The following is a 72,089-nucleotide window of genomic DNA, read 5'->3' on the forward strand; positions in this document are numbered from 1 at the left end:
CCGGGTCTGACTGCAAACTGTCTGAGCATGCGCAAACACCACCAGACATTGTACACTGCTCTACAATAAAATAGTATTGTAGAGCAGTGTATTGAACTTAAACCAGTGATCAGAGCATCAGAGCATCAGAGCATCGCTGGTTCAAGTTCAAGTATGTTTAAGTAAAAATATGCAAAAACACTTAACACTACACATTATAATAAATAAAAAATAAATACATAAAATATAAGCCCCTAAAATGTCACTTTCCTATAAAAAACTTAATAAAGTATAAAAAACATAAAAACACAAAAAAAACCTGCATATTTGGTATTGCCGCGTCCATAACAATCTGCATAATAAAACAGAATCATTACTGGACCCGCACGGTACACGCCGTAGAAAAAAACGCAAAAACATTCCGAAAAAAGATAATTTTTAATTAATACCCTATAAAAAATGCTCTAAAATGTGATTTTAAAAATTTTATGCACTCTAAAATAAGCCCACTAAAAAGAACAACTCTTCTCGCAAAAAATAAGCCCCTAACCAGATTTGTCAGCCGAAAAATAAAAAAGTTCTGCATATGAAAAGATGGTGATGCTAAAATGAATAAGATTTTCTCCAAATTAGTTTTTATTCAGTACAATTGAATAAAATACACAAAACCCCCACATATTTGGTATCCCTGCGTCCGTAACAATCTGCATAATAAAACAGAATCGTTATTAGATCCGCAAAGTGAACCCCGTAAAAAACAACCTAAAAAAACTCTCTCTGAAAAAGATGATTTTTTATTAATGCCCTTTAAAAATGCTCTAAAAAAAGTGATTTCTAAAAAGTTACGCAATCTAAAATAAGACCACTAAAAAGAGCTATCATTCTCGCAAAAAATAAGCCCTTAAACAGATTTGTGAGGTGAAAAATAAAAAAGTTATACATATGAAAGACGGTGATGCTAAAATTAACAACAATTTTGCCAAATTACTTTTTATTCAGTAAAAATGGTAAAAAATAAAAAATATATATAAATGAAGTATTTTCATAATCGTGGCGACCCATAGAATAAAAATAATATACTATTTTCATGGTATGGTTAACGGCCAAATAAAAAACACATAAAAATTTTCCTAAAAATTGATGATTTTCATTTCCTCCACCAACAAAGAGTTAATTAAATCTCACCAATTAGCTGTAGATTCCCCAAAATTACCTACCAGAAAAGTGCATCTCATGTGGCAAAAGAAATAAGCCCCTATAGGTCCACAATAAAAAAAGAAAAAAATTATAGCCTGTACAATGTGACATAGCAAATCTGATCTGGATGGCGCCTCCTTCCCTTCTACACCCGGCCGTGCGCCCATACAGCAGGTTACCACCACATGTAGGGTATCCGTGTACTCGGGAGAAATTGGGGATCACACTTTGTGGAGCCTTTTTTAATTTAATCCATTTTAAATGTTTAATTTTCCACCCAAAATGAGTGTATTGTGAAAAAATATTACAATTTGCAGACTGCACCTCCATTTTGTTTTAACCCCTATAAAACACGTAAAGGGTTAACAAACTTCTCAAAAGTAGTTTTTCATACGTTGAGGGGTGTAGTTTCCACAATGGGGTAAGTTACGAGTCTCACTATTATTTAGGCCTCTCAGTGTCAATTAGAAGTTGAGCAGGTCCATCTAAATACGGGTTTTGGCGATTTTACAAAAAATGTGAAAAATGGCCCCAAATTCTGAGCCTCATAACATTCTAGTAAAATATGTGGAATCTGAAAAAACCATGCCAACATAAAGCAGACATTTAGGAAATGTAAGTTATGAATTTATTTTGTGCTATGACTATCTGCATCAAAAGTAGAGAATTTAGAACGTTGAAAATAAAGAATTTTTCAAAATTTTTGCCAAATTTTGTTTTTTTTCATAACTAAACGCAAAAGATTTCATCCAAATTTTTAAACTAATTTGAAGTACAATGTGTCACGAGAAAACAATCTCAAAATCCCCTGGATATCTCATAGCGTTCCAAAGCTATAACCACTTATAGTGACACAGGTCAGATTTGAAAAATGGGACCGCGTCCTTAAGGCCAAAATAGGCTGTGTCCCCTAGGGGTTAATAAAAAGGTTTGGACTTGCTTAGGAAAGGCCACACCTGTCTATATAAGAGCTCACAGTGCAGGTCAGAACACATGAGAATCATGAGGTTTAAGGAACTGCCCAAGGAGGTCAGAGATATAATTGTTGCAAGGTACAGATCTGGACAAGGTTACAAATGAATGTCTGCAGCACTCAAGTTTCCTATGAGCACAGTGGCCTCCATAATGCTGAAATAGAAGTAGTTTGAGATGATCACAACTGGGACAGGGACAGGACCACTGGGTGCAATGGAAGATAAGATGAATGAGGCCAAGTATCATGAATAAAAACCTCTTCCTGCTGTTCTGGAGCTCAGACTGGGCCGAACCTTAGAACAAGACAATGACCCTAAGCACCAGCTAATACCACAGCAGGGGCTTCAGAACATCTCTGTGACCATTCCGGACCGGCCCAGCCAGAGCCCGGACCTAAACCCAATGGAGAATCTCTGGACAAACAGGAAAATGTCCTCCACCAACGTTCACCATCCAACCTGAGGGAACTGGAGAGGATCTGCAAGGAAGAGGCAGAGGATCCCCAAATCCAGGGGGAAGAACTTGCAGCATCTTCCCAAGAAGACTCCGGCTGCACCAGCTCCAAAGCTTCTACTAAACACTGAGCAAAGGAGCCGAATACTCATCACCGGGGGCCGAATACTCATCACCGGGGGCCGAATACTCCTCACCGGGGGGGCGAATACTCCTCACCGGGGGCCGAATACTCATCACCGGGGGCCGAATACTCCTCACCGGGGGGGCGAATACTCCTCACCGGGGGCCGAATACTCCTCACCGGGGGGGCAAATACTCCTCACCGGGGTCCGAATACTCCTCACCGGGGGAGGGGGCCGAATACTCATCACCGGGTGAGGGGGCCGAATACTCATCACCGAGGGCCGAATACTCCTCACCGGGGGCCGAATACTCATCACCGGGGGGCAGATACTCATCACCGGGGGAGGGGGCCGGATACTCATCACCGGGGGCCGAATACTCATCACCGGGGGGCGGATACTCATCACCGGGGGAGGGGGCCGGATACCCATCATCGGGGGCCGAATACTCATCACCGGGGGCCGGATACTCATCACTGGGGGAGGGGGCCGGATACCCATCATCGGGGGCCGGATACTCATCACCGGGGGCCAGATACTCATCACTGGGGGATGGGGCCGGATACTCATCACCGGGGGCCGAATACTCATCACCGGGGGCCGAATACTCATCACCGGGGGGCGGATACTCATCACCGGGGGAGGGGGCCGGATACCCATCATCGGGGGCCGGATACTCATCACCGGGGGGCGGATACTCATCACTGGGGGATGGGGCCGGATACTCATCACCGGGGGATGGGGCCGGATACTCATCACCGGGGGGGGATAAATGTGTGAATACTTTCTGCACACACTTTATGTTGGAGTCTGTGTGATACTTTCGCTTTCCTTCAGCCTAATACTCTACTTTCTCCTTGTAGACTCAGGACACAGATGACACAGAAGAAGTTGACATCTCCATTGACAATGCGGCCTTCATGGACGACTTCTTTGCGCAGGTGAGACGTGTAGATGTGTCGTGGGAGCCATAAATCTACCCCCCCACCACCCAGAGCCCCCCATGTTCTTCACCGCCTTTCTGTTGATTTACAGATTGAGGAGATCCGGCAGAACATCGAGAAGATCTCAGAGAGTGTCAACGAGACAAAGAGACTACACAGCGTGATCCTGTCGGCGCCACTACCGGAACAGAGTGTGTAATGTGACGGTACAGAGTGTGTAATGTGATGGTACAGAGTGTGTAATGTGATGGTACAGAGTGTGTAATGTGATGGTACAGAGTGTGTAATGTGATGGTACAGAGTGTGTAATGTGATGGTACAGAGGGTGTAGTGTGATGGTACAGAGTGTGTAATGTGAGGGTACAGAGGGTGTAGTGTGATGGTACAGAGTGTGTAATGTGATGGTACAGAGTGTGTAATGTGATGGTACAGAGTGTGTAATGTGATGGTACAGAGTGTGTAATGTGATGGTACAGAGTGTGTAATGTGATGGTACAGAGTGTGTAATGTGAGGGTACAGAGTGTGTAATGTGAGGGTACAGAGGGTGTAGTGTGATGGTACAGAGTGTGTAATGTGATGGTACAGAGTGTGTAATGTGACGGTACAGAGTGTGTAATGTGATGGTACAGAGTGTGTAATGTGATGGTACAGAGGGTGTAGTGTGATGGTACAGAGTGTGTAATGTGAGGGTACAGAGGGTGTAGTGTGATGGTACAGAGTGTGTAATGTGATGGTACAGAGTGTGTAATGTGACGGTACAGAGTGTGTAATGTGATGGTACAGAGTGTGTAATGTGATGGTACAGAGTGTGTAATGTGACGGTACAGAGTGTGTAATGTGATGGTACAGAGTGTGTAATGTGATGGCACAGAGTGTGTAATGTGATGGCACAGAGTGTGTAATGTGATGGTACAGAGTGTGTAATGTGATGGTACAGAGTGTGTAATGTGATGGTACAGAGTGTGTAATGTGATGGTACAGAGTGTGTAATGTGATGGTACAGAGTGTGTAATGTGATGGTACAGAGTGTGTAATGTGATGGTACAGAGTGTGTAATGTGATGGTACAGAGTGTGTAATGTGATGGCACAGAGTGTGTAATGTGATGGTACAGAGTGTGTAATGTGATGGTACAGAGTGTGTAATGTGACGGTACAGAGTGTGTAATGTGATGGTACAGAGTGTGTAATGTGATGGCACAGAGTGTGTAATGTGATGGTACAGAGTGTGTGACGGTACAGAGTGTGTAATGTGATGGTACAGAGTGTGTAATGTGATGGTACAGAGTGTGTAATGTGATGGTACAGAGTGTGTAATGTGATGGTACAGAGTGTGTAATGTGATGGTACAGAGTGTGTAATGTGATGGCACAGAGTGTGTAATGTGATGGTACAGAGTGTGTAATGTGATGGTACAGAGTGTGTAATGTGATGGTACAGAGTGTGTAATGTGATGGTACAGAGTGTGTAATGTGATGGTACAGAGTGTGTAATGTGATGGCACAGAGTGTGTAATGTGATGGTACAGAGTGTGTAATGTGATGGTACAGAGTGTGTAATGTGACGGTACAGAGTGTGTAATGTGATGGTACAGAGTGTGTAATGTGATGGTACAGAGTGTGTAATGTGATGGTACAGAGTGTGTAATGTGATGGTACAGAGGGTGTAGTGTGATGGTACAGAGTGTGTAATGTGACGGTACAGAGTGTGTAATGTGATGGTACAGAGTGTGTAATGTGATGGCACAGAGTGTGTAATGTGATGGTACAGAGTGTGTAATGTGATGGTACAGAGTGTGTAATGTGATGGTACAGAGTGTGTAATGTGATGGTACAGAGTGTGTAATGTGATGGCACAGAGTGTGTAATGTGATGGTACAGAGTGTGTAATGTGATGGTACAGAGTGTGTAATGTGACGGTACAGAGTGTGTAATGTGATGGTACAGAGTGTGTAATGTGATGGCACAGAGTGTGTAATGTGATGGTACAGAGTGTGTGACGGTACAGAGTGTGTAATGTGATGGTACAGAGTGTGTAATGTGATGGTACAGAGTGTGTAATGTGATGGTACAGAGTGTGTAATGTGATGGTACAGAGTGTGTAATGTGATGGTACAGAGTGTGTAATGTGATGGCACAGAGTGTGTAATGTGATGGTACAGAGTGTGTAATGTGATGGTACAGAGTGTGTAATGTGATGGTACAGAGTGTGTAATGTGATGGTACAGAGTGTGTAATGTGATGGTACAGAGTGTGTAATGTGATGGCACAGAGTGTGTAATGTGATGGTACAGAGTGTGTAATGTGATGGTACAGAGTGTGTAATGTGACGGTACAGAGTGTGTAATGTGATGGTACAGAGTGTGTAATGTGATGGTACAGAGTGTGTAATGTGATGGTACAGAGTGTGTAATGTGATGGTACAGAGGGTGTAGTGTGATGGTACAGAGTGTGTAATGTGACGGTACAGAGTGTGTAATGTGATGGTACAGAGTGTGTAATGTGATGGCACAGAGTGTGTAATGTGATGGTACAGAGTGTGTGACGGTACAGAGTGTGTAATGTGATGGTACAGAGTGTGTAATGTGATGGTACAGAGTGTGTAATGTGAGGGTACAGAGTGTGTAATGTGATGATACCAATTTGGGGTATAAGTGGTTAAGCAGTAAGACATCGCATTTTCCTTATGTCCTTAATACAGGACATGAAGGTCCAGGACTGAGGGGGCACTGGGTATAAAGATACCAAACCTTTAGCCCCCGGCGCCTCTAATGATGAGGGACACATAGAGGAGGAATTCCTCTCCCAGACCCTCAGCACAGAACCCGTGGGACCCACTTCTCCAATAGGAATTCAGGAGGAGGGACAGAGTTCTGGAGCAGTTCTTGGTTCTGAAACCAGTTCATGGGAATTTTGATCTCGTTCTCTTGTATAAAGGGCAAATGGCTTGTGCCCACATGATTTACCCCCCCGGTTCAGGGGTAAATGTACTTTTACTTTTTTTGGAGCGTTAAACCAAAACGCAGCAATTTATTGAAAAATATTTATAACTTTAATATTTTATATTATTTTTTAAAACCTTTTTACACTACATTTCCTTACTGATATAGTGCAGTGTATTATACGCTGTGTGAGGGGTTATCACATCTTGTAGGCTCGAAAACCAGCATAAAAACTGGGATTCAGCCGACGCAGAGCCAAGGAATTGCAACTTCTCCGCCCTCTTCTCCGGTTGGGTAGGGAGGGGGTGGTGCAGGATCGTGCAGTGGGCCGGCACGGGGGGGTTCCTGTCCGCTCCTGCACACTGCCTGTAGCTTGTGCCTGTTTGGACCTGGCATAGACGGGGGAGGGGAGACCCTCGTACGCTGACCGGCTAGTACTCGTTTAGATTTACATTTTCCAAACCTCTATACAACACTTTATCTCTATTATGGCAAAGAACAATTATATTTCTAGAGCAATCTCTATTCAGCAGTTTACATTGTGGAACAACCTGTGTCTTGTGTCTGGACTAGACCTCATAGCTATGGTCTACCCGGAACCTTCTCTGTCAGCCACGTAACAACCTTATTTGAAACTCAAATAACATTACAGACCGAGGCTCATGTTGGGTGGTGGGAAAACCGGTCACAGAATTATTAACAAAATATTAATTTAACAATTTTCCAAAACATAATTATCAACAGTCGGTAAGTGAAAATCTCCATCCGAAGGCACAACGGCTCAGGACTGCACTATGCCCTTCTGGACTCCCAGATGGCAAGTCGGCCAGACGAGCAAAGCAGCAATCTCACATCTCCATTTTTCCACCAGCTGTGACTTCAGGACTATAAAACACAGAATATCCAAAACAGTAAATCATACAATAAATTAGGGAGGGAGGGAGGGACTGCTTCTAACGAGTGCCGCAGTCAAGAGAGAGAGGGGAGGAGGAAAGTGCTCCGGAACAAACCTCCTCCCCTAAACTAACTTCCGCCTCCAACCTCCTCCTCCAGTCCAGGTGCACCCTCCGTAACCCATCAGGCGTACGCCGCATTACCAGGGACTTATGTGTGTATATAACTAGGGTGAGGGCGCACAATGGGACAAGACTTTTACCGTAATGACTTATTGCCTAAACAAAGGATGGAATACGTCAAAATCACATCTAAAGAACGTCCGGCTCTCCTGAAGAAGCGTCATCCAAAGTGCATGGTCCGGTCCTCATGGAGACAGAGGCCACGTTTCAGGCTTCTTTTCTGCAAACCGGACACAATGGGGCAGATTGACTTACCTGGCAATCCAGCGGCGGGTTCTCCGATGCTGATTCGGGTCCGGCCGGGATTCATTAAGTTCCGTGCACCGATATCCACTAGGTGTCGCTGCTGCGCCGGAGTTCACCTTCTATTTCTTGGTGCAGGTAAGTGCGTGTCAGGCGACACTTTTTTTTTTAAAATACCGCGGCTCTTCACAATCCGTTGGGTTTTCCAACGGCCACGGCCCCCAATTTCCGCTGCATGCAACCCGATGCCGAAATCCGATTGCGTGCGCCAAAATCCTGTTGAAATTCGTCGCAAATCGGAAATCGTCGGGATACCCGTCGGAATTGCGTGATTTGGACCCTTAGTAAATGAGCCCCATTGATCTCTGGAGACCCCACAACTAAAGAAGAGGGAAATGGCGCGGCGCATATTCTGCCATTTTATTAGACTGACTTCTTTCTTGTTTCTTTTCTTTCCTTTTGAAGAAACTACGGATGAACTGGAAAACTTATCGTTAGAGATCAAGAAAGCTGCAAACAACGTCCGGTCGCGTCTAAAGTGTAAGTACTTGGGTCAGAAATCATCGTAAACTACGTGACAATGAGAGAACATGGAGGACCACCAAGAATCCTGGACACTATGGGACACATGTACTTACACGTCCGCGGGCGCATTGGATGCGACACAATTTCAAAGTTAAATAATGCGCTCGGTCTTAATCAGTTGGGTCGTCAGACGGCCGCCCCCTAAATTGTGTCACATGGAAGCAGCACAAAATCTGATCGTATGCGACACTATCCCAGCGCAGAACCGTTATATACCTGTCACAGCCGCGCAAATCCTGAAAACGGAGCAAAGTCCGACGAAAGTGCGATCCATGACCCTTAGTAAATAAGCCCCATTATCTGCCTTTATAGGACCTAATCCCAGCTCTTCCTTTCCCCTTGTAGCCATGGAACAGTCCATAGAGCAGGACAACATACAGTCTTCTGCCGATCTCCGAATCCGGAAATCTCAGGTAATCCACGGAGAATCTCGATTGTGTATTTTAACCACATAACGTGTAAATCCATCGCAAATTCTCTTTTATTGGGTCAGACGGATGCACGCCTTTGGTGACAATGTGTGAGGCCGTTATATAGACTTTTTGTTTTCCCTACAGCATTCTGTTCTCTCCCGGAAATTTGTGGACGTCATGACAAAATACAATGAAGCGCAGGTGGATTTCAGAGAGCGGAGCAAATGGCGGATCCAGAGGCAGCTGGAAATCAGTAAGTCACTCCCGTGTAATAGTAACATCTTCTAATTCCCTCTGCTGCGTATAATCTGCTGCGTATATTCTGCTGCGTATAATCTGCTGCGTATAATCTGCTGCGTATATTCTGCTGTGTATAATCTGCTGCGTATAATCTGCTGTGTATAATCTGCTGCGTATATTCTGCTGAGTATATTCTGCTGCGTATATTCTGCTGAGTATATTCTGCTGCGTATAATCTGCTGCGTATAATCTGCTGCGTATATTCTGCTGCGTATAATCTGCTGCGTATAATCTGCTGCGTATATTCTGCTGCGTATATTCTGCTGCATATAATCTGCTGCGTATATTCTGCTGCGTATATTCTGCTGCGTATAATCTGCTGCGTATATTCTGCTGCGTATATTCTGCTGCGTATATTCTGCTGCGTATAATCTGCTGTGTATAATCTGCTGTGTATAATTGCGTATATTCTGCTGCGTATATACTGCTGTGTATAATCTGCTGCGTATAATCTGCTGCGTATATTCTGCTGCGTATAATCTGCTGTGTATAATTGCGTATATTCTGCTGCGTATAATCTGCTGCGTATATACTGCTGCGTATATTCTGCTGCGTATATTCTGCTGCGTATAATCTGCTGCGTATATTCTGCTGCGTATAATCTGCTGCGTATAATCTGCTGCGTATAATCTGCTACGTATATTCTGCTGCGTATATTCTGCTGCGTATATTCTGCTGCGTATAATCTGCTACGTATATTCTGCTGCGTATATTCTGCTGCGTATATTCTGCTGCGTATCATCTGCTGCGTATAATCTGCTACGTATATTCTGCTGCGTATATTCTGCTGCGTATATTCTGCTGCGTATAATCTGCTACGTATATTCTGCTGCGTATATTCTGCTGCGTATATTCTGCTGCGTATCATCTGCTGCGTATAATCTGCTGCGTATAATCTGCTGCGTATATTCTGCTGCGTATAATCTGCTGCGTATATTCTGCTGCGTATATTCTGCTGCATATAATATGCTGCGTATATTCTGCTGCGTATATTCTGCTGCGTATAATCTGCTGCGTATATTCTGCTGCGTATATTCTGCTGCATATAATATGCTGCGTATATTCTGCTGCGTATATTCTGCTGCGTATATTCTGCTGCGTATAATCTGCTGCATATAATCTGCTGCGTATAATCTGCTGCGTATAATATGCTGCGTATATTCTGCTGCGTATAATCTGCTGCGTATATACTGCTGCGTATATTCTGCTGCGTATATTCTGCTGCGTATATTCTGCTGCGTATAATCTGCTGCGTATAATCTGCTGCGTATAATCTGCTACGTATATTCTGCTGCGTATAATCTGCTACGTATATTCTGCTGCGTATATTCTGCTGCGTATATTCTGCTGCGTATCATCTGCTGCGTATAATCTGCTGCGTATAATCTGCTGCGTATATTATGCTGCGTATAATATGCTGCGTATATTCTGCTGCGTATAATCTGCTGCGTATATACTGCTGCGTATATTCTGCTGCGTATATTCTGCTGCGTATAATCTGCTGCGTATATTCTGCTGCGTATAATCTGCTGCGTATAATCTGCTGCGTATAATCTGCTACGTATATTCTGCTGCGTATATTCTGCTGCGTATATTCTGCTGCGTATAATCTGCTGCGTATATTCTGCTGCGTATAATCTGCTACGTATATTCTGCTGCGTATAATCTGCTGAGTATATTCTGCTGCGTATAATCTGCTGCGTATAATCTGCTGCGTATATTCTGCTGCGTATAATCTGCTGAGTATATTCTGCTGCGTATAATCTGCTGCGTATATTCTGCTGCGTATATTCTGCTGCGTATAATCTGCTGCGTATATTCTGCTGCGTATAATCTGCTGCGTATAATCTGCTGCGTATATTCTGCTGCGTATATTCTGCTGCGTATATTCTGCTGCGTATATTCTGCTGCGTATATTCTGCTGCGTATATTCTGCTGCGTATATTCTGCTGCGTATATTCTGCTGCGTATAATCTGCTGCGTATATTCTGCTGCGTATATTCTGCTGCGTATATTCTGCTGCGTATATTCTGCTGCGTATATTCTGCTGCGTATGTACAAGGGCTTCTCAATAAATGAAAATATCCGCAGAAATTATTTTATCAGTAACTCATTCAAAAAGTGAAGCTCTTATATTTTATGGAAACTTTTTCAAGCCTCCATTTATGTTGATGTGATGATTATGGAAAACCCCAAAGAAACATTTACTAATCTCCACGCGCCAGTTTTCTGCAGGTTCTTTCTAGTGTAAACTGCTTGCACAGGTATCTAAGAAGTGTCTGCATAACATTTGTGTGGCACGTGACACTTTTGTGCCGTGGCTTGAAGGGGCGTCCGATGTTCTGCCGGGCCGTGCGCCACATTTATCATGAAAATTCCGACAGAATTGTGTTGCACGCCCTATGTTAAAGGTGCATTAAATAAAAAAACCTGGTGCCATCTGTCGGAGCTGTGCAGGGGACGCCAGATTTGTGAAAGACGTACGCCAGAAATTCAGAATCTGGCGCCCCCTGCACTATCCGCAGGCAAAATGCACATTTGCATGCAGTTTAACCCCTTAACGCTCTGCGCCGTAGCTCTACGGCACAGAGGTATAAGGGATGTATGAAGAGGGCTCACGGGCTGAGTCCTCTTCATACAGAGGTGGGGGTTTTTGCATTCTGCACAAAACCCCCACCGCTAATAACCGCGGTCGGTGCTTGCACCGATCGCGGCTATTAACCCTCTAAACGCCGCCCGCAAAGTCGCGGGCGGCGTTTAAAAGACGGCGGCGCGCGGGCGCCGCCATCTTTTTTTCGATCGCCACGCCCCCGAACGTCATCGGGGGGCGGCGATCGGTTACCATGGTAGCCTCGGGTCTTCTCTTGACACGAGGCTACATGGTTTATGCAGGTTCGTTACAATGAGCCAGTGGCTCATTGTAATGTATGACCTGCAAAAATGCCATATATTGCAATACTGTAGTATTGCAGTATATGGTAGGAGCGATCTGATCATCTAGGGTTAATGTACCATAGATGGTCTAAAAGATAGTGAAAAAAAAAAGAAAAAAAAAAGTTTAAAAAATAAAAAAAATTAATAAAATATTAAAAGTTCAAATCACCCCCCTTTCCCTAGAACGGATATAAAACATAACAAACAGTAAAAATCACAGACATATTAGGTATCGCCGCGTCCCAAAATGCCCGATCTATCAAAATATAAAAACGGTTACGGCCGGCGGTGACCTCCGAGGCGGGAAATGGCGCCCAAATGTCCGAAATGCGACTTTTACACCTTTTTACATAACATAAAAAATGAAATAAAAAATGATCAAAATGTCGCACAGACCTCAAAATGGTAGCAATGAAAACGTCGCCTCATTTCGCAAAAAATGACCCCTCACACATTTCCGTGCGCCAAAGTATGAAAAAGTTATTAGCGTCAGAAGATGGCAAAAAATTTTTTTTCTTTTTTGTACACATTCGTTTAATTTTTGAAAATGTATTAAAACACAATAAAACCTATATAAATTTGGTATCACCGCGATCGCACCGAACCAAAGAATAAAGTAGGTGTGTTATTTGGAGCGAAGAGTGAAAGTCGTAAAAACTGAGCCCACAAGAACGTGACGCACGTGCGGTTTTTTTTCAATTTTTCCACATTTGGAATTTTTTTTCAGCTTCGCAGTACACGGCATGTTAAAATAAATAACATTACGGGAAAGTAAAATTTGTTACGCACAAAATAAGCCCTCACACAGGTCTGTACACGGAAAAATGAAAAAGTTATGGATTTTTGAAGTTGGAGAGCGAGAAATTAGCCGAAAAACCCTCCGTCCTTAAGGGGTTAAACTCTTGTTAGTAAATGTGCCCCAGTGTCTCCGAAAACTTGAATAATAAACCCAAAACACCTGAAAAGGCTTCCTCAGGGTCCCTCAGTCTGGTTCAGTAGGCGACACAATCATGGGGGGGGGGGGGGGACGCTGCTGACTCGACAGATGTCCAGGAGGCAGTCACTGACACTGCACAAGGAGGGGAAGCCACAAAATGTCATCGCTAAAGAAGCGGCGGCTCACGGAGAGCGGTGTCACAGCTTATTAATGGCAGCCGGATAACCGCACCCTCCATAGGATTATAAGGAAAAGGCTGGGGTCACACACATATATATTGTCATACATACAAAGGGGCTGGGGAGAGGATTTGGGGGGCATATTTGCTGGGGGTCTTTTGGGGGGGTGACAGGTCCTCTTTATACAAATGTATTAATACTTTATATTTTGTACAAAAGCCAAAATCCGAGATGTTGGTGATAAAGAACCTGCTATAAAGTGTCCTGGTAAGAAGTTACATAATATTCTCAACAATTGGATGCATGAAAATGAGTAAATGAGAAATAGGGGGGTATGGGGGGGTCCTCAGGGGCAATGAGCTGCCCCCCCCCCCCGCCCAGTACTTATGTGGACAGGTGTGTCCTGGTGCCTGGTAATGTATCTGGTGCTTCCACTGTCACCAGTTTATAGTAAAGTTACTTCTTTCCACTTCCGGATTATAGTCCCAGTAGCGGTGACCAAATGATTCTTCAGTGTAGACTGAGCGGGTGATAAACATTAGGGGATCTGGACCGGTACCGGACTCCTCCATCTCTAGACCCGTATCATGGATCTCCTGTGACACTCGGTGACTGATACGTCTTTATTTCCAGCTGGAAAAAGTACAACAGATGCAGAACTGGAAGAAATGCTGGAGAGTGGGAATCCCAACATTTTCACATCTGGGGTAAGATACTAAAGCTAAAGACGACCTCCATGCACAAATCTTCTGATTGATGGGACATGTTGAGCTTTATCATGTCTGATCGCCTGTTCCCCTGACAATAATCATGTAGGGCAGGGGACTTCACACATGGACACTGTCATCTCCAAACCACAAGCCCAAAAGACATTGAAGGGCCCAAAGTCCATCCTACATTTCACAGGTTCTCTGACTGTGTGGTCAAAGGAAGATGTAAAGTATCCTAAATGCAGGAGCATAACAAGGAGAGACTGCGCCCCATAGCAGACCGCTGCACCCCATAGCAGACCGCTGCGTCCCATAGCAGACCACTGCGCCCCATAGCAGACCACTGCACCCCATAGCAGACCGCTGCGCCCCATAGCAGACCGCTGCGCCCCATAGCAGACCGCTGCACCCCATAGCAGACCACTGGCCCCCATAGCAGACCGCTGCGTCCCATAGCAGACCACTGGCCCCCATAGCAGACCGCTGCGCCCCATAGCAGACCGCTGCACCCCATAGCAGACCGCTGCGTCCCATAGCAGACCACTGCGCCCCATAGCAGACCACTGCACCCCATAGCAGACCGCTGCGCCCCATAGCAGACCGCTGCGCCCCATAGCAGACCACTGCACCCCATAGCAGACCGCTGCGCCCCATAGCAGACCGCTGCGCCCCATAGAAGACCGATGTGCCCCATAGCAGACCGCTGCGTCCCATAGCAGACTGCTGCGGCCCATAGCAGATCTCTGCGCCCCATAGCACCGAAGGGCCCAAAGTACATCCTACATTTCACAGGTTCTCTGTGGTCAAAGGAAAATGTAAAGTATCCTAAATGCAGGAGTATAACAAGGAGAGACTGCACCCCATAGAAGACCACTGCGCCCCATAGCAGACCACTGCACCCCATAGCAGACCGCTGTGCCCCATAGCAGACCACTGGCCCCCATAGCAGACCACTGGCCCCCATAGCAGACCACTGCACCCCATAGCATACCTCTGTGCCTCATAGCAGACCGCTGCGCCCCATAGCAGACCGCTGCGCCCCATAGCAGACCGCTGCGCCCCATAGCAGATCTCTGCACCCCATAGCACTGAAGGGCCCAAAGTCCAGCCTACATTTCACAGGTTCTCTGACTGTGTGGTCAAAGGAAAATGTAAAGTATCCTAAATGCAGGAGCATAACAAGGAGAGACTGCGCCCCATAGAAGACCACTGCGCCGCATAGCAGACCGCTGCACCCCATAGCAGACCGCTGGGCCCCATAGCAGACCACTGTACCCCATAGCAGACCGCTGTGCCCCATAGCAGACCGCTGTGCCCCATAGCAGACCGCTGCGCCCCATAGCAGACCCCTGCGCCCCATAGCAGACCGCTGCGCCCCATAGCAGATCTCTGCACCCCATAGCACTGAAGGGACCAAAGTCCATCCTACATTTCACAGGTTCTCTGACTATGTGGCCAAAGGAAAATGTAAAGTATCCTAAATGCAGGAGCATAACAAGGAGAGACTGCGCCCCATAGAAGACCGCTGCACCCCATAGCAGACCGCTGGGCCCCATAGCAGACCACTGCGCCCCATAGCAGACCGCTGCGCCCCATAGCAGACCGCTGGGCCCCATAGCAGACCGCTGCGCCCCATAGCAGACCGCTGCGCCCCATAGCAGACCGCTGTGCCCCATAGCAGACCGCTGGGCCCCATAGCAGACCACTGTACCCCATAGCAGACCGCTGTGCCCCATAGCAGACCGCTGTGCCCCATAGCAGACCGCTGCGCCCCATAGCAGACCCCTGCGCCCCATAGCAGACCGCTGCGCCCCATAGCAGATCTCTGCACCCCATAGCACTGAAGGGACCAAAGTCCATCCTACATTTCACAGGTTCTCTGACTATGTGGCCAAAGGAAAATGTAAAGTATCCTAAATGCAGGAGCATAACAAGGAGAGACTGCGCCCCATAGAAGACCGCTGCACCCCATAGCAGACCGCTGGGCCCCATAGCAGACCACTGCGCCCCATAGCAGACCGCTGCGCCCCATAGCAGACCGCTGGGCCCCATAGCAGACCGCTGCGCCCCATAGCAGACCGCTGCGCCCCATAGCAGACCGCTGTGCCCCATAGAAGACCTCTGCGCCCCATAGCAGACCGCTGCGCCCCATAGCAGACCGCTGCGCCCCATAGCAGACCGCTGTGCCCCATAGAAGACCTCTGCGCCCCATAGCAGACCGCTGCGCCCCATAGCAGACCGCTGCACCCCATAGCAGACCGCTGCGCCCCATAGCAGACCGCTGCACCCCATAGCAGACCGCTGCACCCCATGGCAGACCGCTGGGCCCCATAGCAGACCGCTGGGCCCCATAGCAGACCGCTGCGCCCCATAGCAGACCGCTGCACCCCATAGCAGACCAATGGGCCCCATAGCAGACCACTGCCTCTATGTGATGAGCAAAGACACTTTACACCAAGTTCTTCTTTTCCTTCTGGTAGTTTCCAGGTTGATCTCATGTATTTACTTCATGGCATTATCAGCGTCTTAGAAACACAATCCACTGGCACTGGGAGCGGCTGGACCCCATTACACATGAAATCCTTGCAATCAGTAAATGATGCAGAACATGTGGAGCTCCTTACCAATCGCTGGCGGGGCTCCTCTCCCCGGATCGGTTGGATTGAGTTTCTGAATTCGATAGTGAAGGCGGCGTCACTGCACGAGACAAAGAAAAATCCTAATCGTTGTAGGAGCTGTCTGATCTCTGGAGGGGTCTCCAGGCTGCACGGGGGGAGATTGGCATGGACCATGTAATCACACACACTTCTTACTTCTGTTACTCCGCAGATACTTTGTGACTCCCAAATATCCCGTCAGGCTTTGAGTGAGATTGAGTCGCGGCATCGTGATATTGTACGACTGGAGAGCAGCCTGAAGGAGCTTCACGACATGTTCTTGGACATCGCCATGCTGGTGGAGAACCAGGTAACCTTATGGTTTATGGTGGGAACTGTGAGGACCAAGACCATGACAGAGCAGATGGGTGGGAATTAGACTGGGCCTCTCTATGCTCTGGGGTCACATGAGCTGCTCGATGTCTCAGTTGTGTCCTGTTTTCTATCTTTAATGCTTTGCTTGGAGACTGAGGCCCATCCTAGCTCAGGTAACTACATCTCCGGCTTTGCTCCCTCTCCTGGATTATATTTCACCAACTTCTTTTATTGATGCTTTTTGTCCATTTCAGGGGGAAGTGACTGATAATATTGAAATCAATGTCATGAAGGCAGTGGAACATGTAGAGAAAGCTCGAGTAGAGACCACAAAAGCTGTGAAATATCAGAATAAAGCCCGTAAGGTGAGAAGACGAGAAGCCACACAACTCACAATGCACGACCACACCGTACACTTAGTGTCAATGTAGAAGACAGGATCTTGGTTGTGGCTTATCTTATCCTGCGGAAATGCGTATGGACATGACTTTCTCTTCTGCAGCTCACGTTCATTGTCTATACATGGCACCGGCCTTGGTACTTGTCCTTCTCAATGCCCATCTCTCCAGGACCTTCCCAAGGCTCGTCCACCATGTGCACTCATTGCCTTCTTTCCTTCTACTGCTCTTTGCATTTCTTCTTTCCTCCAATATCCTTCTCTCGCTACCCATTCTTTTCTTCACAAAGGGAGCTCTTATAGACCGCATAGAGAATAACATGGATGAGTCGGTGGGTTTTGTGGAACGAGCAGTGGCTGACACAAAGAAAGCAGTAAAATACCAGAGTGAGGCCCGGCGGGTGAGAATCGCCCTGAAGCCACCTCCTTCTCACCCGTAGCATGTAGTTTTGTCAGTAGTACACAACATGTAGGTCTCCTTCTGTCTGGGGTTAGATACTAGTTAGACATGAGTGGACCCAACTTTCACTTTTGGGGTATGGGTTCCGGCCAGTCATATCCATGTTTAGTTGCTAGGGGCGTTAATTTGCCGGATTGGCCACCAAACTCAAATGTGAACGTTGGGTCTGCTCTTATCTAATCCCAGCTCTGTGGTTTAGATGGAGAAGTCCTTAGCCGTGCTTGTTCCTCCTTTCCTCGCTCCTTCATTTTGTCTGCTCTTTTTCTGTGTAAGCTCCTCAGGGTTCAGTTTGGGTAAATGGAACTGACCAGATCAGAATGTAGTGGACATCCTTCTAAACATGTCACATGTGCTCATCCTCTCCTTGATGTTTGGGCTGTTGGTATGATGTGACCATAGCCGGTGCTCATAGACTGTAGCTTATATTTTGGGGGCCACATGCTCATCCTCTCCTTGATGTTTGGGCTGTTGGTCCTTGGTATGACCATAGCCGGCGCTCATAGACTGTAGGTTAAATTTTGGGGGCCACGTGCTCATCCTCTCCTTGATGTTTGGGCTGTTGGTCCTTGGTATGATATGACCATAGCCGGCGCTCATAGACTGTAGGTTATATTTTGGGGGCCACGTGCTCATCCTCTCCTTGATGTTTGGGCTATTGGTCCTTGGTATGATATGACCATAGCCGGCGCTCATGAGACTGTAGGTAATATTTTGGTGGCCACGTGCTCATCCTCTCCTTGATGTTTGGGCTGTTGGTCCTTGGTATGATATGACCATAGCCGGTGCTCATAGACTGTAGGTTATATTTTGGGGGCCACATGCTCATCCTCTCCTTGATGTTTGGGCTGTTGGTCCTTGGTATGACCATAGCCGGCGCTCATAGACTGTAGGTTAAATTTTGGGGGCCACGTGCTCATCCTCTCCTTGATGTTTGGGCTGTTGGTCCTTGGTATGATATGACCATAGCCGGCGCTCATAGACTGTAGGTTATATTTTGGGGGCCACGTGCTCATCCTCTCCTTGATGTTTGGGCTATTGGTCCTTGGTATGATATGACCATAGCCGGCGCTCATGAGACTGTAGGTAATATTTTGGTGGCCACGTGCTCATCCTCTCCTTGATGTTTGGGCTGTTGGTCCTTGGTATGATATGACCATAGCCGGTGCTCATAGACTGTAGGTTATATTTTGGGGGCCCCATGCTCATCCTCTCCTTGATGTTTGGGCTGTTGGTCCTTGGTATGATACGACCATAGCCGGTGCTCATAGACTGTATGTTGTATTTTGGTGGCCACGTTCTCATCCTCTCCTTGATGTTTGGGCTGTTGGTCCTTGGTATGATATGACCATAGCCGGCGCTCATAGACTGTAGGTTATATTTTGGTGGCCACGTGCTCATCCTCTCCTTGATGTTTGGGCTGTTGGTCCTTGGTATGATATGACCATAGCCGGTGCTCATAGACTGTAGGTTATATTTTGGTGGCCACGTGCTCATCCTCTCCTTGATGTTTGGGCTGTTGGTCCTTGGTATGATATAACCATAGCCGGTGCTCATAGACTGTAGGTTATATTTTGGTGGCCACGTTCTCATCCTCTCCTTGATGTTTGGGCTGTTGGTATGATATGACCATAGCCGGCGCTCATAGACTGTAGGTTATATTTTGGTGGCCACATGCTCATCCTCTCCTTGATGATTGGGCTGTTGGTCCTTGGTATGATATGACCATAGCCGGTGCTCATAGACTGTAGGTTATATTTTGGTGGCCACATGCTCATCCTCTCCTTGATGTTTGGGCTGTTGGCATGATATGACCATAGCCGGCGCTCATAGACTGTAGGTTAAATTTTGGGGGCCACGTGCTCATCCTCTCCTTGATGTTAGGGCTGTTGGTCCTTGGTATGATATGACCATAGCCGGCGCTCATAGACTGTAGGTTATATTTTGGTGGCCACGTGCTCATCCTCTCCTTGATGTTTGGGCTGTTGGTCCTTGGTATGACCATAGCCGGTGCTCATAGACTGTAGGTTATATTTTGGTGGCCACGTGCTCATCCTCTCCTTGATGTTTGGGCTGTTGGTCCTTGGTATGATATAACCATAGCCGGTGCTCATAGACTGTAGGTTATATTTTGGTGGCCACGTTCTCATCCTCTCCTTGATGTTTGGGCTGTTGGTATGATATGACCATAGCCGGCGCTCATAGACTGCAGGTTATATTTTGGTGGCCACATGCTCATCCTCTCCTTGATGTTTGGGCTGTTGGTCCTTGGTATGATATAACCATAGCCGGTGCTCATAGACTGTAGGTTATATTTTGGTGGCCATGTTCTCATCCTCTCCTTGATGTTTGGGCTGTTGGTATGATATGACCATAGCCAGTGCTCATAGACTGTAGGTTATATTTTGGTGACCACGTGCTCATCCTCTCCTTGATTTTTGGGCTGTTGGTCCTTGGTATGATATAACCATAGCCGGCGCTCATAGACTGTAGGTTGTATTTTGGTGGCCACGTGCTCATCCTCTCCTTGATGTTTGGGCTGTTGGCATGTTATGACCATAGCCGGTGCTCATAGACTGTAAGTTATATTTTGGTGGCCACGTGCTCATCCTCTCCTTGATGTTTGGGCTGTTGGTCCTTGGTATGATATAACCATAGCCGGTGCTCATAGACTGTAGGTTATATTTTGGTGGCCACGTGCTCATCCTCTCCTTGATGTTTGGGCTGTTGGTCCTTGGTATGATATAACCATAGCCGGTGCTCATAGACTGTAGGTTATATTTTGGTGACCACGTGCTCATCCTCTCCTTGATGTTTGGGCTGTTGGTCCTTGGTATGATATGACCATAGCCGGCGCTCATAGACTGTAGGTAATATTTTGGTGGCCACGTGCTCATCCTCTCCTTGATGTTTGGGCTGTTGGTCCTTGGTATGATATAACCATAGCCGGTGCTCATAGACTGTAGGTTATATTTTGGTGGCCACGTGCTCATCCTCTCCTTGATGTTTGGGCTGTTGGTATGATATGACCATAGCCGGTGCTCATAGACTGTAGGTTGTATTTTGGTGGCCACGTGCTCATCCTCTCCTTGATGTTTGGGCTGTTGGTCCTTGGTATGATATAACCATAGCCGGTGCTCATAGACTGTAGGTTATATTTTGGGGGCCACATGCTCATCCTCTCCTTGATGTTTGGGCTATTGGTCCTTGGTATGACCATAGCCGGCGCTCATAGACTGTAGGTTAAATTTTGGGGGCCACGTGCTCATCCTCTCCTTGATGTTTGGGCTGTTGGTCCTTGGTATGATATGACCATAGCCGGCGCTCATAGACTGTAGGTTATATTTTGGTGGCCACGTGCTCATCCTCTCCTTGATGTTTGGGCTGTTGGTCCTTGGTATGATATGACCATAGCCGGCGCTCATAGACTGTAGGTTATATTTTGGGGGCCATGTGCTCATCCTCTCCTTGATGTTTGGGCTATTGGTCCTTGGTATGATATGACCATAGCCGGCGCTCATGAGACTGTAGGTAATATTTTGGTGGCCACGTGCTCATCCTCTCCTTGATGTTTGGGCTGTTGGTCCTTGGTATGATATGACCATAGCCGGTGCTCATAGACTGTAGGTTATATTTTGGGGGCCACATGCTCATCCTCTCCTTGATGTTTGGGCTGTTGGTCCTTGGTATGATATGACCATAGCCGGTGCTCATAGACTGTATGTTGTATTTTGGTGGCCACGTTCTCATCCTCTCCTTGATGTTTGGGCTGTTGGTCCTTGGTATGATATGACCATAGCCGGCGCTCATAGACTGTAGGTTATATTTTGGGGGCCACGTGCTCATCCTCTCCTTGATGTCTGGGCTGTTGGTCCTTGGTATGATATGACCATAGCCGGCGCTCATAGACTGTAGGTTATATTTTGGTGGCCACATGCTCATCCTCTCCTTGATGTTTGGGCTGTTGGTCCTTGGTATGATATAACCATAGCCGGTGCTCATAGACTGTAGGTTATATTTTGGTGGCCACGTTCTCATCCTCTCCTTGATGTTTGGGCTGTTGGTATGATATGACCATAGCCGGTGCTCATAGACTGTAGGTTATATTTTGGTGGCCACGTTCTCATCCTCTCCTTGATGTTTGGGCTGTTGGCATGTTATGACCATAGCCGGTGCTCATAGACTGTAGGTTGTATTTTGGTGGCCACGTGCTCATCCTCTCCTTGATGTTTGGGCTATTGGTCCTTGGTATGATATAACCATAGCCGGTGCTCATATACTGTAGGTTATATTTTGGTGGCCACGTTCTCATCCTCTCCTTGATGTTTGGGCTGTTGGCATGTTATGACCATAGCCGGTGCTCATAGACTGTAGGTTATATTTTGGTGGCCACGTGCTCATCCTCTCCTTGATGTTTGGGCTGTTGGTCCTTGGTATGATATAACCATAGCCGGCACTCATAGACTGTAGGTTGTATCTTGGTGGCCACGTGCTCATCCTCTCCTTGATGTTTGGGCTGTTGGCATGTTATGACCATAGCCGGTGCTCATAGACTGTAGGTTATATTTTGGTGGCCACGTGCTCATCCTCTCCTTGATGTTTGGGCTGTTGGTCCTTGGTATGATATAACCATAGCCGGTGCTCATAGACTGTAGGTAATATTTTGGTGGCCACGTGCTCATCCTCTCCTTGATGTTTGGGCTGTTGGCATGTTATGACCATAGCCGGTGCTCATAGACTGTAGGTTATATTTTGGTGGCCACGTGCTCATCCTCTCCTTGATGTTTGGGCTGTTGGTCCTTGGTATGATATGACCATAGCCGGCGCTCTTAGACTGTAGGTTGTATTTTGGTGGCCACGTGCTCATCCTCTCCTTGATGTTTGGGCTGTTGGTCCTTGGTATGATATGACCATAGCCGGCGCTCATAGACTGTAGGTTATATTTTGGTGACCACGTGCTCATCCTCTCCTTGATGTTTGGGCTGTTGGTCCGTGGTATGATATGACCATAGCCGGCGCTCATAGACTGTAGGTTATATTTTGGTGACCACGTGCTCATCCTCTCCTTGATGTTGCCTCCTTCCAGAAAATGATCATAATTATTGCGGTGGTAATTGTTCTGCTAGCGGTGATAGGCCTCATCATCGGCTTATCGTTGGGACTGAAGAAGTGAGGCTCCCGCCGTGATGTTCGCCAAACAGAACTGTAAGTAGAGACTTTTCAGAAGTTGGGATGTCACGTGAGAATGAAGAACGTAACTTTATAATTCAGAGCTATTACATGGGGGGAATAGAGAAGATGGTGTAGAGGAGATGACAACATGAAGTCACAGAACAGGTTAGAATTCAGGAAATAATGAACGTCACCACCACATTGTCACCGTATGAAAGAAACACCAAAAATGGCACTTCCCAGTCGTTGCTAAGGTCAATCTGACGTGGCCCATGCCAAAAATACTGCAGGGTTCCTCCAGAGATTAGCTATTCCCTCTCATTACGAGTTCTCCTTCAGGGCCCACTACAGGGTTTTTTCAGGAAGTTTGTAGGGAGGTCCTATCCTTAGGATTGTACAGTATCAGTCCCCCCCAATCTGATAGGGAGGTCCTACCCTTAGAATTGTACAGTATAAGTCCCCCCAATCTGATGGGGAGGTCCTATCCTTAGGATTGTACAGTATCAGCCCCCCCAATCTGATGGGGAGGTCCTATCCTTAGGATTGTACACTATCAGCCCCCCCACCAATCTGATAGGGAGGTCCTATCCTTAGGATTGTACAGTATCAGTCCCCCCAATCTGATGGGGAGGTCCTATCCTTAGGATTGTACAGTATCAGCCCCCCCCCCAATCTGATAGGGAGGTCCTATCCTTAGGATTGTACAGTATCAGCCCCCCCCCCAATCTGATGGGGAGGTCCTATCCTTAGGATTGTACAGTATCAGCCCCCCCGCCAATCTGATGGGGAGGTCCTATCCTTAGGATTGTACAGTATCAGCCCCCCCAATCTGATGGGGAGGTCATATCCTTAGGATTGTACAGTATCAGTCCCCCCAATCTGATGGGGAGGTCCCATCCTTAGGATTGTACAGTATCAGCCCCCCGCCCCCCCCCGCCATTCTGATAGGGAGGTCCTATCCTTAGGATTGTACACTATCAGTCCCCCCAATCTGATGGGGAGGTCCTATCCTTAGGATTGTACACTATCAGCCCCCCCCACCAATCTGATAGGGAGGTCCTATCCTTAGGATTGTACACTATCAGTCCCCCCAATCTGATGGGGAGGTCCTATCCTTAGGATTGTACAGTATCAGCCCCCCCAATCTGATGGGGAGGTCCTATCCTTAGGATTGTACAGTATCAGTCCCCCCAATCTGATGGGGAGGTCCCATCCTTAGGATTGTACAGTATCAGCCCCCCCCCAATCTGATAGGGAGGTCCTATCCTTAGGATTGTACAGTATCAGCCCCCCCCCCCAATCTGATAGGGAGGTCCTATCCTTAGGATTGTACAGTATCAGCCCCCCCCCCAATCTGATAGGGAGGTCCTATCCTTAGGATTGTACAGTATCAGCCCCCCCCCCCCAAACTTTGGACCTGACTTAAATTTTACATTCCCAGAAGATTCCTTACACAATATGGGGCAGCCGGGGTCATCCGGGGCAGGACCTGGTTTTTGGGGTAGATTTCCCCCCTTTATTATATCCGTGTTTAGGAATCTCTATAGTTACTGAGGTGTTGGGGTCTTGTATGAGGAGGGATAGAGGTGGGAACGTTGTATTGTAGCGGCACAATGGCGTCCTGTGTAATGCGGCTTCTTATTTATCCCTAGTGTAACGCTCCATCCATCATCCTTCCCGATCCTCCCTAAATCCTCCTTCTCCGCTCCAAGGTTCACCTCTTCCCGTCATCCCGGATCCCTGGACCTCGGCAGAACCATCCTACACGGACACCGGGGGCGGATAGAGAAAAACGCTGTGAATGTTGTATATTACAGGATTCTCTATGTGATGCTTCAGCCATAACCAGACAAGATCTAGAGGTCAACGAAAATTCACCCGCACAACCTAAAAACCTGACGCATCATGAAGCGCAATCCTGCCACAGGGAACAAGAGCGAATGACAGCGGAGATTTGTGGGATTCGTGTCGTCTCCCTTCCCATGTGTCTCATACGCTGTCTTGTTACTCTTATTACTGCTTTATATTATTCGGTGCTTATTAAAGGAAATCTACCACCAGGATGAAGGATTGTAAACCATGCACAGTGACATACTGATGTGCGCCCCCTCTGGCAGGATCCAATCTTCTTTTAGCTTCCTATGCCCTTGTTTTTCTGAAAAGAAGGCTTTAAAATTATGCAAATGAGCCTAAGGATCTCTGGGATCAATTAACATAATTCTTAAGGCTTTCTTTTTCGGAAAAAACAGGGCATTAGAAGCTAAAAAAAGATTGGATCCTGTCAGTGTGCTGGGTGTACAATCCTTCATCCTGGTCGTGGATGTCCAACTATATAACGATATCATAAATACAGTATAAGGGTAGAAAATATTTAGCCTGATCTCCGGTGGTTTATGGTCTGACGCTGGAGATTCTATACGTGCTCATTACTGGCAGTGATTCTATACGTGCTCATTACTGGCAGTGATTCTATACGTGCTCGTTACTGGCGGTGATTCTATACGTGCTCGTTACTGGCAGTGATTCTATACGTGCTCGTTACTGGCAGTGATTCTATACGTGCTCGTTACTGGCAGTGATTCTATACGTGCTCGTTACTGGCAGTGATTCTATACGTGCTCGTTACTGGCAGTGATTCTATACGTGCTCGTTACTGGCAGTGATTCTATACGTGCTCGTTACTGGCAGTGATTCTATACGTGCTCATTACTGGCAGTGATTCTATACGTGCTCGTTACTGGCAGTGATTCTATACGTGCTCGTTACTGGCAGTGATTCTATACGTGCTCGTTACTGGCGGTGATTCTATACGTGCTCGTTACTGGCAGTGATTCTATACGTGCTCGTTACTGGCAGTGATTCTATACGTGCTCGTTACTGGCAGTGATTCTATACGTGCTCGTTACTGGCAGTGATTCTATACTTGCTCATTACTGGCAGTGATTCTATACGTGGCCTCTCCGGGTGACGAGGGCAGGTCGCTCGGCCTTCCAGTAGTTTGGTCTTCTGATGTCTCCCCGGTATTAGTGAATGAGGGGCAGAGGGTGTGGTGCACCGGATACTCCATCATCTAGTCACATCCCCCGCACTCAGATCGTTATCTCCTATCCCAGTGATGGGGAACCTTTTAGAGGCCGAGTGCCCAAACTGCAACCCTGAAACCCTCATTTATTGCGAGGGGCCAACCAAAAATTAAAGCAGTAACTTATTGCTCCCTGTTTTTCAACAACGTTCAATCTTCCCGGCCTCCTGAGGACACAAACACAGTAGAAAGAAGGAGGGAAAATCTGCACCATTGTAGCTTCTTCCCAGTGTCCCTCTGTACACAGAGAATCGAGGGGCAGCAGGAGGTCCTCCAGAGATAATTAGGCCCTGTCTACATAATCTGCCTCCTCCTAAGTTGCCGAGTAAGTCACTTTAAAATATGACTGGAGGCAGCATCTTTGCTTCACAGTTGCTTGGAACTGAAGGAAGGTTCTTTGAGTCCTGTCTGGTGCTGGGCGATGGCCTGGGTGCCCACAGAAAGGGCTCTGAGTGCTGCCTCTGACACCCGTGCCATAGGTTCGCCACCACTGGTCTATCCTGTTCTTAGTGGATACCAATCAAAGTTGGTACAATTCCTTTAACCCTTGCAATTATAGTTATTGGGATCGATTAAAGATAACCTACCTCAATGGATTTTCCTATTAAGGTAGATCCGGTGGTAGGTGCATCTACTGTATGTAAGGATAGACCTTTTTAGGGCTCCTGGGGCGTGGAGGGGGCGGAGCTGGGGATAAATGGCGCAGCTACTCCCCAGTAGCCTCTTTGATCCTCCTAGCAGATGGCTTCAGTGTGCAGCTACGAGGAGCTCTGTGCACTCATCTGCGAAACCGGAGCTCTGCGCATGCACAGAACACAGGCCGGCGTCTGCACAATCTCATCTTCATAGCCGGAGCTCTGCGCATGCACAGAACACAGGCCGGCGTCTGCACAATCTCATCTTCATAGCCGGAGCTCTGCGCATGCACAGAACACAGGCCGGTGGCTGCACAATCTCATCTCATCGCCGGAGCTCTGCGCATGCACAGAACACAGGCCGGCGTCTGCACAATCTCATCTTCATAGCCGGAGCTCTGCGCATGCACAGAACACAGGCCGGTGGCTGCACAATCTCATCTTCAAAGCCGGAGCTCTGCGCATGCACAGAACACAGGCCGGCGTCTGCACAATCTCATCTCATCGCCAGAGCTACTGCGCATGCACAGAACACAGTCTGTTTCGTGAACAAGTGCACAGAGCTCCCTGTAGCTGCAGCTGAACATATCTGGTAGGAGGATCAAAGAGGCTACTGGGGCGTGGAGGAGCCGCACCGTGTAGCCTCCGTGGTGGTAGGATCTCCGTGGTGGTAGGTAGATCCGTGGTGGTCTCTGTGGTGGTAGGTAGATCCGTGGTGGTAGGATCTCTGTGGTGGTAGGTAGATCCGAGGTGGTCTCTGTGGTGGTAGGTAGATCCGTGGTGGTCTCTGTGGTGGTAGGTAGATCCGTGGTGGTCTCTGTGGTGGTAGGTAGATCCGAGGTGGTAGGTTTCCTTTAAGCCAATTGTATTTGCGTCTTTTTCCTGTTATTGCGGTGAGATGTGGGTTTGGTCTCGGAGGTCACGTGGTTGTTTCTTTCCGGCACTCCCAGCGCTTCTGACCTGGGAACGCTCCCGGCATCTTTGGGGTTGTGGAGTTTTCGGGTCACCACAGGACGGTCTCTGTAGACTTTGTGCTTATTATTGTGTCACGTTAGTGATCTGGAGGAATGTTTTGTGCTTTTCGGACCAGTTTGACCTGTATTTGGGGTTTTTGTGGTTACATTCCTAATCTGTTACATCATGCAGGACGTGCAGTATCGGGTACACAGGACCGGCATAACTCCCGATCCTCTCTGAGCACCCTGCGGAGTCATGAGGGAGGGGCACCCACAGACTGTAGGAACTGTGAAGTAATATGTAGGTTCATGCGAACCCGAGCGTGACGTCCTCTTAGTACTATTACAGCACTAATGGCATCATATTTGTTGCCGCGGTGATAATTACTCGTTACTCTGGGGATACGGGCAATCATAGATCAGCACCACGTGGGCAGAGATAGGCCCCATCGTCTTTCCACAGACTGTAATATACAAAGGTCGTATAACTTTATTGGTCCTGGAGCTCGGGCTCCTCGGCGCTGGTTTTGTACATATATTTGTATATACTGTAAAATATAAAACCCTGTACTAAATGAAGGAACACCCCTCCACCACTTTTCCCGCTTCAGTAATCCCTTGTGTGTGGCCTATAGGGCTTGTACAACATGATATAGAGAGGGTTCTCTTATTTCCAGAAAGAGCGCCACTCCCGTCTACAGGCCGTGCCCGGTATTACAGCTCAGTTCTAGTCAGTGGAATGAGCTGCAATACCAGACAATGCAGCCGGTGGCGCTGTATCTGAGCGACATAAGACAGCCCTCGTCTATGCATGCTGTAGTATCCTTAAAGGGGTTGGCCACTGTTTACTAACTCTCTTCCATTAGACATGTCTTTGCTCTCGGCATACACACAGCTTCCTGTATCTCACTCCTTTAGTCCATCCCAATAGCGTCTCCCACTGCCCCTCTTTTTCTCACAGTCCGTCTCACTGACAGATACAGGGAGAGGGGGAGGGAGTGGGATGAGCCAAAATCTCCTGCTGCAGCTCCTCCTATTCATCAGAGCTCAGACATCTAAACAAAGATCCACAGAGAGTTTGCAGACAGCACTAAAGTAAGTAGCAGGACTGCTGAATCACTTAATCATTCAGGAATTATTATTAAGGCAATAAAGACCCATGTAAAAGAGTGGCCAACCCCTTTAAGTCTTTGTCTTCCGGAAAGGGGATGTCTGTCTTCGGTATTTTCTTCATCCTCATGGATAAGGATGGATTCTTTGGATGTAGTCTCTAGATATATATCTTACTTGTCGTGGTTTGACCCCACTGGCCCCGGAGGTGAAAGCAGACAACCCCTTTAATGGCATAGTCCAGATTCTTCCATGTTTACAGCTTATCCACTATAGCCATTCTAGTATTCCCCTGATGACAATCCTCCTGCTTGAGCGTGTTCACACTACAGCAGGAAGAACGAGCAGAAAGTGGACGAGTGGAAATGTTGCGCCACGTTTGTCGCTTTGCTCTGAGCTTCCCTTTCTCTGACGTTTTTCATGCCGCAGAAGAAGATAATGATCATGATTTGTTGTGTGATCCTCATCATCATCACAGCTTCCACAATCGGAGGAATCTTCGCCTGAGGTGAGGACGCCAGGGGCGGAGCCACGTCTTAGCCAATGAACTGTCTGTGTATATATTAAGTTATTGATGATTGTTACGTGGCATTAGAATGTTTATTGCCGATTATGTTACATTTGTTATTTACATATATAATATTAGGGGGGGGGGGGGGACTCTCTAGTCACATCCAAAGCTGCGTTCACAAACCTTTCAGAGGTCGGTGTACATTGCTAATGACCACGTCACTTTACACAATGAGCTGGTAAGAAGCAGAGGTGACGTGTCAGCTGCTCAGCGACGTCTCGACTGCAGCTTTGGAGGTGAATAGAGGAAAGAAATGTACGATTGAACCACAAAATACTTAAAGAAGGCGAGAGATATCATTTGCCAAATTTGTTTTATTTCTACTTGACTTAAGATGTGGAACACAGGCCCGAGGAACTTGTAACCAAGATAAAGAAGAAGATAATGGCTGTAGAGAGGCCGCACTGCAAACTGATTATTAAAGAATTTGCTAAAGTGTCGGCCTGTTGTGTTTTCAGTCTGTACAAATACTGTGACTTCTATACAAGACACATTCTACGACTCTGATAAAGTATTCCCACAATCCCAGCAGGGCTGCACCAGCCAGGAGGAGCGTCGAGACTTTTGCCTCAGGCGGCGCCACCTGCAGCAAGATGAGAGGGCAACATCAGGGGCGCAGTCACCTGCTACAAAGCAGCAGGGAGAATATGTGCACCACTTATTCCTAAACCTTTGTCATTCCTTCTTTCCCTGCATGCAGGCTGCACACTATACCCGGGGGCTTCTGGTGGGGGGAGGGGGGAAGGGGAGGAGTTAGGGGCTGGTAACGACTGGGAACTGGGGTACTGTGCTGGTTAGTAAGGTCTTATCTTGTATGACTATGGAATACTTGTCCCCTCTACCATGGAAGAGGCTTCTGGCCTGGATCACGTGAAGAACACGTGAAAAAAAAAAATCATCTTTATTAAAGGTTAAAGGGCATCTACCACCAGGATGAAGGACTGTATGCAAATGAGCCTGAGGGGCTCCAGGCTCCGTATGTGTTAATGGACTCTGGAGCCCCTCAGGCTCATTTGCATACAGTCCTTCCTCCTGGTGCCAGATCCCCTTTAAAGGGTATTAAATACAGCTACACGTTACAGGAAGGGTAAACCTCGGCCTCGTGACTCTCAGCGCCTCTTATTTGTGTTACAGCTCAGACTGAGTTGGAAGGGAACCTGTCATCAGGAAGGTCAGTTTTACACAATGACAGGTTCCCACGGCCTCTGTCATTCATCTGAATAATGAGGGGTTTCTCCTGGGGGAGCATCGCATGGGGGGGGGGGGGGGGGGCGGGAGTATTCGGGTCTGACAGTGGTTTTATTGTACACCTGCTCAGTGATTGGGGGAGAAGTCTTTCCTAACAAGTGACCAACGACAATCAGCACATTGTAATGAAATCTTTGGAAGATCAGCGGCCGCCATAGCGAGACTCAGCGGCTCTGGAGAGGGTCCGGCCTATTACGTGCCAGTACAGCGCGCGTCACGAAGGGGATAAACTCAGTGGCCCACATCTACTAAATACAGCTCAGTGTGTACTGCGTGCAGTGTCCTGTGTATAGTGCAGGGGGCGCCAGATTCAGGATTTCTGCTGCAGGTTCTGCATGAGTCCAGTGACAGGGGGGCATTCCCCCCATATATGGGGCTCTTATAGACGCCTCAGCCAAAGGGGAAAACAAAGAATAAGTGAAGATGTCCCCGGGGTCTTTTATGACCTCATGGGGGGGGGGGGGGGGGAAATCACAAAAATTATTAATAAATATTCATAAAAATACAAAGACATAAAAAAAATCCTCCGCTTCACTACAAAAAGCATCGCCATACCCCCCCCCTTCTGCCCGGGACCCTACATATTATATATCACAAGGCCCGACACAAAATAGGGAAATCATTACTATAATCAGGTCCATTTTGAGTTCAACTACTATAAATTACAAGAAATTCCACTTTTAATCGCCAAATTAAAAAGTTTAAAACTTAATTTTTTAACCAGCTCTGTGTCCCGAAAGAAACACTGCAAAAAAATGTAAAGGCAGGAGGCAAAAAAAAAAGTTATGGCCACTAGAGCCGCACCACTAAGGGGTTAAAGGGTTTTCCTCCCATGAAGACAAGTTTCTTAGAGGACCGGTCTCCCCCGAAAACCCCCCCCACCACAATATGTCCCCCTCATCCTGTCCCGGCCCCGTTATATGTATTACTATGGGTTTTTATACTTAGTTACCAAATAAGAGGTCGGATCCTCGTGCAGGTCCCCGGCAGTCGGCCGTATTCATGAGGGGGCTGGCTGACACGCCCCCTCCACGCCCCCCCGTCAGTCAGGGACCTGTAAGAATCGCAGGCAGCAGCGCATGTATTCCGCAATTACTGCCGGCTCCATGCGATGCGCTAACAGCGGCCGCAGAGGGGCTTATTCACAGCGCTGGTTGAATGTTCGGCAGCCGCTGTCAGCGCAGCGCATGGAGCCAGCTGAGATTGTGCAATACATGCGCTGCTGCTGCCGGCGATTCTTACAGGTCCCTGACTGACGGGGTGTGTGGAGGGGGCGAGTCCGCCGGCCCCCTCATGACTACGATCGCCTGCCCGGGGACCAGTACGACGATCCGACCTCTTATTTGATAAAAACCCATAGTAATAAATATAACGGGGCCGGGACAGGATGAGGGGGGGGGGGGGGTGTTTTTCAGGGGCGACAATGTCCTCAGGATCACATTCTCTAATTCACAGTTATTACCAAATACACAGCATCTCACAGATATCACCCGTCTCTATCAGTCCTGCTGGACACAGTTGTGGCTGACCCTGGACCTGACCCGGTATCTTCTGACCTTGGGGTCGGCTGCCATCTTGTCTGACTCTGCTCCCTGCATTCCAGGAGAAGCTCCGGTACTCACTAACTTCATGCCGGCAAACATCAGCAGCAGCGAGAGAGAGCTACAAGCTACTGGCAGATAAGAGACGCATCAGATCTGATGAGATGTAGCAGAGATGAAAGTGTCATTGTGTGTTATATCCATCTCCTCCCTCATTGCGCTTTCTATGTGTCAGATACTTGTACAATGTTCAGATCTGAATGAAAGTGTAGATAAACCCTGTACCCTGATAATCTAAGCACATTGTCAGCTCACAGCACAGAGGGATCAGGAAGTGTCTGCTTATAGAGTACCCGCTCTGGAATCTTACACCGACCATCACTGAGTCATAGGGATAACACAGAATATTCTTTAGTGGGGAAACCCCTTAAAGTATTTCTTCCATCAGGTCGAGCTGCTTTATAATACCTTTTATGTATCTGTAAGACATGGAAAGTTTCATAACCCATGTCCCATGAGATGCAAAGATATCAGGGGGTGATGTGTGACAACGTTTGGCACCACAAAATGTACGTATATGTGTGTGTGTGTGTGTGTGTGTGTGTGTGTGTGTGTGTGTGTGTGTGTACATATATGTGTAAGTGTGTATATATGTGTAAGTGTGTATATATGTGTGTGTGTGTACGTATATGTATGTATATATGTACGTGTGTGTGTGTGTATATATGTGTAAGTGTGTATATATGTGTAAGTGTGTATATATGTGTGGGTGGTGATGGGGCTCAACAAAAAGTTGCATCGTGTGGTCCGAGGCTGCTGCTTATTGAATGACGCAGGTCACATGACCACCCAATTCCACCATCCGTGGCCTCCCCTTCACAGATCTTCCAACCAAGAGTAGCCCCAAAACCTGAAGCACTGAGCAGTGTAAGAAGCGGAGCAGGATGGGTAATGACCCAATATTTAGGGAATGGGATGAAGGTAGAAGAAGAGATCTCGGCAGGATTCAATCTTTTATTACAAAGAATCGAGGTAAAGATTGTGCGGGTCAGACCCGATCCTTCAGGATGCGCTTGCCCCAGTAGCGACCCTTGAACTGCAGGTCATAAGGACTTAGGTACTTGCGACAACCCATCATGTTACGTGTCACCAGGCGTTCGAAGGTCCATGGGTTCTGGTTGTTTTTCTGCCTCTCCTCCTGCTCCTCACGAAGCTGCTGCAAGGATTCGCGGCTCACAGCCTTGGCAGGGAATGGAAGCTTCTTGGCCACTTGAGTGAGAATGGGCAAAACCTCAGCAAACTCACAGCGTCCCCCCACTTCCAGAACCAGCTGCTCCGCCTTCACGGGGGTGACATAGTGGTCCACAGCACCCTTACCACCACCCATGCGCTGGCCGAGTCCTTTGCGGGTGATTGGTTTGTTCGGAGCTTCTATCAACCAGTTGCTAAAAGTCGTGCGGGGGTCAAATTTACGATTTAAAGTCAAACGCATCATTTCAAAGTGACCCCAATGTAAGTATCCACCTCCCAAAGCCTGCGGGGAAAAGAAACCAATCATCACACAGTCCAAGTAACCAGTGTAACATCATACAGGAGTGTACAGTGTAATATCCCCAGCACAGTGTCAGGAGGGGGCTATAAAGGATATAGCTGTGTATACACATCATACAGGAGTGTACAGTGTAATATCCCCAGCACAGTGTCAGGAGGGGGCTATAAAGGATATAGCTGTGTATACACATCATACAGGAGTGTACAGTGTAATATCCCCAGCACAGTGTCAGGAGGAGGCTATAAAGGATATAGCTGTGTATACACATCATACAGGAGTGTACAGTGTAATATCCCCAGCACAGTGTCAGGAGGAGGCTATAAAGGATATAGCTGTGTATACACATCATACAGGAGTGTACAGTGTAATATCCCCAGCACAGTGTCAGGAGGAGGCTATAAAGGATATAGCTGTGTATATACATCATACAGGAGTGTACAGTGTAATATCCCCAGCACAGTGTCAGGAGGAGGCTATAAAGGATATAGCTGTGTATACACATCATACAGGAGTGTACAGTGTAATATCCCCAGCACAGTGTCAGGAGGAGGCTATAAAGGATATAGCTGTGTATACACATCATACAGGAGTGTACAGTGTAATATCCCCAGCACAGTGCCAGGAGGAGGCTATAAAGGATATAGCTGTGTATACACATCATACAGGAGTGTACAGTGTAATATCCCCAGCACAGTGTCAGGAGGGGGCTATAAAGGATATAGCTGTGTATACACATCATACAGGAGTGTACAGTGTAATATCCCCAGCACAGTGTCAGGAGGAAGCTATAAAGGATATAGCTGTGTATACACATCATACAGGAGTGTACAGTGTAATATCCCCAGCACAGTGTCAGGAGGAGGCTATAAAGGATATAGCTGTGTATACACATCATACAGGAGTGTACAGTGTAATATCCCCAGCACAGTGTCAGGAGGAGGCTATAAAGGATATAGCTGTGTATACACATCATACAGGAGTGTACAGTGTAATATCCCCAGCACAGTGTCAGGAGGAGGCTATAAAGGATATAGCTGTGTATACACATCATACAGGAGTGTACAGTGTAATATCCCCAGCACAGTGTCAGGAGGAGGCTATAAAGGATATAGCTGTGTATACACATCATACAGGAGTGTACAGTGTAATATCCCCAGCACAGTGTCAGGAGGAGGCTATAAAGGATATAGCTGTATATACACATCATACAGGAGTGTACAGTGTAATATCCCCAGCACAGTGCCAGGAGGAGGCTATAAAGGATATAGCTGTGTATACACATCATACAGGAGTGTACAGTGTAATATCCCCAGCACAGTGTCAGGAGGAGGCTATAAAGGATATAGCTGTGTATATACATCATACAGGAGTGTACAGTGTAATATCCCCAGCACAGTGTCAGGAGGAGGCTATAAAGGATATAGCTGTGTATACACATCATACAGGAGTGTACAGTGTAATATCCCCAGCACAGTGCCAGGAGGAGGCTATAAAGGATATAGCTGTGTATACACATCATACAGGAGTGTACAGTGTAATATCCCCAGCACAGTGTCAGGAGGAGGCTATAAAGGATATAGCTGTGTATATACATCATACAGGAGTGTACAGTGTAATATCCCCAGCACAGTGTCAGGAGGAGGCTATAAAGGATATAGCTGTGTATACACATCATACAGGAGTGTACAGTGTAATATCCCCAGCACAGTGTCAGGAGGGGGCTATAAAGGATATAGCTGTGTATACACATCATACAGGAGTGTACAGTGTAATATCTCCAGCACAGTGTCAGGAGGAGGCTATAAAGGATATAGCTGTGTATACACATCATACAGGAGTGTACAGTGTAATATCCCCAGCACAGTGTCAGGAGGAAGCTATAAAGGATATAGCTGTGTATACACATCATACAGGAGTGTACAGTGTAATATCCCCAGCACAGTGTCAGGAGGAGGCTATAAAGGATATAGCTGTGTATACACATCATACAGGAGTGTACAGTGTAACATCACACAGGATATAGCAGTGTATATACATCATACAGGAGTGTACAGTGTAATATCCCCAGCACAGTGTCAGGAGGGGGCTATAAAGGATATAGCTGTGTATACACATCATACAGGAGTGTACAGTGTAATATCCCCAGCACAGTGTCAGGAGGAGGCTATAAAGGATATAGCTGTGTATACACATCATACAGGAGTGTACAGTGTAATATCCCCAGCACAGTGTCAGGAGGAGGCTATAAAGGATATAGCTGTGTATACACATCATACAGGAGTGTACAGTGTAATATCCCCAGCACAGTGTCAGGAGGAGGCTATAAAGGATATAGCTGTGTATACACATCATACAGGAGTGTACAGTGTAATATCCCCAGCACAGCGTCAGGAGGGGGCTATAAAGGATATAGCTGTGTATACACATCATACAGGAGTGTACAGTGTAATATCCCCAGCACAGTGTCAGGAGGAGGCTATAAAGGATATAGCTGTGTATACACATCATACAGGAGTGTACAGTGTAATATCCCCAGCACAGTGTCAGGAGGAGGCTATAAAGGATATAGCTGTGTATCACATCATACAGGAGTGTACAGTGTAATATCCCCAGCACAGTGTCAGGAGGGGGCTATAAAGGATATAGCTGTGTATCACATCATACAGGAGTGTACAGTGTAATATCCCCAGCACAGTGTCAGGAGGGGGCTATAAAGGATATAGCTGTGTATACACATCATACAGGAGTGTACAGTGTAATATCCCCTGCACAGTGTCAGGAGGAGGCTATAAAGGATATAGCTGTGTATACACATCATACAGGAGTGTACAGTGTAATATCCCCAGCACAGTGTCAGGAGGAGGCTATAAAGGATATAGCTGTGTATACACATCATACAGGAGTGTACAGTGTAATATCCCCAGCACAGTGTCAGGAGAGGGCCATAAAGGATATAGCTGTGTATACACATCATACAGGAGTGTACAGTGTAATATCCCCAGCACAGTGTCAGGAGGAGGCTATAAAGGATATAGCTGTGTATACACATCATACAGGAGTGTACAGTGTAATATCCCCAGCACAGTGCCAGGAGGGGGCTATAAAGGATATAGCTGTGTATACACATCATACAGGAGTGTACAGTGTAATATCCCCTGCACAGTGTCAGGAGGGGGCTATAAAGGATATAGCTGTGTATACACATCATACAGGAGTGTACAGTGTAATATCCCCAGCACAGTGTCAGGAGGAGGCTATAAAGGATATAGCTGTGTATACACATCATACAGGAGTGTACAGTGTAATATCCCCAGCACAGTGTCAGGAGGAGGCTATAAAGGATATAGCTGTGTATACACATCATACAGGAGTGTACAGTGTAATATCCCCAGCACAGTGTCAGGAGGAGGCTATAAAGGATATAGCTGTGTATACACATCATACAGGAGTGTACAGTGTAATATCCCCAGCACAGTGTCAGGAGGAGGCTATAAAGGATATAGCTGTGTATACACATCATACAGGAGTGTACAGTGTAATATCCCCAGCACAGTGTCAGGAGGAAGCTATAAAGGATATAGCTGTGTATACACATCATACAGGAGTGTACAGTGTAATATCCCCAGCACAGTGTCAGGAGGAGGCTATAAAGGATATAGCTGTGTATACACATCATACAGGAGTGTACAGTGTAACATCACACAGGATATAGCAGTGTATATACATCATACAGGAGTGTACAGTGTAATATCCCCAGCACAGTGTCAGGAGGGGGCTATAAAGGATATAGCTGTGTATACACATCATACAGGAGTGTACAGTGTAATATCCCCCGCACAGTGTCAGGAGGGGGCTATAAAGGATATAGCTGTGTATACACATCATACAGGAGTGTACAGTGTAATATCCCCAGCACAGTGTCAGGAGGAGGCTATAAAGGCTGTAGGTGACCCTATCTCAGGTCAGTAAGATGAATCTTGGGGTTCTCTCACCAGGATGCCGTACTGTCCCTCCTGGAAGTCCCTCCCGTGTGATGCGGGACCCCGGATGTCCTTTAGATTCTTCGGAACCTTCACCACTTTCACCAGATCTGGGACTTTATTCATGAAGCGGAGTTTGGGTCGTTCCTTCATACTGATCCCTGAGAAGATGGAAACCGTCAGCTCTATGTATATGCAAATGAGTATTGTGGTGCACTGAGGGCGGGGCTATGGAGATCACACCTCCAGGTCACAGTACCCGAGGAGGACACGCCCCTTTCTCTAGGATTAACCTCTTAGTGACATGTGAGGTGCAGTGTGGGTATTCGGGAGGGTCCGGGGCCGATCCTTCTCTTACAAGTAATGAAAACATTATAAACACTTTATGAATTCTGTATCCCTGAGATCATACAGTGGGGCGCACAGCCAGAGCCCCAATATCCACGCCCACAAGGAAATGGAGGAAATGCCATTTTTCACTAATTTCACCTTATTTGGAATTTTTTCCCGCTTCCCAGTACACGGCCGGGAATATATAATACATAGACAAGCCCTCGCAGCTCTACAGGGAAAAATGTAAGAGATAACAGACTGAAAAATGAGAGCTCATAAAAATTAATAAGGGCCTGGTCATTAAGGGGTTAAAAAAACTATTATTCCGGTGAACACCTTCATGGGAAACGGCATCCAAATGTCCGAAGTGCCAAGTGATCAGAAGGACGTGCAAGCCCCAAAATGATCGGAATGAAAACATCAGCGCAAAGCAAAGAAAATTATATAATAATAATAATAAAAAATGATAATAATGATAATAATAATAATAATAATAATAATGATGATAATAATAATAAAAAATGATAATAATGATAATAATAATAATAATAATAATAATGATGATAATAATAATAAAAAATAATAATGATAATAACAATAATAATAATAATAATAATGATGATAATAATAATAATGATAATAATAATGATGATAATAATGATAATAATAATACTAATAATGATGATGATGATGATGATGATGATGAGCCTTTACACCGGTGAGTGCAGCAAAGTGCAGACGAGTCATCGGCGTCAGAACATGGAGAAGCAGCTGCTTTTTTTTTGTACACAGGATTTCATGTCTTTCCCCTCAGATCTGATAAAACCCATAAATGTGATGTCCCGTTATTTACAGAACACAATGAAATCCGTAAAAACAGAAGATACAAGAAATAGTGGGAAGAGGAGGGGGGAGAGGGTGTTGTCAACTTTAAAGGGAACCTGTCCCCTCATTATCGCTACAGACAGGTTACAGGAGCCCATCACCCCTGCTGCATCCATCTGTCTGTATGCTTTCTCTAAGCATCTGCATTACTATATTACAGAATCCGCTGTATAGTCCCAGGGGTCGGGCTTTGCTTTGAATGCATTGCAAAATCAACATCTCCTCAGCCCCAACCCTTGTGCTCCTGTACAGCTCCTCCCACCCCACTGATGTCATCTCACCAGGCTGTGAGCTCTGTGAAGAAGCAGGAGGGAGGAGCTGTACAGGAGCACAAAGGTGGGGGCGGAGAGCTGTACATGTCTACAATCGGACCCCAGTTACTCACCGCTGAAGTCTGGAGGAGGTTCATAGGAGCGCAGTCCAGCTGTGAGCGCCATGTGCGGCCGCCACATGCAACCTGTAGCAGGAAAAACAGAGGTCAATGAGTGACAGCAGGAGGCAAGGGTCAGAGGTCATGCCCATCTATTCCATAGCCCCCCCCTATAATCTTATACACCAGGAGCACGACCACATTATATAACACTGTGCAGTATAGATCCTCCCATCACACACAGCAGAGATGAATACAATGTATCAGTCCAGTGCTCTGAGGAGTCAGGAGACGCAGCGCTGGTCCGTGGTGCTGATACTACAGAAGTCCAGATAGAACCTCGTGCTCCGCTCTCTCCATAACAACATCAACTCAAGTCACACAAGAGTCACAAACCACGGTTACTGGAGGACACGTGAGCAGTGATCACACGAGCCGTCACCTCCTCCAGGGATTCTCGTGTCTCTGTGCGACGCTCCTGCACACGTGGCCAGCAGTGAGATGAGAAATCCCTACAGTAACTGTGCCTTGAGACTTGTGTTTATTCTGCGTTCATGTCGTAAGGATGAGAGACGAGTTTTTTTTCTTGTCAACACATCAGCTGCTGCAGAAGCTCTTTAAATAAAAATAAATAAGGTCAGGCCAGGACACAGGACCAGAGGCAGCACCCGGACAAGTGCTGGGGCCCACGACACTCATCCTCCTCACTGCAGCGGTGACAGGTGCGGGCTCTGCAGGAGGAGGAAAGAGGAAAGAGGAAGGAGGAAGGAGGAAAGAGGAAAGAGGAAGGAGGAAAGAGGAAAGAGGAAAGAGGAAAGAGGAAAGAGGAAAGAGGAAAGAGGAAAGAGGAAAGAGGAAAGAGGAAAGAGGAAAGAGGAAAGAGGAAAGAGGAAAGAGGAAAGAGGAAAGAGGAAAGAGGAAAGAGGAAAGAGGAAAGAGGAAAGAGGAAAGAGGAAAGAGGAAAGAGGAAAGAGGAAAGAGGAAAGAGGAAAGAGGAAAGAGGAAAGAGGAAAGAGGAAAGAGGAAAGAGGAAAGAGGAAAGAGGAAAGAGGAAAGAGGAAAGAGGAAAGAGGAAAGAGGAAAGAGGAGAGAGGAGAGAGGAAAGAGGAGGAGGAGGAGGAAGAGGAGGAAGAGGAAGAGGAAGAGGAAGGAGGAAGGAGGAAGGAGGAAAGAGGAAAGAGGAAAGAGGAACAGTACAGTAATGACCATAAGTTCTGACAATGATACAAATGGTAATTGCTACAAAAAGTCTCCGGCATCAGGTGTTATAATGCTAATTTGCATATTCTCCAGAATGTTATAGAGAGCGATCAGCAATTCATTGCAAAGTCAATATTTGCCTAGAAAATGAAGTTATTCCCCCAAAACACATTTCACCTTCATTGCAGGCGCCTTATAAGGAGCAGGTAACATGGTGTCAGTGATGTCCCCAGTAACACAGGTGCGGGGGCTGATGGGGACAGGGCTGGGGACAATGTGTCATGTGTAAGTAACAATCACCACTGGGCAGTATAATAGGAGCAGGTAACATGGTGTCAGTGATGTCCCCAGTAACACAGGTGCGGGGGCTGATGGGGACAGGGCTGGGGGACAATGTGTCATGTGTAAGTAACAATCACCACTGGGCAGTATAATAGGAGCAGGTAACATGGTGTCAGTGATGTCTCCAGTAACACAGGTGCGGGGGCTGATGGGGACAGGGCTGGGGACAATGTGTCATGTGTAAGTAACAATCACCACTGGGCAGTATAATAGGAGCAGGTAACATGGTGTCAGTGATGTCTCCAGTAACACAGGTGCAGGGGCTGATGGGGACAGGGCTGGGGGACAATGTGTCATGTGTAAGTAACAATCACCACTGGGCAGTATAATAGGAGCAGGTAACATGGTGTCAGTGATGTCCCCAGTAACACAGGTGCGGGGGCTGATGGGGACAGGACTGGGGACAATGTGTCATGTGTAAGTAACAATCACCACTGGGCAGTATAATAGGAGCAGGTAACATGGTGTCAGTGATGTCTCCAGTAACACAGGTGCAGGGGCTGATGGGGACAGGGCTGGGGACAATGTGTCATGTGTAAGTAACAATCACCACTGGGCAGTATAATAGGAGCAGGTAACATGGTGTCAGTGATGTCTCCAGTAACACAGGTGCGGGGGCTGATGGGGACAGGGCTGGGGACAATGTGTCATGTGTAAGTAACAATCACCACTGGGCAGTATAATAGGAGCAGGTAACATGGTGTCAGTGATGTCTCCAGTAACACAGGTGCGGGGGCTGATGGGGACAGGGCTGGGGACAATGTGTCATGTGTAAGTAACAATCACCACTGGGCAGTATAATAGGAGCAGGTAACATGGTGTCAGTGATGTCTCCAGTAACACAGGTGCGGGGGCTGATGGGGCCAGGGCTGGGGACAATGTGTCATGTGTAAGTAACAATCACCACTGGGCAGTATAATAGGAGCAGGTAACATGGTGTCAGTGATGTCTCCAGTAACACAGGTGCGGGGGCTGATGGGGACAGGGCTGGGGACAATGTGTCATGTGTAAGTAACAATCACCACTGGGCAGTATAATAGGAGCAGGTAACATGGTGTCAGTGATGTCTCCAGTAACACAGGTGCGGGGGCTGATGGGGACAGGGCTGGGGACAATGTGTCATGTGTAAGTAACAATCACCACTGGGCAGTATAATAGGAGCAGGTAACATGGTGTCAGTGATGTCTCCAGTAACACAGGTGCAGGGGCTGATGGGGACAGGGCTGGGGACAATGTGTCATGTGTAAGTAACAATCACAACTGGGCAGTATAATAGGAGCAGGTAACATGGTGTCGGTGATGTCCCCAGTAACACAGGTGCGGGGGCTGATGAGGACAGGGCTGGGGACAATGTGTCATGTGTAAGTAACAATCACCACTGGGCAGTATAATAGGAGCAGGTAACATGGTGTCAGTGATGTCCCCAGTAACACAGGTGCGGGGGCTGATGGGGACAGGGCTGGGGACAATGTGTCATGTGTAAGTAACAATCACCACTGGGCAGTATAATAGGAGCAGGTAACATGGTGTCAGTGATGTCCCCAGTAACACAGGTGCCGGGGCTGATGGGGACAGGGCTGGGGACAATGTGTCATGTGTAAGTAACAATCACCACTGGGCAGTATAATAGGAGCAGGTAACATGGTGTCAGTGATGTCTCCAGTAACACAGGTGCGGGGGCTGATGGGGACAGGGCTGGGGACAATGTGTCATGTGTAAGTAACAATCACCACTGGGCAGTATAATAGGAGCAGGTAACATGGTGTCAGTGATGTCTCCAGTAACACAGGTGCAGGGGCTGATGAGGACAGGGCTGGGGACAATGTGTCATGTGTAAGTAACAATCACCACTGGGCAGTATAATAGGAGCAGGTAACATGGTGTCAGTGATGTCTCCAGTAACACAGGTGCGGGGGCTGATGGGGACAGGGCTGGGGGACAATGTGTCATGTGTAAGTAACAATCACCACTGGGCAGTATAATAGGAGCAGGTAACATGGTGTCAGTGATGTCTCCAGTAACACAGGTGCGGGGGCTGATGGGGACAGGGCTGGGGACAATGTGTCATGTGTAAGTAACAATCACCACTGGGCAGTATAATAGGAGCAGGTAACATGGTGTCAGTGATGTCCCCAGTAACACAGGTGCGGGGGCTGATGGGGACAGGGCTGGGGACAATGTGTCATGTGTAAGTAACAATCACCACTGGGCAGTATAATAGGAGCAGGTAACATGGTGTCAGTGATGTCCCCAGTAACACAGGTGCAGGGGCTGATGGGGACAGGGCTGGGGACAATGTGTCATGTGTAAGTAACAATCACCACTGGGCAGTATAATAGGAGCAGGTAACATGGTGTCAGTGATGTCTCCAGTAACACAGGTGCGGGGGCTGATGGGGACAGGGCTGGGGACAATGTGTCATGTGTAAGTAACAATCACCACTGGGCAGTATAATAGGAGCAGGTAACATGGTGTCAGTGATGTCTCCAGTAACACAGGTGCGGAGGCTGATGGGGACAGGGCTGGGGACAATGTGTCATGTGTAAGTAACAATCACCACTGGGCAGTATAATAGGAGCAGGTAACATGGTGTCAGTGATGTCTCCAGTAACACAGGTGCGGGGGCTGATGGGGACAGGGCTGGGGACAATGTGTCATGTGTAAGTAACAATCACCACTGGGCAGTATAATAGGAGCAGGTAACATGGTGTCAGTGATGTCTCCAGTAACACAGGTGCGGGGCTGATGGGGACAGGGCTGGGGACAATGTGTCATGTGTAAGTAACAATCACCACTGGGCAGTATAATAGGAGCAGGTAACATGGTGTCAGTGATGTCCCCAGTAACACAGGTGCAGGGGCTGATGGGGACAGGGCTGGGGACAATGTGTCATGTGTAAGTAACAATCACCACTGGGCAGTATAATAGGAGCAGGTAACATGGTGTCAGTGATGTCTCCAGTAACACAGGTGCGGGGGCTGATGAGGACAGGGCTGGGGACAATGTGTCATGTGTAAGTAACAATCACCACTGGGCAGTATAATAGGAGCAGGTAACATGGTGTCAGTGATGTCTCCAGTAACACAGGTGCGGGGGCTGATGGGGACAGGGCTGGGGACAATGTGTCATGTGTAAGTAACAATCACCACTGGGCAGTATAATAGGAGCAGGTAACATGGTGTCAGTGATGTCTCCAGTAACACAGGTGCGGGGGCTGATGGGGACAGGGCTGGGGGACAATGTGTCATGTGTAAGTAACAATCACCACTGGGCAGTATAATAGGAGCAGGTAACATGGTGTCAGTGATGTCTCCAGTAACACAGGTGCGGGGGCTGATGGGGACAGGGCTGGGGACAATGTGTCATGTGTAAGTAACAATCACCACTGGGCAGTATATTAGGAGCAGGTAACATGGTGTCAGTGATGTCTCCAGTAACACAGGTGCAGGGGCTGATGGGGACAGGGCTGGGGACAATGTGTCATGTGTAAGTAACAATCACCACTGGGCAGTATAATAGGAGCAGGTAACATGGTGTCAGTGATGTCTCCAGTAACACCGGTGCGGGGGCTGATGAGGACAGGGCTGGGGACAATGTGTCATGTGTAAGTAACAATCACCACTGGGCAGTATAATAGGAGCAGGTGACATGGTGTCAGTGATGTCCCCAGTAACACAGGTGCGGGGGCTGATGGGGACAGGGCTGGGGACAATGTGTCATGTGTAACTAACAATCACCACTGGGCAGTATAATAGGAGCAGGTAACATGGTGTCAGTGATGTCCCCAGTAACACAGGTGCGGGGGCTGATTGGGACAGGGCTGGGGACAATGTGTCATGTGTAAGTAACAATCACCACTGGGCAGTATAATAGGAGCAGGTAACATGGTGTCAGTGATGTCTCCAGTAACACAGGTGCGGGGGCTGATGGGGACAGGGCTGGGGACAATGTGTCATGTGTAAGTAACAATCACCACTGGGCAGTATAATAGGAGCAGGTAACATGGTGTCAGTGATGTCTCCAGTAACACAGGTGCGGGGGCTGATGGGGACAGGGCTGGGGACAATGTGTCATGTGTAAGTAACAATCACCACTGGGCAGTATAATAGGAGCAGGTAACATGGTGTCAGTGATGTCCCCAGTAACACAGGTGCGGGGGCTGATGGGGACAGGGCTGGGGACAATGTGTCATGTGTAAGTAACAATCACCACTGGGCAGTATAATAGGAGCAGGTAATATGGTGTCAGTGATGTCCCCAGTAACACAGGTGCGGGGGCTGATGGGGACAGGGCTGGGGACAATGTGTCATGTGTAAGTAACAATCACCACTGGGCAGTATAATAGGAGCAGGTAACATGGTGTCAGTGATGTCCCCAGTAACACAGGTGCGGGGGCTGATGGGGACAGGGCTGGGGACAATGTGTCATGTGTAAGTAACAATCACCACTGGGCAGTATAATAGGAGCAGGTAACATGGTGTCAGTGATTCTACAGTAACACAGGTGCGGGGGCTGATGGGGACAGGGCTGGGGACAATGTGTCATGTGTAAGTAACAATCACCACTGGGCAGTATAATAGGAGCAGGTAACATGGTGTCAGTGATGTCTCCAGTAACACAGGTGCGGGGGCTGATGGGGACAGGGCTGGGGACAATGTGTCATGTGTAAGTAACAATCACCACTGGGCAGTATAATAGGAGCAGGTAACATGGTGTCAGTGATGTCTCCAGTAACACAGGTGCGGGGGCTGATGGGGACAGGGCTGGGGACAATGTGTCATGTGTAAGTAACAATCACCACTGGGCAGTATAATAGGAGCAGGTAACATGGTGTCAGTGATGTCTCCAGTAACACAGGTGCGGGGGCTGATGGGGACAGGGCTGGGGACAATGTGTCATGTGTAAGTAACAATCACCACTGGGCAGTATAATAGGAGCAGGTAACATGGTGTCAGTGAGGTCTCCAGTAACACAGGTGCGGGGGCTGATGGGGACAGGGCTGGGGACAATGTGTCATGTGTAAGTAACAATCACCACTGGGCAGTATAATAGGAGCAGGTGACATGGTGTCAGTGATGTCTCCAGTAACACAGGTGCGGGGGCTGATGGGGACAGGGCTGGGGACAATGTGTCATGTGTAAGTAACAATCACCACTGGGCAGTATAATAGGAGCAGGTAACATGGTGTCAGTGATGTCTCCAGTAACACAGGTGCGGGGGCTGATGGGGACAGGGCTGGGGACAATGTGTCATGTGTAAGTAACAATCACCACTGGGCAGTATAATAGGAGCAGGTGACATGGTGTCAGTGATGTCTCCAGTAACACAGGTGCGGGGGCTGATGGGGACAGGGCTGGGGACAATGTGTCATGTGTAAGTAACAATCACCACTGGGCAGTATAATAGGAGCAGGTAACATGGTGTCAGTGATGTCTCCAGTAACACAGGTGCGGGGGCTGATGGGGACAGGGCTGGGGACAATGTGTCATGTGTAAGTAACAATCACCACTGGGCAGTATAATAGGAGCAGGTAACATGGTGTCAGTGATTCTCCAGTAACACAGGTGCGGGGGCTGATGGGGACAGGGCTGGGGACAATGTGTCATGTGTAAGTAACAATCACCACTGGGCAGTATAATAGGAGCAGGTAACATGGTGTCAGTGATGTCTCCAGTAACACAGGTGCGGGGGCTGATGGGGACAGGGCTGGGGACAATGTGTCATGTGTAAGTAACAATCACCACTGGGCAGTATAATAGGAGCAGGTAACATGGTGTCAGTGATGTCTCCAGTAACACAGGTGCAGGGGCTGATGGGGACAGGGCTGGGGACAATGTGTCATGTGTAAGTAACAATCACCACTGGGCAGTATAATAGGAGCAGGTAACATGGTGTCAGTGATGTCTCCAGTAACACAGGTGCGGGGGCTGATGGGGACAGGGCTGGGGACAATGTGTCATGTGTAAGTAACAATCACCACTGGGCAGTATAATAGGAGCAGGTAACATGGTGTCAGTGATGTCTCCAGTAACACAGGTGCGGGGGCTGATGGGGACAGGGCTGGGGACAATGTGTCATGTGTAAGTAACAATCACCACTGGGCAGTATAATAGGAGCAGGTAACATGGTGTCGGTGATGTCCCCAGTAACACAGGTGCGGGGGCTGATAGGGACAGGGCTGGGGACAATGTGTCATGTGTAAGTAACAATCACCACTGGGCAGTATAATAGGAGCAGGTAACATGGTGTCAGTGATGTCTCCAGTAACACAGGTGCGGGGGCTGATGGGGACAGGGCTGGGGACAATGTGTCATGTGTAAGTAACAATCACCACTGGGCAGTATAATAGGAGCAGGTAACATGGTGTCAGTGATGTCTCCAGTAACACAGGTGCCGGGGCTGATGGGGACAGGACTGGGGACAATGTGTCATGTGTAAGTAACAATCACCACTGGGCAGTATAATAGGAGCAGGTAACATGGTGTCAGTGATGTCTCCAGTAACACAGGTGCGGGGGCTGATGGGGACAGGGCTGGGGGACAATGTGTCATGTGTAAGTAACAATCACCACTGGGCAGTATAATAGGAGCAGGTAACATGGTGTCAGTGATGTCTCCAGTAACACAGGTGCGGGGGCTGATGGGGACAGGACTGGGGACAATGTGTCATGTGTAAGTAACAATCACCACTGGGCAGTATAATAGGAGCAGGTAACATGGTGTCAGTGATGTCTCCAGTAACACAGGTGCAGGGGCTGATGGGGACAGGGCTGGGGACAATCTGTCATGTGTAAGTAACAATCACCACTGGGCAGTATAATAGGAGCAGGTAACATGGTGTCAGTGATGTCTCCAGTAACACAGGTGCGGGGGCTGATGGGGACAGGACTGGGGACAATGTGTCATGTGTAAGTAACAATCACCACTGGGCAGTATAATAGGAGCAGGTAACATGGTGTCAGTGATGTCTCCAGTAACACAGGTGCGGGGGCTGATGAGGACAGGGCTGGGGACAATGTGTCATGTGTAAGTAACAATCACCACTGGGCAGTATAATAGGAGCAGGTAACATGGTGTCAGTGATGTCTCCAGTAACACAGGTGCGGGGGCTGATGAGGACAGGGCTGGGGACAATGTGTCATGTGTAAGTAACAATCACCACTGGGCAGTATAATAGGAGCAGGTAACATGGTGTCAGTGATGTCCCCAGTAACACAGGTGCGGGGGCTGATGGGGACAGGGCTGGGGGACAATGTGTCATGTGTAAGTAACAATCACCACTGGGCAGTATAATAGGAGCAGGTAACATGGTGTCAGTGATGTCTCCAGTAACACAGGTGCGGGGGATGATGGGGACAGGGCTGGGGACAATGTGTCATGTGTAAGTAACAATCACCACTGGGCAGTATAATAGGAGCAGGTAACATGGTGTCAGTGATGTCCCCAGTAACACAGGTGCGGGGGCTGATGGGGACAGGGCTGGGGACAATGTGTCATGTGTAAGTAACAATCACCACTGGGCAGTATAATAGGAGCAGGTAACATGGTGTCAGTGATGTCCCCAGTAACACAGGTGCGGGGGCTGATGGGGACAGGGCTGGGGGACAATGTGTCATGTGTAAGTAACAATCACCACTGGGCAGTATAATAGGAGCAGGTAACATGGTGTCAGTGATGTCTCCAGTAACACAGGTGCGGGGGCTGATGGGGACAGGGCTGGGGACAATGTGTCATGTGTAAGTAACAATCACCACTGGGCAGTATAATAGGAGCAGGTAACATGGTGTCAGTGATGTCTCCAGTAACACAGGTGCGGGGGATGATGGGGACAGGGCTGGGGACAATGTGTCATGTGTAAGTAACAATCACCACTGGACAGTATAATAGGAGCAGGTAACATGGTGTCAGTGATGTCTCCAGTAACACAGGTGCAGGGGCTGATGGGGACAGGGCTGGGGACAATGTGTCATGTGTAAGTAACAATCACCACTGGGCAGTATAATAGGAGCAGGTAACATGGTGTCAGTGATGTCTCCAGTAACACAGGTGCGGGGGCTGATGGGGACAGGACTGGGGACAATGTGTCATGTGTAAGTAACAATCACCACTGGGCAGTATAATAGGAGCAGGTGACATGGTGTCAGTGATGTCTCCAGTAACACAGGTGCCGGGGGCTGATGGGGACAGGGCTGGGGACAATGTGTCATGTGTAAGTAACAATCACCACTGGGCAGTATAATAGGAGCAGGTAACATGGTGTCAGTGATGTCTCCAGTAACACAGGTGCGGGGGATGATGGGGACAGGGCTGGGGACAATGTGTCATGTGTAAGTAACAATCACCACTGGGCAGTATAATAGGAGCAGGTAACATGGCGTCAGTGATGTCTCCAGTAACACAGGTGCGGGGCTGATGGGGACAGGGCTGGGGACAATGTGTCATGTGTAAGTAACAATCACCACTGGGCAGTATAATAGGAGCAGGTAACATGGCGTCAGTGATGTCCCCAGTAACACAGGTGCGGGGGCTGATGGGGACAGGGCTGGGGACAATGTGTCATGTGTAAGTAACAATCACCACTGGGCAGTATAATAGGAGCAGGTAACATGGTGTCAGTGATGTCTTCAGTAACACAGGTGCGGAGGCTGATGGGGACAGGGCTGGGGACAATGTGTCATGTGTAAGTAACAATCACCACTGGGCAGTATAATAGGAGCAGGTAACATGGTGTCAGTGATGTCTCCAGTAACACAGGTGCGGGGGCTGATGGGGACAGGGCTGGGGACAATGTGTCATGTGTAAGTAACAATCACCACTGGGCAGTATAATAGGAGCAGGTAACATGGTGTCAGTGATGTCTCCAGTAACACAGGTGCGGGGGCTGATGGGGACAGGGCTGGGGACAATGTGTCATGTGTAAGTAACAATCACCACTGGGCAGTATAATAGGAGCAGGTAACATGGTGTCAGTGATGTCTTCAGTAACACAGGTGCGGGGGATGATGGGGACAGGGCTGGGGACAATGTGTCATGTGTAAGTAACAATCACCACTGGGCAGTATAATAGGAGCAGGTAACATGGTGTCAGTGATGTCTCCAGTAACACAGGTGCGGGGGCTGATGGGGACAGGGCTGGGGACAATGTGTCATGTGTAAGTAACAATCACCACTGGGCAGTATAATAGGAGCAGGTAACATGGTGTCAGTGATGTCTCCAGTAACACAGGTGCGGGGGCTGATGGGGACAGGGCTGGGGACAATGTGTCATGTGTAAGTAACAATCACCACTGGGCAGTATAATAGGAGCAGGTAACATGGCGTCAGTGATGTCCCCAGTAACACAGGTGCGGGGGCTGATGGGGACAGGGCTGGGGACAATGTGTCATGTGTAAGTAACAATCACCACTGGGCAGTATAATAGGAGCAGGTAACATGGTGTCAGTGATGTCTCCAGTAACACAGGTGCGGGGGCTGATGGGGACAGGGCTGGGGACAATGTGTCATGTGTAAGTAACAATCACCACTGGGCAGTATAATAGGAGCAGGTAACATGGCGTCAGTGATGTCCCCAGTAACACAGGTGCGGGGGCTGATGGGGACAGGGCTGGGGACAATGTGTCATGTGTAAGTAACAATCACCACTGGGCAGTATAATAGGAGCAGGTAACATGGTGTCAGTGATGTCTCCAGTAACACAGGTGCGGGGGCTGATGGGGACAGGGCTGGGGACAATGTGTCATGTGTAAGTAACAATCACCACTGGGCAGTATAATAGGAGCAGGTAACATGGTGTCAGTGATGTCTCCAGTAACACAGGTGCGGGGGCTGATGAGGACAGGGCTGGGGACAATGTGTCATGTGTAAGTAACAATCACCACTGGGCAGTATAATAGGAGCAGGTAACATGGCGTCAGTGATGTCTCCAGTAACACAGGTGCGGGGGCTGATGGGGACAGGGCTGGGGACAATGTGTCATGTGTAAGTAACAATCACCACTGGGCAGTATAATAGGAGCAGGTAACATGGTGTCAGTGATGTCCCCAGTAACACAGGTGCGGGGGCTGATGGGGACAGGGCTGGGGACAATGTGTCATGTGTAAGTAACAATCACCACTGGGCAGTATAATAGGAGCAGGTAACATGGTGTCAGTGATGTCCCCAGTAACACAGGTGCGGGGGCTGATGGGGACAGGGCTGGGGACAATGTGTCATGTGTAAGTAACAATCACCACTGGGCAGTATAATAGGAGCAGGTAACATGGTGTCAGTGATGTCTCCAGTAACACAGGTGCGGGGGCTGATGGGGACAGGACTGGGGACAATGTGTCATGTGTAAGTAACAATCACCACTGGGCAGTATAATAGGAGCAGGTAACATGGTGTCAGTGATGTCTCCAGTAACACAGGTGCGGGGGCTGATGGGGACAGGGCTGGGGACAATGTGTCATGTGTAAGTAACAATCACCACTGGGCAGTATAATAGGAGCAGGTAACATGGTGTCAGTGATGTCTCCAGTAACACAGGTGCGGGGGCTGATGGGGACAGGGCTGGGGACAATGTGTCATGTGTAAGTAACAATCACCACTGGGCAGTATAATAGGAGCAGGTAACATGGTGTCAGTGATGTCTCCAGTAACACAGGTGCGGGGGCTGATGGGGACAGGACTGGGGACAATGTGTCATGTGTAAGTAACAATCACCACTGGGCAGTATAATAGGAGCAGGTAACATGGTGTCAGTGATGTCCCCAGTAACAGAGGTGCGGGGGCTGATGGGGACAGGGCTGGAGATCAATCTGTCATGTGTAAGTAACAATCACCACTGGGCAGTATAATAGGAGCAGGTAACATGGTGTCAGTGATGTCTCCAGTAACACAGGTGCGGGGGCTGATGGGGACAGGGCTGGGGACAATGTGTCATGTGTAAGTAACAATCACCACTGGGCAGTATAATAGGAGCAGGTAACATGGTGTCAGTGATGTCTCCAGTAACACAGGTGCGGGGGCTGATGGGGACAGGGCTGGGGACAATGTGTCATGTGTAAGTAACAATCACCACTGGGCAGTATAATAGGAGCAGGTAACATGGTGTCAGTGATGTCTCCAGTAACACAGGTGCGGGGGCTGATGGGGACAGGGCTGGGGACAATGTGTCATGTGTAAGTAACAATCACCACTGGGCAGTATAATAGGAGCAGGTAACATGGTGTCAGTGATGTCCCCAGTAACACAGGTGCGGGGGCTGATGGGGACAGGGCTGGGGACAATGTGTCATGTGTAAGTAACAATCACCACTGGGCAGTATAATAGGAGCAGGTAACATGGTGTCAGTGATGTCTCCAGTAACACAGGTGCGGGGGCTGATGAGGACAGGGCTGGGGACAACGTGTCATGTGTAAGTAACAATCACCACTGGGCAGTATAATAGGAGCAGGTAACATGGTGTCAGTGATGTCTCCAGTAACACAGGTGCAGGGGCTGATGAGGACAGGGCTGGGGACAATGTGTCATGTGTAAGTAACAATCACCACTGGGCAGTATAATAGGAGCAGGTAACATGGTGTCAGTGATGTCTCCAGTAACACAGGTGCGGGGGCTGATGGGGACAGGACTGGGGACAATGTGTCATGTGTAAGTAACAATCACCACTGGGCAGTATAATAGGAGCAGGTAACATGGTGTCAGTGATGTCTCCAGTAACACAGGTGCGGGGGCTGATGGGGACAGGGCTGGGGACAATGTGTCATGTGTAAGTAACAATCACCACTGGGCAGTATAATAGGAGCAGGTAACATGGTGTCAGTGATGTCTCCAGTAACACAGGTGCGGGGGCTGATGGGGACAGGGCTGGGGACAATGTGTCATGTGTAAGTAACAATCACCACTGGGCAGTATAATAGGAGCAGGTAACATGGTGTCAGTGATGTCTCCAGTAACACAGGTGCGGGGGCTGATGGGGACAGGGCTGGGGACAATGTGTCATGTGTAAGTAACAATCACCACTGGGCAGTATAATAGGAGCAGGTAACATGGTGTCAGTGATGTCTCCAGTAACACAGGTGCGGGGGCTGATGGGGACAGGGCTGGGGACAATGTGTCATGTGTAAGTAACAATCACCACTGGGCAGTATAATAGGAGCAGGTAACATGGTGTCAGTGATGTCCCCAGTAACACAGGTGCGGGGGCTGATGGGGACAGGGCTGGGGACAATGTGTCATGTGTAAGTAACAATCACCACTGGGCAGTATAATAGGAGCAGGTAACATGGTGTCAGTGATGTCTCCAGTAACACAGGTGCGGGGGCTGATGAGGACAGGGCTGGGGACAACGTGTCATGTGTAAGTAACAATCACCACTGGGCAGTATAATAGGAGCAGGTAACATGGTGTCAGTGATGTCTCCAGTAACACAGGTGCAGGGGCTGATGAGGACAGGGCTGGGGACAATGTGTCATGTGTAAGTAACAATCACCACTGGGCAGTATAATAGGAGCAGGTAACATGGTGTCAGTGATGTCTCCAGTAACACAGGTGCGGGGGCTGATGGGGACAGGACTGGGGACAATGTGTCATGTGTAAGTAACAATCACCACTGGGCAGTATAATAGGAGCAGGTAACATGGTGTCAGTGATGTCTCCAGTAACACAGGTGCGGGGGCTGATGGGGACAGGGCTGGGGACAATGTGTCATGTGTAAGTAACAATCACCACTGGGCAGTATAATAGGAGCAGGTAACATGGTGTCAGTGATGTCTCCAGTAACACAGGTGCAGGGCTGATGGGGACAGGGCTGGGGACAATGTGTCATGTGTAAGTAACAATCACCACTGGGCAGTATAATAGGAGCAGGTAACATGGTGTCAGTGATGTCTCCAGTAACACAGGTGCGGGGGCTGATGGGGACAGGGCTGGGGACAATGTGTCATGTGTAAGTAACAATCACCACTGGGCAGTATAATAGGAGCAGGTGACATGGTGTCAGTGATGTCCCCAGTAACACAGGTGCGGGGGCTGATGGGGACAGGGCTGGGGACAATGTGTCATGTGTAAGTAACAATCACCACTGGGCAGTATAATAGGAGCAGGTAACATGGTGTCAGTGATTCTACAGTAACACAGGTGCGGGGGCTGATGGGGACAGGGCTGGGGACAATGTGTCATGTGTAAGTAACAATCACCACTGGGCAGTATAATAGGAGCAGGTAACATGGTGTCAGTGATGTCTCCAGTAACACAGGTGCGGGGGCTGATGGGGACAGGGCTGGGGACAATGTGTCATGTGTAAGTAACAATCACCACTGGGCAGTATAATAGGAGCAGGTAACATGGTGTCAGTGATGTCTCCAGTAACACAGGTGCGGGGGCTGATGGGGACAGGGCTGGGGGTAATGTGTCATGTGTAAGTAACAATCACCACTGGGCAGTATAATAGGAGCAGGTAACATGGTGTCAGTGATGTCCCCAGTAACACAGGTGCGGGGGCTGATGGGGACAGGGCTGGGGACAATGTGTCATGTGTAAGTAACAATCACCACTGGGCAGTATAATAGGAGCAGGTAACATGGTGTCAGTGATGTCCCCAGTAACACAGGTGCGGGGGCTGATGGGGACAGGGCTGGGGACAATGTGTCATGTGTAAGTAACAATCACCACTGGGCAGTATAATAGGAGCAGGTAACATGGTGTCAGTGATGTCTCCAGTAACACAGGTGCGGGGGCTGATGGGGACAGGGCTGGGGACAATGTGTCATGTGTAAGTAACAATCACCACTGGGCAGTATAATAGGAGCAGGTAACATGGTGTCAGTGATGTCTCCAGTAACACAGGTGCGGGGGCTGATGGGGACAGGGCTGGGGACAATGTGTCATGTGTAAGTAACAATCACCACTGGGCAGTATAATAGGAGCAGGTAACATGGTGTCAGTGATGTCTCCAGTAACACAGGTGCGGGGGCTGATGGGGACAGGGCTGGGGACAATGTGTCATGTGTAAGTAACAATCACCACTGGGCAGTATAATAGGAGCAGGTAACATGGTGTCAGTGATGTCTCCAGTAACACAGGTGCGGGGGCTGATGGGGACAGGGCTGGGGACAATGTGTCATGTGTAAGTAACAATCACCACTGGGCAGTATAATAGGAGCAGGTAACATGGTGTCAGTGATGTCCCCAGTAACACAGGTGCGGGGGCTGATGGGGACAGGGCTGGGGACAATGTGTCATGTGTAAGTAACAATCACCACTGGGCAGTATAATAGGAGCAGGTAACATGGTGTCAGTGATGTCCCCAGTAACACAGGTGCGGGGGCTGATGGGGACAGGGCTGGGGACAATGTGTCATGTGTAAGTAACAATCACCACTGGGCAGTATAATAGGAGCAGGTAACATGGTGTCAGTGATGTCCCCAGTAACACAGGTGCGGGGGCTGATGGGGACAGGGCTGGGGACAATGTGTCATGTGTAAGTAACAATCACCACTGGGCAGTATAATAGGAGCAGGTAACATGGTGTCAGTGATGTCTCCAGTAACACAGGTGCGGGGGCTGATGAGGACAGGGCTGGGGACAATCTGTTAGGATTAAGTAACAATCCCACCCCTGGACACTTTACAAGGAGGCTGGTGCTTGGCATCATTGTTTCTCTTCTGTTACCCATGGTTATCTCTAAAGAAACACGTGCAGTCATCATTGCACTGCACAAAACTGGCCGAACAGGGAAGAGTATCGCAGTGAGAAAGATGTCACCTCAGTCACCAATCTATCGCATCATCAAGGAATCCAAGGAGAGAGGCTCCATTGTTACCAAAAAGGCTCCAGGAGCCCAAGAAGGAGCAGCAAGCGCCAGGTGCATCTCTTACAAGTGTCTCAGCTTGGGGATGGGGCTCCCAGCATCGCAGAGCTCAGGAATGGCAGCAGCAGGTGTGGGGCATCTGCAGGCACTGTGACACTGCGGAGACTCCTGGAGCAAGGCCTGGTGTCCAGGAGGGCAGCACAGAAGCCGCTTCTCTCCAGGAACCATCAGGGACAGACGGATATTCTGCAGGAGGTGCAGGGAGTGGACGCTGAGGACTGGGGGACAGACGGATATTCTGCAGGAGGTGCAGGGAGTGGACGCTGAGGACTGGGGGACAGACGGATATTCTGCAGGAGGTGCAGGGAGTGGACGCTGAGGACTGGGGGACAGACGGATATTCTGCAGGAGGTGCAGGGAGTGGACGCTGAGGACTGGGGGACAGACGGATATTCTGCAGGAGGTGCAGGGAGTGGACGCTGAGGACTGGGGGACAGACGGATATTCTGCAGGAGGTGCAGGGAGTGGACGCTGAGGACTGGGGGACAGACGGATATTCTGCAGGAGGTGCAGGGAGCGGACGCTGAGGACTGGGGGACAGACGGATATTCTGCAGGAGGTGCAGGGAGTGGACGCTGAGGACTGGGGGACAGACGGATATTCTGCAGGAGGTGCAGGGAGCGGACGCTGAGGACTGGGGGACAGACGGATATTCTGCAGGAGGTGCAGGGAGTGGACGCTGAGCACTGGGGGACAGACGGATATTCTGCAGGAGGTGCAGGGAGTGGACGCTGAGGACTGGGGGACTGACGGATATCCTGCAGGAGGTGCAGGGAGTGGACGCTGAGGACTGGGGGACAGACGGATATTCTGCAGGAGGTGCAGGGAGTGGACGCTGAGGACTGGGGGACAGACGGATATTCTGCAGGAGGTGCAGGGAGTGGACGCTGAGGACTGGGGGACAGACGGATATTCTGCAGGAGGTGCAGGGAGTGGACGCTGAGGACTGGGGGACAGACGGATATTCTGCAGGAGGTGCAGGGAGTGGACGCTGAGGACTGGGGGACAGACGGATATTCTGCAGGAGGTGCGGGGAGTGGACGCTGAGGACTGGGGGACAGACGGATATTCTGCAGGAGGTGCAGGGAGTGGACGCTGAGGACTGGGGGACAGACGGATATTCTGCAGGAGGTGCAGGGAGTGGGCGCTTAGGACTGGGGGACAGACGGATATTCTGCAGGAGGTGCAGGGAGTGGACGCTGAGGACTGGGGGACAGACGGATATTCTGCAGGAGGTGCAGGGAGTGGACGCTGAGGACTGGGGGACAGACGGATATTCTGCAAGAGGTGCAGGGAGTGGACGCTGAGGACTGGGGGAAAGGCATTGTCTCTGATGAATCCCCTTTCCGAATGTTGGGAGAAGACAAGGTGAGCGATGCCCCCAGTCCTGTCTCCTGCACCTGTAAAGCTCCTGCAGCCATTCATGTGGGGGGGGGGGGGGTCAGGTAAGTGACGGTTGCAGGATGTTTCTCAGTGCTGAGGAGCAGATTGTGGCAGCGGCTCCAGGAGGTCAGAGCCGGGTGCAGGAGCGGCAGAGCTGGGATGACAACGAGGAGGAAGCGGCGCTCGGCAGCACTGCGGATAGTGGGGGGAGTATTCCCATGTACTGCCGCTCTATTCCAAAGCCTGGATGGAGTCGTAATCCTCCAGTAGTCAGGCCTCCCCCTGTTATGCAGGACATGCTGGGAGTTGTAGTCCTGCAGGAACCCCCTCCCTTCTAGGACATGCTGGGAGTTGTAGTCCAGGTGTGCTGGGTGATGGCAGTGGCCCTGTACATGTCACGGAGCACCATGGGGCCCCCTTATCGTTCTGTCATGTAATTATTATATATTATTCCATGGAGGCTTCTGCCCGGGGCCCTGGAGCCGCCGCTGCCGGGACAGAGACAAGTGGCCCCGAGGACGAGGGAATCATGAGGGGAGAGCGCAGTCATGACCTGTCACACAGAAATAATTCTAGAGGATTATTCTCCTGCATCAGCCGCACCACAAGACTGTCCCCTCTGCAGCCGCCATGTTACAGGGGCCGCAGTGCATTACACTACCACAACGGTCTTCAAGAAAATGGCGGCCGCCGTACACTGCAGCGCGGAGTCAAGGAGACACATTACACGGCACAAGTCCAGCCTCTAGTGAGCGCAGAGCCGCGCGCAATAATGTCCCCAAGTACAAGGACACCCGGGACACAGGGAGAAGCCGCGGAACCGCAGACACTTACCCGACAGCAGCGCAGGACGGAGCCCCGGAGCCCGGGCCCACACACACAGCGCCATCCCCGGTCACACACAGCACTGCAGGAACCCGGCTCACAGGCGCAGCGCCATCTCCTGCCGGACGTGACGTCACCGGGCGGAAACAAGATCAAGGTCAACACTTCCGCCCTCTACTGGTGAGGAGAGGAACAGCTCCTGTATATTATATGTGATAGTAACACCGCCCTCTACTGGTGAGGAGGAGAACAGCTCCTGTATATTATATGTGATAGTAACACTGCCCTCTACTGGTGAGGAGAGGAACAGCTCCTGTATATTATATGTGATAGTAACACTGCCCTCTACTGGTGAGGAGGAGAACAGCTCCTGTATATTATATGTGATAGTAACACTGCCCTCTACTGGTGAGGAGGGGAACAGCTCCTGTATATTATATGTGATAGTAACACTGCCCTCTACTGGTGAGGAGGGGAACAGCTCCTGTATATTATATGTGATAGTAACACTGCCCTCTACTGGTGAGGAGAGGAACAGCTCCTGTATATTATATGTGATAGTAACACTGCCCTCTACTGGTGAGGAGGAGAACAGCTCCTGTATATTATATGTGATAGTAACACTGCCCTCTACTGGTGAGGAGAGGAACAGCTTCTGTATATTATATGTGATAGTAACACCACCCTCTACTGGTGAGGAGGAGAACAGCTCCTGTATATCATATGTGATAGTAACACCACCCTCTACTGGTGAGGAGAGGAACAGCTTCTGTATATTATATGTGATAGTAACACTGCCCTCTACTGGTGAGGAGGAGAACAGCTCCTGTATATTATATGTGATAGTAACACTACCCTCTACTGGTGAGGAGGAGAACAGCTCCTGTATATTATATGTGATAGTAACACTACCCTCTACTGGTGAGGAGGAGAACAGCTCCTGTATATTATATGTGATAGTAACACTGCCCTCTACTGGTGAGGAGAGGAACAGCTCCTGTATATTATATGTGATAGTAACACTGCCCTCTACTGGTGAGGGGAGGAACAGCTCCTGTATATTATATGTGATAGTAACACCGCCCTCTACTGGTGAGGAGAGGAACAGCTCCTGTATATTATATGTGATAGTAACACTGCCCTCTACTGGTGAGGAGGAGAACAGCTCCTGTATATTATATGTGATAGTAACACTGCCCTCTACTGGTGAGGAGGAGAACAGCTCCTGTGTATTATATGTGATAGTAACACCGCCCTCTACTGGTGAGGAGGAGAACAGCTCCTGTATATTATATGTGATAGTAACACTGCCCTCTACTGGTGAGGAGAGGAGCAGCTCCTGTATATTATATGTGATAGTAACACTGCCCTCTACTGGTGAGGAGGAGAACAGCTCCTGTATATTATATGTGATAGTAACACTGCCCGCTACTGGTGAGGAGAGGAACAGCTCCTGTATATTATATGTGATAGTAACACTGCCCTCTACTGGTGTGGAGGAGAACAGCTCCTGTATATTATATGTGATAGTAACACTGCCCTCTACTGGTGAGGAGAGGAATAGCTCCTGTATATTATATGTGATAGTAACACTGCCCTCTACTGGTGAGGAGGAGAACAGCTCCTGTATATTATATGTGATAGTAACACTGCCCTCTACTGGTGAGGAGAGGAACAGCTCCTGTATATTATATGTGATAGTAACACTGCCCTCTACTGGTGAGGAGAGGAACAGCTCCTGTATATTATATGTGATAGTAACACCGCCTTCTACTGGTGAGGAGGGGAACAGCTCCTGTATATTATATGTGATAGTAACACTGCCCTCTACTGGTGAGGAGAGGAACAGCTCCTGTATATTATATGTGATAGTAACACTGCCCTCTACTGGTGAGGAGAGGAACAGCTCCTGTATATTATATGTGATAGTAACACCGCCCTCTACTGGTGAGGAGGAGAACAGCTCCTGTATATTATATGTGATAGTAACACCGCCCTCTACTGGTGAGGAGGAGAACAGCTCCTGTATATTATATGTGATAGTAACACCGCCCTCTACTGGTGAGGAGGAGAACAGCTCCTGTATATTATATGTGATAGTAACACTGCCCTCTACTGGTGAGGAGAGGAACAGCTCCTGTATATTATATGTGATAGTAACACTGCCCTCTAATGGTGAGGAGGAGAACAGCTCCTGTATATTATATGTGATAGTAACACTGCCCTCTACTGGTGAGGAGAGGAACAGCTCCTGTATATTATATGTGATAGTAACACTGCCCTCTACTGGTGAGGAGGAGAACAGCTCCTGTATATTATATGTGATAGTAACACTGCCCTCTACTGGTGAGGAGAGGAACAGCTCCTGTATATTATATGTGATAGTAACACTGCCCTCTACTGGTGAGGAGGAGAACAGCTCCTGTATATTATATGTGATAGTAACACTGCCCTCTACTGGTGAGGAGGGGAGCAGCTCCTGTATATTATATGTGATAGTAACACCGCCCTCTACTGGTGAGGAGGAGAACAGCTCCTGTATATTATATGTGATAGTAACACTGCCCTCTACTGGTGAGGAGGAGAACAGCTCCTGTATATTATATGTGATAGTAACACTGCCCTCTACTGGTGAGGAGGGGAACAGCTCCTGTATATTATATGTGATAGTAACACTGCCCTCTACTGGTGAGGAGAGGAACAGCTCCTGTATATTATATGTGATAGTAACACTGCCCTCTACTGGTGAGGAGGAGAGCAGCTCCTGTATATTATATGTGATAGTAACACTGCCCTCTACTGGTGAGGAGGAGAACAGCTCCTGTATATTATAAGTGATAGTAACACCACCCTCTACTGGTGAGGAGGAGAACAGCCCCTGTATATTATATGTGATAGTAACACTGCCCTCTACTGGTGAGGAGGAGAACAGCTCCTGTATATTATATGTGATAGTAACACTGCCCTCTACTGGTGAGGAGGAGAACAGCTCCTGTATATTATATGTGATAGTAACACCGCCCTCTACTGGTGAGGAGGAGAACAGCTCCTGTATATTATATGTGATAGTAACACTGCCCTCTACTGGTGAGGAGAGGAACAGCTCCTGTATATTATATGTGATAGTAACACTGCCCTCTACTGGTGAGGAGAGGAACAGCTCCTGTATATTATATGTGATAGTAACACTGCCCTCTACTGGTGAGGAGGGGAACAGCTCCTGTATATTATATGTGATAGTAACACCGCCCTCTACTGGTGAGGAGAGGAACAGCTCCTGTATATTATATGTGATAGTAACACTGCCCTCTACTGGTGAGGAGAGGAACAGCTCCTGTATATTATATGTGATAGTAACACTGCCCTCTACTGGTGAGGAGAGGAACAGCTCCTGTATATTATATGTGATAGTAACACTGCCCTCTACTGGTGAGGAGAGGAACAGCTCCTGTATATTATATGTGATAGTAACACTGCCCTCTACTGGTGAGGAGGAGAACAGCTCCTGTATATTATATGTGATAGTAACACCGCCCTCTACTGGTGAGGAGAGGAACAGCTCCTGTATATTATATGTGATAGTAACACCGCCCTCTACTGGTGAGGAGAGGAACAGCTCCTGTATATTATATGTGATAGTATCACTGCCCTCTACTGGTGAGGAAGGGAACAGCTCCTGTATATTATATGTGATAGTAACACCGCCCTCTACTGGTGAGGTGGGGAGCAGCTCCTGTATATTATATGTGATAGTAACACTGCCCTCTACTGGTGAGGAGGAGAACAGCTCCTGTATATTATATGTGATAGTAACACTGCCCTCTACTGGTGAGGAGAGGAACAGCTCCTGTATATTATATGTGATAGTAACACCGCCCTCTACTGGTGAGGAGGGGAGCAGCCCCTGTATATTATATGTGATAGTAACACTGCCCTCTACTGGTGAGGAGGAGAACAGCTCCTGTATATTATATGTGATAGTAACACTGCCCTCTACTGGTGAGGAGGAGAACAGCTCCTGTATATTATATGTGATAGTAACACTGCCCTCTACTGGTGAGGAGAGGAACAGCTCCTGTATATTATATGTGATAGTAACACTGCCCTCTACTGGTGAGGAGAGGAACAGCTCCTGTATATTATATGTGATAGTAACCCCGCCCTCTACTGGTGAGGAGAGGAACAGCTCCTGTATATTATATGTGATAGTAACACTGCCCTCTACTGGTGAGGAGAGGAACAGCTCCTGTATATTATATGTGATAGTAACACTGCCCTCTACTGGTGAGGAGGGGAGCAGCTCCTGTATATTATATGTGATAGTAACACTGCCCTCTACTGGTGAGGAGGAGAACAGCTCCTGTATATTATATGTGATAGTAACACTGCCCTCTACTGGTGAGGAGGAGAACAGCTCCTGTATATTATATGTGATAGTAACACCGCCCTCTACTGGTGAGGAGAGGAACAGCTCCTGTATATTATATGTGATAGTAACACTGCCCTCTACTGGTGAGGGGAGGAACAGCTCCTGTATATTATATGTGATAGTAACACTGCCCTCTACTGGTGAGGAGGGGAACAGCTCCTGTATATTATATGTGATAGTAACCCTGCCCTCTACTGGTGAGGAGGAGAACAGCTCCTGTATATTATATGTGATAGTAACACCGCCCTCTACTGGTGAGGAGAGGAACAGCTCCTGTATATTATATGTGATAGTAACACTGCCCTCTACTGGTGAGGAGGGGAACAGCTCCTGTATATTATATGTGATAGTAACACTGCCCTCTACTGGTGAGGAAAGGAACAGCTCCTGTATATTATATGTGATAGTAACCCCGCCCTCTACTGGTGAGGAGGAGAACAGCTCCTGTATATTATATGTGATAGTAACACTGCCCTCTACTGGTGAGGAGGGGAGCAGCCCCTGTATATTATATGTCATAGTAACACTGCCCTCTACTGGTGAGGAGGGGAACAGCTCCTGTATATTATATGTGATAGTAACACTGCCCTCTACTGGTGAGGAGAGGAACAGCTTCTGTATATTATATGTGATAGTAACACTGCCCTCTACTGGTGAGGAGGAGAACAGCTTCTGTATATTATATGTGATAGTAACACTGCCCTCTACTGGTGAGGAGGAGAACAGCTCCTGTATATTATATGTGATAGTAACACTGCCCTCTACTGGTGAGGAGGAGAACAGCTCCTGTATATTATATGTGATAGTAACACTGCCCTCTACTGGTGAGGAGGGGAACAGCTCCTGTATATTATATGTGATAGTAACACCGCCCTCTACTGGTGAGGTGGGGAGCAGCTCCTGTATATTATATGTGATAGTAACACCGCCCTCTACTGGTGAGGTGGGGAGCAGCTCCTGTATATTATATGTGATAGTAACACCGCCCTCTACTGGTGAGGAGGAGAACAGCTCCTGTATATTATATGTGATAGTAACACCGCCCTCTACTGGTGAGGAGGAGAACAGCTCCTGTATATTATATGTGATAGTAACCCCGCCCTCTACTGGTGAGGAGAGGAACAGCTCCTGTATATTATATGTGATAGTAACCCCGCCCTCTACTGGTGAGGAGGAGAACAGCTCCTGTATATTATATGTGATAGTAACACTGCCCTCTACTGGTGAGGAGGGGAGCAGCCCCTGTATATTATATGTCATAGTAACACTGCCCTCTACTGGTGAGGAGGGGAACAGCTCCTGTATATTATATGTGATAGTAACACTGCCCTCTACTGGTGAGGAGAGGAACAGCTTCTGTATATTATATGTGATAGTAACACTGCCCTCTACTGGTGAGGAGGAGAACAGCTCCTGTATATTATATGTGATAGTAACACTGCCCTCTACTGGTGAGGAGGAGAACAGCTCCTGTATATTATATGTGATAGTAACACCGCCCTCTACTGGTGAGGAGGAGAACAGCTCCTGTATATTATATGTGATAGTAACACTGCCCTCTACTGGTGAGGAGGAGAACAGCTCCTGTATATTATATGTGATAGTAACACTGCCCTCTACTGGTGAGGAGGAGAACAGCTTCTGTATATTATATGTGATAGTAACACTGCCCTCTACTGGTGAGGAGGAGAACAGCTCCTGTATATTATATGTGATAGTAACACTGCCCTCTACTGGTGAGGAGGAGAACAGCTCCTGTATATTATATGTGATAGTAACACTGCCCTCTACTGGTGAGGAGGGGAACAGCTCCTGTATATTATATGTGATAGTAACACCGCCCTCTACTGGTGAGGTGGGGAGCAGCTCCTGTATATTATATGTGATAGTAACACTGCCCTCTACTGGTGAGGTGGGGAGCAGCTCCTGTATATTATATGTGATAGTAACACCGCCCTCTACTGGTGAGGAGGAGAACAGCTCCTGTATATTATATGTGATAGTAACACTGCCCTCTACTGGTGAGGAGGGGAGCAGCCCCTGTATATTATATGTCATAGTAACACTGCCCTCTACTGGTGAGGAGGGGAACAGCTCCTGTATATTATATGTGATAGTAACACTACCCTCTACTGGTGAGGAGGGGAACAGCTCCTGTATATTATATGTGATAGTAACACTGCCCTCTACTGGTGAGGAGAGGAACAGCTCCTGTATATTATATGTGATAGTAACACTGCCCTCTACTGGTGAGGAGAGGAACAGCTCCTGTATATTATATGTGATAGAAACACTGCCCTCTACTGGTGAGGAGAGGAACAGCTCCTGTATATTATATGTGATAGTAACACTGCCCTCTACTGGTGAGGAGGAGAACAGCTCCTGTATATTATATGTGATAGTAACACTGCCCTCTACTGGTGAGGAGGAGAACAGCTCCTGTATATTATATGTGATAGAAACACTGCCCTCTACTGGTGAGGAGGGGAGCAGCCCCTGTATATTATATGTGATAGTAACACTGCCCTCTACTGGTGAGGTGGGGAGCAGCTCCTGTATATTATATGTGATAGTAACACCGCCCTCTACTGGTGAGGAGGAGAACAGCTCCTGTATATTATATGTGATAGTAACACTGCCCTCTACTGGTGAGGAGGGGAGCAGCCCCTGTATATTATATGTCATAGTAACACTGCCCTCTACTGGTGAGGAGGGGAACAGCTCCTGTATATTATATGTGATAGTAACACTACCCTCTACTGGTGAGGAGGGGAACAGCTCCTGTATATTATATGTGATAGTAACACTGCCCTCTACTGGTGAGGAGAGGAACAGCTCCTGTATATTATATGTGATAGTAACACTGCCCTCTACTGGTGAGGAGAGGAACAGCTCCTGTATATTATATGTGATAGTAACACTGCCCTCTACTGGTGAGGAGGAGAACAGCTCCTGTATATTATATGTGATAGTAACACTGCCCTCTACTGGTGAGGAGGAGAACAGCTTCTGTATATTATATGTGATAGTAACACTGCCCTCTACTGGTGAGGAGGAGAACAGCTCCTGTATATTATATGTGATAGTAACACTGCCCTCTACTGGTGAGGAGGGGAACAGCTCCTGTATATTATATGTGATAGTAACACTGCCTTCTACTGGTGAGGAGGAGAACAGCTCCTGTATATTATATGTGATAGTAACACTGCCCTCTACTGGTGAGGAGGGGAGCAGCCCCTGTATATTATATGTCATAGTAACACTGCCCTCTACTGGTGAGGAGGGGAGCAGCCCCTGTATATTATATGTCATAGTAACACTGCCCTCTACTGGTGAGGAAAGGAACAGCTCCTGTATATTATATGTGATAGTAACCCCGCCCTCTACTGGTGAGGAGGAGAACAGCTCCTGTATATTATATGTGATAGTAACACTGCCCTCTACTGGTGAGGAGGGGAGCAGCCCCTGTATATTATATGTCATAGTAACACTGCCCTCTACTGGTGAGGAGGGGAACAGCTCCTGTATATTATATGTGATAGTAACACTGCCCTCTACTGGTGAGGAGAGGAACAGCTCCTGTATATTATATGTGATAGTAACACCGCCCTCTACTGGTGAGGAGGGGAACAGCTCCTGTGTATTATATGTGATAGTAACACTGCCCTCTACTGGTGAGGAGGAGAACAGCTTCTGTATATTATATGTGATAGTAACACTGCCCTCTACTGGTGAGGAGGGGAACAGCTCCTGTATATTATATGTGATAGTAACACTGCCCTCTACTGGTGAGGAGGAGAACAGCTTCTGTATATTATATGTGATAGTAACACTGCCCTCTACTGGTGAGGAGGAGAACAGCTCCTGTATATTATATGTGATAGTAACACTGCCCTCTACTGGTGAGGAGGGGAACAGCTCCTGTATATTATATGTGATAGTAACACCGCCCTCTACTGGTGAGGTGGGGAGCAGCTCCTGTATATTATATGTGATAGTAACACTGCCCTCTACTGGTGAGGTGGGGAGCAGCTCCTGTATATTATATGTGATAGTAACACCGCCCTCTACTGGTGAGGAGGAGAACAGCTCCTGTATATTATATGTGATTGTAACACCGCCCTCTACTGGTGAGGAGAGGAACAGCTCCTGTATATTATATGTGATAGTAACACCGCCCTCTACTGGTGAGGAGAGGAACAGCTCCTGTATATTATATGTGATAGTATCACTGCCCTCTACTGGTGAGGAAGGGAACAGCTCCTGTATATTATATGTGATAGTAACACCGCCCTCTACTGGTGAGGAGAGGAACAGCTCCTGTATATTATATGTGATAGTAACACCGCCCTCTACTGGTGAGGAGGAGAACAGCTCCTGTATATTATATGTGATAGTAACACTGCCCTCTACTGGTGAGGAGGAGAACAGCTCCTGTATATTATATGTGATAGTAACACTGCCCTCTACTGGTGAGGAGGAGAACAGCTCCTGTATATTATATGTGATAGTAACACTGCCCTCTACTGGTGAGGAGGAGAACTGCTCCTGTATATTATATGTGATAGTAACACTGCCCTCTACTGGTGAGGAGGAGAACAGCTCCTGTATATTATATGTGATAGTAACACTGCCCTCTACTGGTGAGGAGAAGAACAGCTCCTGTATATTATATGTGATTGTAACACCGCCCTCTACTGGTGAGGAGAGGAACAGCTCCTGTATATTATATGTGATAGTAACACCGCCCTCTACTGGTGAGGAGAGGAACAGCTCCTGTATATTATATGTGATAGTAACACTGCCCTCTACTGGTGAGGAGAGGAACAGCTCCTGTATATTATATGTGATAGTAACACTGCCCTCTACTGGTGAGGAGGGGAACAGCTCCTGTATATTATATGTGATAGTAACACCGCCCTCTACTGGTGAGGAGGAGAACAGCTCCTGTATATTATATGTGATAATAACACCGCCCTCTACTGGTGAGGAGGGGAGCAGCTCCTGTATATTATATGTGATAGTAACACTGCCCTCTACTGGTGAGGAGAGGAGCAGCTCCTGTATATTATAAGTGATAGTAACACTGCCCTCTACTGGTGAGGAGGAGAACAGCTCCTGTATATTATATGTGATAGTAACACTGCCCTCTACTGGTGAGGAGAGGAGCAGCTCCTGTATATTATAAGTGATAGTAACACTGCCCTCTACTGGTGAGGAGAGGAACAGCTCCTGTATATTATATGTGATAGTAACACTGCCCTCTACTGGTGAGGAGGGGAACAGCTCCTGTATATTATATGTGATAGTAACACCGCCCTCTACTGGTGAGGAGAGGAACAGCTCCTGTATATTATATGTGATAGTAACACTGCCCTCTACTGGTGAGGAGAGGAACAGCTCCTGTGTATTATATGTGATAGTAACACTGCCCTCTACTGGTGAGGAGGAGAACAGCTCCTGTATATTATATGTGATAGTAACACTGCCCTCTACTGGTGAGGAGGGGAACAGCTCCTGTATATTATATGTGATAGTAACACTGCCCTCTACTGGTGAGGAGAGGAACAGCTCCTGTATATTATATGTGATAGTAACACCGCCCTCTACTGGTGAGGAGGAGAACAGCTCCTGTATATTATATGTGATAGTAACACCACCCTCTACTAGTGAGGAGAGGAACAGCTCCTGTATATTATATGTGATAGTAACACCACCCTCTACTAGTGAGGAGAGGAACAGCTCCTGTATATTATATGTGATAGTAACACCGCCCTCTACTGGTGAGGAGGAGAACAGCTCCTGTATATTATATGTGATAGTAACACCGCCCTCTACTGGTGAGGAGGAGAACAGCTCCTGTATATTATATGTGATAGTAACACTGCCCTCTACTGGTGAGGAGGGGAGCAGCTCCTGTATATTATATGTGATAGTAACACTGCCCTCTACTGGTGAGGAGAGGAGCAGCTCCTGTATATTATATGTGATAGTAACACCGCCCTCTACTGGTGAGGAGGAGAACAGCTCCTGTATATTATATGTGATAGTAACACTGCCCTCTACTGGTGAGGAGGAGAACAGCTCCTGTATATTATATGTGATAGTAACACTGCCCTCTACTGGTGAGGAGAGGAGCAGCTCCTGTATATTATATGTGATAGTAACACCGCCCTCTACTGGTGAGGAGAGGAACAGCTCCTGTATATTATATGTGATAGTAACACTGCCCTCTACTGGTGAGGAGAGGAACAGCTCCTGTATATTATATGTGATAGTAACACTGCCCTCTACTGGTGAGGAGGGGAGCAGCTCCTGTATATTATATGTGATAGTAACACCACCCTCTACTGGTGAGGAGGAGAACAGCTCCTGTATATTATATGTGATAGTAACACCACCCTCTACTGGTGAGGAGGAGAACAGCTCCTGTATATTATATGTGATAGTAACACCGCCCTCTACTGGTGAGGAGAGGAACAGCTCCTGTATATTATATGTGATAGTAACACTGCCCTCTACTGGTGAGGAGAGGAACAGCTCCTGTATATTATATGTGATAGTAACACTGCCCTCTACTGGTGAGGAGGGGAGCAGCTCCTGTATATTATATGTGATAGTAACACCACCCTCTACTGGTGAGGAGGAGAACAGCTCCTGTATATTATATGTGATAGTAACACTGCCCTCTACTGGTGAGGAGGAGAACAGCTCCTGTATATTATATGTGATAGTAACACTGCCCTCTACTGGTGAGGAGGGGAACAGCTCCTGTATATTATATGTGATAGTAACACTGCCCTCTACTGGTGAGGAGGGGAACAGCTCCTGTATATTATATGTGATAGTAACACTCCTGTCCCTCCTGGTGTTGGGCTGATTCTATACTGTAGAGTTTTGTTATATAGAGATGTTGGGGCTTTCAGGGGCCGCACCTGGGTTCTACGTGGTTGGTTGTTGTTTTGTTATGTTTTATATATTATATATTGTATACATTGTATATAGTGTAGGTTGGGAGGGGGGATTATTGGGACGTTTTTTCTAGACTAATCTTGGACACTGGTCTGGACTGCTTTGGACGTTAAACCAATGTCTGAGGGGGGGGGGGTTAGTGTAGTGTGTATTCTGTGGGAGGTTATTTGTGTTGGGGGGCCTGTTATTGGAGGGGGGAGGTTGTGTTTATGTTCATTTATGTTTTCGGTTGTTGGTTCCTGATGTGGTTGGGGGTTTGTCGTGCTGTTTCATGATTTAGGAGGATGTTCTGTCTTTCTGTGCTCGGTGTGAATGGGGTGGATCAGCAGGTGAGTTATAAATATTTTGTATTTGTGTTATTGTTATGTTTTATATGATATATTTTAGGGTTAGATCCACATTATATGATAATAACACTGTAATTCTCCCTGTTTGGGAAGCTTTGGCAGGACAGGGGGCAGGGAGATTGCGCTGTTCCTGAATTTCTGTGCTGCACTTTGGAAAGGAAATACGGAGAAAGCGTCGCTGCGTCCATGTGAAGATGGTAAAGTAACTTCTTCTATCGCACAGCGTGTATAGACAGAGCTTGGGTCTGCCTCAGGTGTAGGGCACAGGAATTATTAAAGCCCCTATGTAGTGATAGCGGCCGAGGAGGAGGGTATATCCCGGCTGTCATGTGCAGGGTATCCAGGGCAGTAACTGGGAAATATATATATATAACACACACTGCCCGGCGCCCTAACAGAACCCGAATATAACATTCGCTTCTACCGTGTTCACACCTAACGCGTTTCCTAATGGATCATATCCATAAATAGTATTTCAGGTGCTTTTTACAAATACATATTTCTGTGTGGGCTCCATAGGTACCCAAAATATGGGACAGGTACAAATGTTATTCTCCCTGGGGAAACCCCTGAGTGTCTGTAGTATTTGTCCCTGGGTGATGGATGGGGAGCTCGTGGTGGTAACAGCCGTATCCAGGGATCAGACGGAGGCAACGTTGTGCAAATCAACCCCCGTTTCTTTGTTAGAACAACTGCAGGCAACGGCCAAAACAATCTTGTTACAGATGCCGGATTACTGGAGATTCCGGATTACTGGAGATTCCGGATTCCTGGAGTGGTCATGTAGAGTGGTTCTCAGGAATGTGTCACCAGCCTGGGAGCAGATGCCAACTGGGATGTAGCTGTGTCCAGTTGTGGAAGCTGCAGCTGTTATCTTGGGTGTAGCTGAGTGTCAGCCCTTTTGGTGCACAGACACTGGGGGTCATTTACTAAGGGCTTGAATCACGTTTTTCTGACGTGTTTCCTGAATATTACCGTTTTTCCCTGAATTGCACCGGGTTTTTGGTGCACGCAATCGGAGTGTGGCGCATCGGCGCTGGTATGCACGCGACAGAAATGGGGGGGCGTGGCCGCCAGAAAACCTGACTGATTCGGAAGAATCGCTGTATTTCCTGGTGGACATCGAGCGCACGACCGTAGTGAATCGCCGGAAGACTTGTTTCCTCCACAGAGAACGCATTGCTGGATCGCAAATGGACCGGGTAAGTAAATCTGCCCCAATCCCTTGCCAAATGCGGTGCAAATCGGAAAACATCTGAACATCCAATGAAAGTGCGGTCCGCAGACCCTTAGTAAATGAGCCCCACTGTCTCCCTGCAGTCAGTGTGTTCTGGAAGGTGCGCTCTCCTAGAGAGCTAGACCCTAAGAGCCCTCGCCCCTCCCTGTCCAGGGGTTTTATTACTACTCTCCAATCACACTCCAGATCTTTAAGAATTTCTGATATCGTTATGTAAACTGCACATCCCAGCTCCCAAGTCCATAACTTAGCATTATAATAGGATCTAGAGTTTAGGTAAAGACGAGAGTAAACTATTACAGCTCCCAGCAATATTGCCAGTACTGGGGGAGATCTATAGAAGGAAGAGCCTTAGATTCCATCAGCCTTCATAATTATTATAATTCCTTTATTTATTTAGCGCACACAGATTACACAGCGCTGCCAAATCAGCCCCAATGGGGCTCACCATCTAATCAACCTACAAGTATGTTTGGAGTGTGGGAGGAAACCGGAGGACCCGGAGGAAACTCACACAAACACGGAGAGAACATACAAATTCTTTGCAGATGTTGACCTGGATGTTACCCAGGACCCCAGTGCTGCAAGGCTGTAATGCTAACCACTGAGCCGCCATGCTTCAAGGCTGTAATGCTAACCACTGAGCCGCCATGCTTCAAGGCTCTAATGCTAACCACTGAGCCACCGTGCTGCCAGGCTGTAATGCTAACCACTGAGCCACTGTGCTGCAAGGCTGTAATGCTAACCTCTGAGCCACCGTGTTGCAAGGCTGTAATGCTAACCACTGAAATACCGTGCTGCAAGGCTGTAATGCTAACCACTGAGCCACCATGCTGCAAGGCTGTAATGCTAACCACTGAGCCACCGCGCTGCCCTCTCTTTCCTGGCTAAGAAGCCGAGAAGTGTCCAAAGGACCCGCCGAGATGGTGACATCCAGAACTGTATACGGAGACGCCCAGTACATGATTAAACAGCGCGGGCCGTGTCCTGTGGAAGTTATCTGCATTTAACTCATCAAATTTATTCTTTTTGATGTGTTCCTAGGATAAGAGATATCTTTTGTCACCGGTGCTCCCGCGCTCCCTGTGTTCCTCCATGTGCTCCCGCTCTCCCCGTGTTTCTCCATGTGCTCCCGCACTCCCCGTGTTTCTCCATGTGCTCCCGCGCTCCCTGTGTTCCTCCATGTGCTCCCGCTCTCCCCGTGTTCCTCCATGTGCTCCCGCGATCCCCGTGTTCCTCCATGTGCTCCCGCA

General features: G+C 48.1%; 2 protein-coding genes across 6 annotated transcripts; one reads left to right on the plus strand and one right to left on the minus strand.

Moving 5' to 3' along the window:
* Positions 1–3,571: 3,571 nt before the first annotated feature.
* LOC140106321 (syntaxin-3-like) lies at positions 3,572–29,780 on the plus strand. Of its 5 annotated transcripts, none has more exons than XM_072130715.1 (11): positions 3,572–3,670; positions 3,765–3,864; positions 8,398–8,472; positions 8,863–8,930; positions 9,075–9,183; positions 13,914–13,987; positions 16,820–16,957; positions 17,217–17,327; positions 17,650–17,760; positions 29,201–29,279; positions 29,677–29,780. In XM_072130715.1, exons 1-10 carry the CDS (start codon positions 3,650–3,652, stop codon positions 29,276–29,278), a joined length of 885 nt encoding a protein of 294 aa, XP_071986816.1. In that variant the 5' UTR covers positions 3,572–3,649; the 3' UTR covers position 29,279; positions 29,677–29,780. The 5 variants fall into 5 exon arrangements, with proteins under 5 accessions (XP_071986816.1, XP_071986817.1, XP_071986818.1 ...); XM_072130716.1 differs by lacking the exon at positions 17,650–17,760 and adding an exon at positions 22,903–23,021 and having other exon boundaries at positions 24,641–29,279; XM_072130717.1 differs by lacking the exon at positions 17,217–17,327.
* A 3,351-nt stretch (positions 29,781–33,131) lies between these two features.
* MRPL16 (mitochondrial ribosomal protein L16) lies at positions 33,132–58,038 on the minus strand. The gene is made up of 4 exons (XM_072130734.1): positions 57,861–58,038; positions 39,267–39,338; positions 37,676–37,824; positions 33,132–33,665 (listed from the first exon to the last, which is right to left on the minus strand). Exons 1-4 carry the CDS (start codon positions 57,913–57,915, stop codon positions 33,180–33,182), a joined length of 762 nt encoding a protein of 253 aa, XP_071986835.1. The 5' UTR covers positions 57,916–58,038; the 3' UTR covers positions 33,132–33,179.
* Positions 58,039–72,089: the final 14,051 nt, after the last annotated feature.

Source organism: Engystomops pustulosus, chromosome 11 (assembly GCF_040894005.1).
Source record: "Engystomops pustulosus chromosome 11, aEngPut4.maternal, whole genome shotgun sequence".
NCBI classification, from domain to species: Eukaryota; Metazoa; Chordata; class Amphibia; order Anura; family Leptodactylidae; genus Engystomops; species Engystomops pustulosus.

Excerpts from the sequence above, each read along its gene's own strand:
- LOC140106321 (XM_072130715.1), top strand. The coding sequence starts at position 3,650 with ATGGACGACTTCTTTGCGCAG. Across the intron at positions 3,671-3,764 it reads TGGACGACTTCTTTGCGCAG|ATTGAGGAGATCCGGCAGAA; the intron begins GTGAGACGTGTA and ends GTTGATTTACAG. Across the intron at positions 8,931-9,074 it reads TCCGAATCCGGAAATCTCAG|CATTCTGTTCTCTCCCGGAA; the intron begins GTAATCCACGGA and ends TTTTCCCTACAG.
- MRPL16 (XM_072130734.1), bottom strand. The coding sequence starts at position 57,915 with ATGGCGCTGTGTGTGTGGGCCCGGGCTCCGGGGCTCCGTCCTGCGCTG. Across the intron at positions 37,825-39,266 it reads ACCTCCTCCAGACTTCAGCG|GGATCAGTATGAAGGAACGA; the intron begins GTGAGTAACTGG and ends CCATCTTCTCAG. Across the intron at positions 33,666-37,675 it reads AGGGACAGTACGGCATCCTG|GCTTTGGGAGGTGGATACTT; the intron begins GTGAGAGAACCC and ends TTTTCCCCGCAG.